General features: G+C 52.9%; 1 protein-coding gene across 1 annotated transcript; it reads left to right on the plus strand.

Moving 5' to 3' along the window:
* The first annotated feature begins 13,616 nt into the window (after positions 1-13,616).
* TUNAR (transmembrane neural differentiation associated intracellular calcium regulator) lies at positions 13,617-52,429 on the plus strand. Its single transcript, XM_081145818.1, has 2 exons — positions 13,617-13,647; positions 49,963-52,429. Exons 1-2 carry the CDS (start codon positions 13,636-13,638, stop codon positions 50,146-50,148), a joined length of 198 nt encoding a protein of 65 aa, XP_081001944.1. The 5' UTR covers positions 13,617-13,635; the 3' UTR covers positions 50,149-52,429.
* Positions 52,430-70,852: the final 18,423 nt, after the last annotated feature.

The following is a 70,852-nucleotide window of genomic DNA, read 5'->3' on the forward strand; positions in this document are numbered from 1 at the left end:
GCATATTTTTAGATTGTCGAACTGCAAGAATGCTGATTTCTTTCTAAAACAAGTTCATTATCAAGAATTACTGAAACTCTTTTAAAAATAGCAACTAATCTAAATTCCTTGTCTGACAAACATTAAGAAAAATTATGTACCCATAGCCGTAAGAGGGATATGCTATATGATTCACACGCACACACAGTAAATCACATTAAAACTAATAACTTCGCCCAGCTAAGTTCTTACTCAGTACACCAAATGTTTTTATGTTGATCCTTAATTCATGGATTCTGTCAAAGCTAAAATGCAGAGAGGGGTCAGCATGGGCGGGCCGCTGTCCGTGGTCCTGAATCAATCATCTCTCACCCGAGGGTCTGGTTGTCCCTCCTCTCCCTGGGAGGGCCAGACTCAGGGAGGGGATTTAGATCCCTGTTCTGGCTCTGTCACTACATGACTAGTTGTGTGACCAGGGGCAGGTTCCTCACCTGTTCTCTCTCAACCTCAGCTTCTTCAGAATGTAAAATGAACACGTTGAACACGCTGGCTCTGAGCTCCAGCATCCTATGATTTGGTGACTTAAAATTGCCAAAATACTTGAGCAAGTCACAGGGTTCTCAGTACGATTCAATAAAATATTATTAATGGTCATGCCTTCTATTTCTTATACTGTGCCAGGCACTAAAAATACAGTGGTATATTAGTTAGAATCTTTTTGGTTGAGACAAACGCAAAACACAGTGGCTTCTGTGAGGAAAGGGTCATAGTGATAGAGAAACTTGTGGAATTCCAGCTGGGACTAAGGCACAATTGGAATGTGGGCCCGTAAAACCCTCAGATATTTTTTCTTTATTCTGTTCGCTTTTTCCAAAAGGAGTTCTCCTCAGAAGGTGTGTGGTAGTCAGAGTCGGAGATGAACCTCAAGTATACCCGGACCTCCTAACACTCATAACCCTGTGTAATCTCCTCCCCTTGACTGTGAGAAGGACCTGTGACTTGCTTCTAGCCAGCAGAATATGACAAAGGTGATGGGGGTCACTTTTGTGGTCACACTATATAATACTGTAACATCTTTCTTGCTAGCATTTTTCCTCTTGTTGGCTTGGATGAAACCAGTGAACATACTGGGGAGGCTCATGTGGCAAGAAATTAAGGACAGCCTCCAGCCAATTACCAGATGGAAACTGAATGTGGCCTCTGGCCAACAACAGCCAATAAACTAAGACACACACCCCGCCCCCGCCCTGTGCCCTACAGGCTATAAGGACCTGAGTTCTGCCAACAACCATACTAACTCCGAAGGGGATCCTTCCCTATCTGAACCTTGAGATGAGATAGGGGCACCAGCCAACACCTTGATTAATGCTTTCAGATGAGATTCAGCAAAGTTATGCCAGACTCCTGACCCACAGGAACTATGAGATAATAAATGTACATTGTTTTAAGCCGCTGGGTTTGCGGCACTTCATTACGCAATAGGTAAATTATACAAGGGGCATGGCTCCTCACATCCTCAGGCCTGCATCTCAAGCTTCAGAACTTGGATGGATCTGAAGGCCACTCTGTCTCATTTCATGTTCAGAATCCTGATAAAGGTCCCTGATTGCCCAGCTTGTGTTAGATTTCCACCCTACTAACCACTGTGGCCAGGGAGGTTGGAGTCAGCAAGGAGACAGCAGCTCCACTCTAGTGAAATGAGTTAGATAGAGTATTTTCCAGAAAGTGTAGTTATGAGCAGGTAGAGCAGTAGCTATCCCCTGCAAAGGGTGAACAACATAAACATATTCTATGCCCATAATCTAGAGGTAAATGTCGATGAGTTAATGGCCTATGAAAATGCAATTGTTTATGAGCTGCCATATGGATGTACAGGCCAAAGAGAGACCTTTAACACAAACTTGAATATCACGTGTCTCTGACATAATGAAGTCTTTGGTGGGCTCCAGATATTTTTAATGCAGTCAGATCGTCGTGTGTGGGGGAAGTCCCAAGAGGGGGACTGAAGACATTTGTCAGGGGTGGGATATAAAAGGCCTTGTATTGGTCAGGATTTTTATTGCACCCATTTATTAGCTTTCGGGGTTGAGAAACCACGCAGTCAGAAACTACATAACCATGACTAATACTGAGCACCCCAGAATGCATGGTTGTCCATACCCATCACGTGGCACCAACCAACCCCAGACTGGCTACCAGAAGCTGCCCCCGAGGGATCAGATTCCTCTGTCGTTGTGCCTGACAGAGACCACCTTCTCAAGGGTTCTGACTGGGCCCACCCACTGCCTCAGTGACACTTCCACATCCACTTCTCACAGTGGGGGATCGAATTGGAAGAACGCAGGTCATATGCCTGCATCCCACCTGCAAGGACCCTGGGAAATGTTGCTGTGGCTGTGGTTTTCCATTCAGCCATGGGAAGGCGGGAGTCATGTGTGGGAACTGTCGAAGTGTAGACAGGTCGTTCAAAAGGCATTAGACATCCATGAATGGCAGCTGTCCATGTCCTGGGGGATGTTGCTGAAGGGGTTAAGTAGGGGAATGACATGGTTCCTTTGACAGTTTAGGGGGACTCACTCAGCCTACAGGGTGGAGGACGGGTTGGAGGCGAGCAGGCCAGGTGGGAGCCTGTTGTAGTCATCCAGGTGAGGAAGTCTGAGTGCCTAAAATAATGGTGGTGCAATGGTGATCGGGGGACATCCCTGGATGGCTCCTAGAAAGCACACAGAACCAGATGGGTGGGTGTGGTGGGCAGACTCAGAGATGTCCCCCATAACCCCACCTCCTGGGGTTTAATATTCCCTCTGAATAGTCCTCTTGCCTTGAGCATGGGCAGGACCTGTAACTTGCTTTTAACCCATAGAATACAGCAAAGGTAATGGGATATCACTTCCATGATTTTCATAAGACTGTGGTTTCCATCTCCCCAGCAGACTTGCCCTATTGCCATCTCCACATGCACACATTGATGAAGCAAGTTGCAGTAGTGGACAGGCCCCTGTGGCCAGGAGCTGAGGGTGGCCTCTGGACAACAGGCAGCTAGGAAGTGAGGCCTTCAGTCCAGTTTCCTTCAAGGACCTCAGTTCTACCAACAATAATGTGAGAAAAAGTCTGGAGCAGATATTTCCCCAGTTGAGCCTTCAAATGAGACCCCAGCCCTGGCTGACACATGGATTGCAGCTTTGCAAGAGACCAGGAAGCGGGGGACCCAGCTAAACCAAGCCCATGTTTCTGACCCACAGTAACTGTTAAATAATACACGTGTGCTGTTGTAAGTTATTGAGTGTTGTGATAATTCATTACGCAGCAATGGACAATGAATGCAGTGACTTTAAGCATGTTCTTAATACCTCTGACCCTTGGCTTTCTTCTCCATAAGGGACGGTAATACATGACCACCTCTCAGGTTTGGTAGGAAGATTAAATAAAACAGGAGGTGGAGAGCCAGCATTTTGCAAGGTTAGTGGTGGGGGTTCAATAAACAGTAAATAGCCACCGGGCTGCACTAACCACCACCACCCACCATGCATAGAGGACAAATAACTCTCGATGCATTTTTGCAAGCTCTTCATGTTTGCCATTTAGTGGAAGAATCAGTATGGCCCCATGAACTGCTCCCAGAAACTTCTCTCCAGAAAAAGAGCAAGCACACACACACACACAATCCCTGGTTGCCTTAAATGCCTCAGTTCCTCGGGTGAGTCCTGACTGCGTGCTTCTCAGTAACACTGCACCAAAGAAATTCCTGGGTTCAGTGCTGTGGTTGGATTCACGACACATATTAATTCATTTATCTTATGTCAGGGGAGAGAAGGGCAAAGTCCTGCCAGCTTTTCCCCAAGTTCCTGTAAAAATATATATAAAAGTTTGCGTTTTCTTTATCGGTCCTCCATCATACTTAACCCCAGTGCAGCTTGTAACTTTCGGCTATTAGTCACTGTCCAGTGGCCACACTTAAAATGAACGGGGTAAACATATATCTGTACCGCTCTGCCGGAAAAGCTTGGCTGATCCAACAGATTTTGACTCTGTGGGGCGGGTTCTGCTGTATTCGTGCTTTCCCTTCTCTGTCCCGTCTTCCTGGAGGAGCCTGAACTCCAAGTCGCCGCCAGAGCCCCTCGCTGCCTGCTGGGCTCTGTGCTATCACTCGCCCCTCGCCCCTTCTGTAATTTCTCAGCTACCTCGCTCAGCTCCACACATCCTCTCACACACGCACGGGTGCCACCCGCTTCTACAAAGGCCACGACTTGGTGGGAAGTGGAGCAGGCACGAGCGCATTTCCGTTTCTCCCGATGACACCCCGGCCCACCCGCCCCCCCGCTCTGCTCCAGCCGGCCGCGGGCTTGCCCCTTTGCCGTGATAACTGCTACGAAGCGCAGTTAGGGGGTGACCTCTGAGAGGGGGTGACCTCGGAGAGGACGTAGGAAGGCCGACGGGGGTTGGAAGCTGACAGGGAGGGACCCTCTGGACTTGCATTTTCGATGATCTCTGGAAGCTTAACCGATTACGACGATGTCTTAACAGGGCTGCTGAGACTTAAGCCCTAATGGTTTAGAGAAAAAAAGGTAAGAGATGGAAGAACATTTTTTCTTTGTTCAGAAGTAGGTGCCGTGACTACGTGTTTTGAGTGGGCAGACTCTGAAAATACCCGCAGTTTAACATGCTGTGGGAGGAAGGCAAAGAGGTCAGTGTCTCAGGCACAGCTTGTTTTGTGGCTCCGGGAAGGAGAGAGTGTTTCTTGAAAGTTCTGCATCTGTGTTCCTTGGTGGGACAGCATGCATGGCATTGTATTAGCCAGAGCCTTGGGCTGGCCAGACGTAAGTATATTTTACTGTTACCATTACATCAATAACTTTTAACAATTTAAAATAGTCATCAAGTAAGTTTGGATTTTTAAAGATTAAAAATAGCCTTGGGCTTTGGGGACGGTTGCTTCTTTATCTGTAAAATGGGGGGTGGTGATATTGGACTCGCAATGTTTCTGTGAATTTTATTTGAAATGTGGCCGTGCCTGGCACAGACTAGAGGCCTGTCAACTGCTGGTGATGGTGAGGATGATGGTGGTGGTGACTGTGATGAAGAAACTACAGCAGTGATTTGTGTATCCTGATCATTCCTATTGGAAGTGTTCTTAACTCAATGAAACAGCATTGCAAATCTCCCCCAATGGGCTCTTAATGTAATCACCCCAGCAATTCAACACCCGCATGTTTTATGAGATCTTACCTTTGCGTGATTCATCCAAAGCCCCTTCCTCTTCATTTATTTCTTCATTTAGAGGAAGAAATTTCCTCTAACGTGAGGAAACCGGCTTCCTCGAACTGAACTTGGCTCTAGACAGAGTCTCAAACAGGCCAGTCTGCCTCTGGCCGATTTGTTGGAACAAAGAAAAGTCTAAGCAAGGACCTTGATGGGAAAGACAAGGTGGGGAGCCCTGTGCCTTCTCTGTAGTGAAGAGGCTCATTCCTTGCTGTGACTGAGGTGACAGCGGGGCGGAGTGTTTGACGCTAGCAGAGGACATGGTTCACTGCGTGTGTATGGGGGGGCAGGTTCGAGAAACGTCTGTGGTCGTAGATCAGCTCTGTGGTGTGTTATCCCTTAATTCCCATGGCTCCCTGTCCTTGGAGAACATTCGTCAGCGTTCAGAGCAATTAATATTATGAATAGTTGAGACTAAGGAAGAATGGGTGACTTCAACCAAACTTCATATTTTTAGTAATTTTATGAAAATATCTACTTTATGGGAAGATGTCCCCAGCAGAGGTAAATTATAACAGTAATATTAATCCTTGGAATTAGGTGATGCGTGCTTGGATGTGTAGGGAGAGAGTAATTTAGCAATACTTTCCAATTTTCTCTTGGAGCTGAAACCAAGCGTGCTGACACCAGGTAATTATCGACAAAATATCTGGGAATCATTTTATTTGTAATGAACCGGGCTATTATTACACCACGCCCACATTATAAGTTGTACACACACACAGCGGTTAGAGCATCGGCCCGTGGACCTAAGGGTCTTGGGTTCAATTCCAGTTAGGGGCACATACCTGGGTTGCAGTTTCGCTGGCAGGCCCCGGGAGGGGCACATGTGGGAGGCAACCAGTCCGCATGCCTGCCTCTCTCACTGAGGTCTCTCTCCCTCTCTCTCTCCTTCCCTCCCTCCCTTACACTCTCTCTAAAAATCAATGGAAAAAATATCCTCAGGTGAAGATTACCACAACAAACCAACAAACAAAGAATACCTCGCTGCCCACAGCGAGGGGAGACGGTGAAAATAAAGCCAGGCTGAGGGTCACGCTCCTGCGGCTGGGAAGGCGGGTGGGCTGGGGGGGGCCGCAGCGCCCCGATAGACGGCCCGGGACTCAGCACGGCGGAGCGCGCCTGGCCAGGGGACCCCGTGGAGCTCGGGGCATTTGGAGCCTCTTAGCTGGGCTCCTTTTGTTCAGGGCCAGGTGGAAATCCCCGGCGTTCACTGTGTCTGTTTAAATTCTCCGTGGCCACAGAGAAGCGCTGAGGTTTCCCCTGGTGGACAGCTGGCAGGACTCTGGTTCAGAGAGGTTTCGAGCATGATTAAGTGTCTGGGAGCGGATCCGACGGGGCCTGGATGATACCTGAACGCTTCTCGGGAGACGAGCCGTCAGGGGTGCCTGTCTCTCAGCTGGGGATCCTGCCCGTGGCAACCTGCCACCAAATACCTTGGTTATCTGTCACCTGAGGACCAACGCAGCAACCAGAAAAATAGGAAACGGGCAACTGTGAAGCGGGTTTGTTGCTGCGGGGTTTTTGCTCTGATGGGGGAAGGAATGAACTCTCAAAGCAGTGGGGGCTTCAGGAGGCTCGGCACCTGGACTTCGCCGGGGTGGGGGCCGGGGAGACAGCCCTCCCCGCAGACCCCGCCTCCGCCGATGCTGTTCATAAGGAAACGTCCTTTTCGGGTGGGAAATCTTTGCCTCTGCGCACGGGCTGTGGATTCCTGCCTGAGAAAATGTTCTTTTGTTCCCATCACAGTGTTTGCAAAAGAGTCTGTGATGGGGACATTGAGCTGCTTGGATGCAATCTAGCTGAGAAAAAGGCAGCGAAATGGCCACGGACTGTTTTTTCTTTAAAGAGACCATTTTGCTTTTCTTTGCAATCCCACTTGGGGAAAAAGGCAAATTTCTGTTAATAGCGCTGTGCAGCAATGCCGTTCTGCCGGGTAAATGCACCTGGCTGAGTGTCTCCGGCCTTTGGGATCTATCACATTCTCATCACATTCTGGCCAGGGTAGCTGGGGCCGAGGTGACCGGCTCTTCAAGGGCAGATGCTCTGTCCAGTTCAAGGTCTAAATGACGTCCCCAGAGACCCCAGCAGAAGCCTAATGAAGCTCAGCAGCTTATACCATAGCAAATCCCTTTTAAGCACACAGTAACTTGTGAGCCTCATGCGCATATTGGTCGCCCAAGAGGGTCCTCATAGTCACTCATCAATGAGTTTACATGTGAGTGCGTCTTTCCCAGTGGGAGAGGCTTGGGTGTAAAAAGATTTCCAGCAGATGCTCACCCTTGAGATTGCCTGAATTTGTAAGTCATCTGTCTCATTAAACACACGGAGAAATCCATTGCTTTCTTTGAAGAATTTTAGGTTTGGTAATGAAAAACTGTAGACCTGAGGTCCTACTGAGGCTACTCTCTAGATGGATTATTTATAGATAGCTGTGATTATAGTGCCTGGCAAGCAGTAAAGAAATTTGAATAATTGTCATTAACAGCTGGACTCTTTTGATCTCAAAAGGACCTTAAAGGTCACTCAGGGACTTAGGGACATCACTGGTTAATGGGACTTAAGCTTTTTCTTGAATACCACAAGTGATAGGGAGCACACTACCTGGCAAGGCAGCCCATTTGGTATTTGAATTGCTCTAATTCAGGGATTGGCCAACAGTTTTGCAAAGGGGTAGATACTAAATACTTTAGGTTTAGTGGGCCGTACAGTCTCTGTAGAAAATACTCAAGTCTGCTGTTGTATCACAAAAGTACCATAGACAACACATAAATGAATGGGTGGGCCCCGTGCCAATAAAACTTTGCTTATGAAAGTAGCCAGTGGGCCGGATTTGGCCAAGGGGGTCTCCAGTCATTGCTGTTACGCTTCCTAGTCCTGAAAAAAGCAATTGTCTCCCTGGCGGCCTAGTTCAACCTTTCGGGGCCACACACAAGAGCTAATCAAACTCTCCCCTGTAACTTCAGAGAGTTATTTGAAGTTGGTGACACCCTCCTTCCAAGTCATCTGTCTTCTTCTCCCCATTTCTCACCTGTCGGCAGGTGTCCTGATTCCAAGTCTCTCACGTGCTCCCCAGTGCAATTGGCTGGACAATTTTATTTTGATAACCACTTTAATATGCACGGTGCAAAGGAAGATCTCAGACCCTAAAGCCTCCTTCCCTGCACCAAAACAGTGTTTGGGTCCTCTTGACTTCACTTTACCTGTCCTCTGTGTCACCCTCCACAGGCCCAGGCTGTCCCGTTAGCACAAATGCAAATGATTCAAACCGTTGCCCTTCCCAGAGACTGAAGCATGTCCAGGTGAGCTGAGTGTCACCCTCCAGGCGCCCTGGTGCCCAGGGGCCTCTGCAGGGCAGATGCTGCTCTTCCCCGGGCTGGCATTTTCTCCCTTTGAAGCTGGAGATGCTAACACAGCCAGGTGAACTGGACTCAGGGAGTGTGGTGCTCGGCGAACCATAAAGAGCCAAGTGAAATTCTTAAGGATTATCAGGGCCGGCCCGCCCTGCCCAGAAGGAAGGCCCAGGTCCAAGTCTGCCCAGGATCAGCTTTGAGGCTGAGGCCTCATCACTCCCACCCCCCACGGATGTGGTGAGGGCCAGTAAAAAGTGAGATGTGAAGGGCTCTGAACACTGCAAAGCACATAAAAAAAACTGGAAGGTCATTGACAAGTAGAGGTACTGATTTTTAAAAAGGAGGTAGGCCTCCAACTTTTCCTAAACCATTTCTGAGGAATCACTTCCTTCCTCCCTCCAGGACCCCAGGGCCCCTACCCCCACATCACTCATAGCTGGCTGAACTACACATTTGCTCTCTAAAAGTTACAAGTAGGTTTTACTTTTCTCAGGGGGCTATATTTTCTAGTATTTGAAGTTCCCCACAATTCACCTCCAGGTCCTGGCAAGGCTATGTCCATGGAACATTCTCCCCTTCCCCCAACCCCTTGTCTTCTGCTTTGGCTGACTCCCACTTATCTTAGAAAGCTTCGCCACCAGGAAGTCTCCCTCAGGCCCCTAAACCCAGGGAGAAGCCCCCCTTTGCACAAGCACACAGCCCGCAGGCACCACGGCGCTGATCCCCGGAGCTGATCCCAGGTCTTTCCACACCGTCCTGCAGACGGGAGTCTCCCTTTGAGACGGAGTAACGTGAGGTCAGCGGCTGAGGCCCGTTCACTGCTCAATGCCTGGAGTCAACAGTGCGGGGCACATAAGAAGTGCGCCCATGAACGAAAGAGCTGTGGGGAAAAATCCCTGAGATGGGCTAACTAGTCGGGGCTTGCGGTGCACCCATTCCAGGTTGCCAAGCCCTCTCTCACACAGTGACCCTGCAAAGTGCTCAGGTTGGCAGGGATCATGACCCCAGTGTCCCTGTGGAGTGATAGGGGGCACCCCAGTCAAGCACAACCAGTAAATCTTTGTCTGGGTGGCTGACTGGAGGCCCGGGTCCTTTCCTCTAGCTGCCTGTCACACCGTGTGCCCCCCCAACTCTCAGCAGATGGCTTTGGCTACACCTGCAGGGAAGGACCAGCACTAACGGAGGCCATGGCATCCCCGGGTACTATCCATCCTCTTGCTTTCCTGTCCTGGGTCTCTCAGCTCCTACCCACATAAGGTGCTTGCTCACAGCTCTATGCATTCCCCTAAATATTTTTCCTGGTCAGCCAGTTCCTTCTCCCACTCCCTCCACCTACCCAACACCTACCCAGGCCTGGAGACCCCAACTCAAATGCCACCTCCTCCGTGTAGCCAGCTGCAGTCCTGCAGACAGATGTAGTCACTTTTATTTATGCCTCCACGAGTAGTACTTGGTAACCCCTATAAATAGGGATTTTCAACTGGTGTGCTACAAGAATTTTTAAAACATGCAGTTCCTGACTACTTGGTCAGGGCCACTGACCTCTTTTCCCCGAGACTGTCAAATTAAAAAATGACAACAGCCAACACCAAAATAGCTGTCCAGCGTGAATGCCCTGTTTTGAACCATAAAAATATAGGTCATATAATAGAGTTGCATCTTACTGGTGATGTCACATGATAAGGTTGCATCTGATTGGTTAATTCTTGGTACCAGAAATCCTTATATACAGTATAGGCGCCTGATTTTTTAAAAATCACATTGGAGCAAAAAGGGTAGGTAATTACTACTATTGTTATTTTTTGTAAATGACTCAAAATTATACATACTTCTTGTAGATCGGCAAAAAATATATTTTTGGTGTGCTGCAGAATTTTAGTAATTAGTTTACGTGTGCCGTGAGATGAAAAAGGTTGAAAGTCGCTGCCCTATATGATGGAGCTTATCAATTCAAAACAAAACTGCGGGCCTAGTAAGGATAACAGTAGCTACCTATATGGAGCACTTACTCTGTCCCAGGAACTAGCCTGGGGACCTTACACATCACTTGTTATCCTAAATGTCAGGCAGGCACTTCTATGTTACTGTCGTCTCCATTTTCCTTTATCAGGCAGACAGATAGCGTCAAGGTTAAGAATGGGGGCTTTGGCATCGGGGAGACCAGTCTGCAACTCCCAAGTCCATCACTTGCCATATGGCCCCACCTTGCAGGCTTTGCAGAGGTTAAGATGAGCTCTTGGATAAAACCCTTAGTACCTGGAGCACCCAGCATGGGCCAAGCCCTCTGTAAAGGCCCCTAGGAGGACCTAGAAGATGGAGAACTTACCTATTCATCTTTGCACCCCCAGAGCCCAGCACTGTGCCTGACTTCAGTGGTTGCTCCTTACGAATTTGGGGAGGTGTTCTAGCAACACCTCCTGGATGGACATCCTGGAAATATGTGGTCCTGGCGATTCATGGGTTTCCTGAATCCCAACGTGCCTGTGCATCCCCACCTCTGCTGAGAAAAGCTTGAGGAATGACAATGCAACGAACCTGCTGCCTTCTTGCCCCCCCCCCCCACACACAGGAGAGGATGACCGTGCTGGCTTTGGACACCGCACAAGCCAACATTTTTCCAAATGTTTGTGAACTGCGAATGAGACATTTATGTTGTCAAGTCACATTTCTCCACAGGCTGCCTTGTTTCCTGGAATAGTGGGGCCCACATATGGGTTGAGCATGGAATACAAGCTCTGAGATTCTGCTCAGTGTAAGCACCGGGCTGAGGGGTTAAATTAGGTGTTCAGTTACACCCGTATATTGGGAAGTCTGGGCTGACGAAAGCTCTCTGCCAATGTGGCGCCAAGAAGCAGTCCTTCTGGAGTTTCTGTGGACCAGCTGCCTGGCTGCCACGGCCCATAAAAATGGGTCGGGAAATTCAGAGGTTTTGCTCCCAAGTTCACTGGGAAATGTTGGCTCTCAGGTCTTGCACTTGGGCTGGGGTGCAAAGTTTTTTGTTTTTTTTTCAAAAAAGTGCTGTCTTTGGGTCTCTGTTTCTTAAGACACGGGTTTGTGTTTGGAGAGGTTTACGGGATTTTTCAGTAGGAGTTACTGGAATCTCAAAAATTTAATAATAATTGGAGGAGAGGGGGCAGTGGTGGGGTGTGGGAGCCTGAGAACCAGAAGTCCTGGTCCTGGTTCTGCTTTGAGGCCCCCAGTGGACCTGGGCGGGTTACCTTGCTCATAAGTAAAAACAGTGCTCACCGCCTGCTATGAGGAAGGTTCGGACCCCTGCCCCACTGTCCTGTTAGGGTGTGTTTTGGTGAGATCCTAGAAGACCAGGAGACAGGCTTCGGGCCTTACAGCAAATACAGACCTGTTCACATTCTTGGAGCGCCTTGTGAGCTGGTACTTAGCTATGGGCTTTGTGGACAAATACTCCATTTTACTGAGAATGTTAAATGACTTAGGGAACAGTCTATACATACTGCGGGCAACTGGAAAGGTGCGGGTGTGAATTCTGGTCTGAGAGGCCTCAAATCCAGAAGCAGGATGGCTGCTGGAAGCAGATTATAGGGGTCCCCCTGGACAGGGAGGTGGGGTGGGTAGGCACCGCCATGGGGAGGGGTTGGGGATGGGGTGGGAGGGGGACTGACCACCACACAGCTGCCCCCAACCGCCCAGGTCTTCCCTCCCTTCTCAGGAAGGTAGGAGGCGCTCAGAGCAGGGGGCCCAGCGACCTGGGCTTCCATGATGAAGACACAGTCAGCACAGGAGTAAAATGTCCAGGGAGGAGGGAGCCCAGAGGAAGGGGAGGCCCCTCCTCCACCCGCGTCCTTGGGTCCCCCTGCACACCACGTGGGTGGGAGCGTGTCACACACACCCACGCGCCCACAGCCACCTTCGCCGCGCTCCTGCCCAGGCCGGGCCCATCTCCGTGCCCGTGGGCGCAGCCCTCGCCGCCACCTGCTGCTGCACCCCCAGCGAGGGAGAGGCGCATCTGCCTACCTCCCCACCCCCGCCCAGCGCGGGGACCCCAACCTCCAGGGCCAGACGGAGGCCGCGCCTTCCCGGGCCCCCTGCCCGGCGCGGGCGGCGCGGGGAGGAGCTCGGCCGCAGCCGCGCCCCCCCCAGCTCCCCCTCCCCTCGCCCGGCTGCCGCAGCCCGCTCGTGGCGCGTCAGCGTGGGCTCCCCGGGCGAGTCGCTAGGTAACGGGGCCGGCTCCGCAGACCCGCGGCCGGGGAAGCCCGCGCGGCGTCAGCAGCTGCGCCTCCGCGGGCGGGCGCGGGGGGCGCGCGGACCCTCTCGCGGGGCTGCAGACCTCGCCGGCGCGCAGCCCCCTCCCACGATGCCTGAACCCTCAGCGATCACTGCCGCCGGGGCGCCCCTCCCTTAGCGGGGACCCCCAGCCCCCGGCTGCTTCCCCACGGTGCGCGCTGCTCCGCGCGCCCCTGGGTGGGCGCCCCAGTGCCCAGGCGGCCTTCGCAGCCGGTAAGCTGCGCTCTGGGGCCGGGGCTGGGGCCGGCGGGTCGGGGGACGCCCGCAGCGAACGGGGAGCTCCCGCCACAGCGGCCACGGGACTGGACATGTGCTAAAGTTTCTGGGGCTCGGCGCCCTCCTGGGCGCGCAGAGCGGGGAGCAGCGGCGCGGCGGGCGGGGCGGGGCGGCGCGGTCCCAGCCCCCGCGGGGCGCAGCTCCGCGCGCTCTCACCGTCTCTCTCTCTCTTTTTGCCTCCGCGCTGCCTCCACGAGGTCCTCGCGCCGAGCCCCGCGCGGGGCATGAGGAGCCCCGGGGCGCCGCCCGGAGACCCCCCGGCTTCGTGCACAGCTCGCCAGCTGCGGACGCGGACATGAGCCGCTGCGCGAACGGGGTCCCGCGCCCGGCGGCCAGCCCCCGCCCGCAGCAGCCAGCGGGCCGGTGCTGCCCGGGAGAATGAGGCGGGAGCCCGCGGCAGCCTCCCCGGTCGCCTGCTCTCCCCCGCCGTCCTCGGGCTCGGGCGCCCCGGCCCCGCGCCGGGCTGTGGCTCTGCTGCGTGCTCCGCGCGCCCCCCGCCCGCCTCCGGATGCGCTGCTCGGTAAGCCAGGCCCTCCGCTGCTTCGGGAGCAGGGCCCCTCCTCCCTGCCCGGAGACACCCCTGAGCCCCCTGCCCGGCTGCCTCCCAGAGCCTGGAACCCTCCGTGTTCCCTGTTCCCCAAACCCTGCTTGGAGGCTGAACTGCCTGGGCGCCTTCTGGATCCAGAGCTTTCCTCCGCCATCCGGGGGCAGACGCTGGCTTGACACGCAGGCAGGAGACCTGTTTGGTCTAGATGGGAATTGTATGTATGCATCGCGGGCTCAGACTCATTTGTGTGTGTGCGTACTGGGTGGGGAGTGTGGGGGACCACACATACGCAGTGACCACGTAATGGGGGTCCAGGCTGTGCTGGGTACTGTGCCTGGAAACCACCCGAGGAAGTAGGCTTCCTTCTTCCATGGCTCAGATTTGGAAACTGAGGCCCAGAGAAACTGGTTGAATGACTTAATCAAGGTCACAAGGCCAGAAAGTGGGAGGCCAGGATTGGAACCCAGGGCACTCTTGCGACTTCCCCTCCCACCTGATCCCTTTGTAACGGACACGCCTGTCCCATGTCTTCTACTGGCTGCTTCCTTTCGGAGTCGTTGCATGTATGTGTGAAAATACTTGTGTGAAGGGTATGTTCCGAGAAGAAACAAATGGCTGGGAGCCTGAATTCTTTGTCCATCCCTTCGTTCGAGGGTCTGCTGACCCCCACCCGATGTGGACGGTAAGCGTGAGGCTACTTCCGTTTCGATGGAAGGAGAGTGTGTTCCCTCGCCTGCTGTCTCCTGGGATCCTGTTTCTTCCAGGCTTCCTACAGGGTGGAAAGGATAGTATGTGGCTCCTCCCGTGTGCCCCTACCATGCTGTGCGTGCCCAGCACATGCTCAGCCTTAGAACCGTGTCCTAAACCTTTCTATGGGCTGAGGGCTCATCGAGGCTACCTGCCCCTGGTTGTGTAAGTCTTGGAGATGGTTACCTAACAGGCCCAGGGGCTGGTCCCAGATGGCCACCAGGCAGGAGTCCACCCTGTCGGGAATTTCTTCTTGGTTCACATTTGACAGCCCCCCTTGTCAGCAGGACCTCACACAACCCAGGAGAAAAAGGGAGGGGGTGTTATTAGAGACGGGAGGCCTTCTGCTTGCCCCCAGTTATCTGGTTTGCAGCTTTTAACCATTTGCTAAGTGCATTTAAGTCGATCCTGACCAGGGAAGCCACACAGAGTCCTTTGGTCCTGGTCTGAGCAGCCTGCCTAATTGGTTGAGTCACCAAGTGTTGGGCTTGGCTGTCTGCACACTTGTACAGTGTTGATGTCGGTGCAGGGAAAGCCCCTCAGCAATAAGGGGCCTCAGTTGTCTTGTTAGTAAAAGGAGCAGACTTGGACTGGATGACCTCTCAGATGCCTCCAGCTAAGCGGTTCTGAAGGTGGGAGAGGCACGGCTTACAGGCCGGAGCTGGGATGTGTGCTCTGATCAGACACATACATCAGACCTGATAGCTCTGCACTGAATAGGTTGTTGATTTCCAAGGAGAGGATGTGGTGGGGAGGGAGCTGCGAGATTCAGGTTCCACCCAGAGGAGCTGCAGCCTGAGCAGAGCTCCGGTGGTTATTTATTGGGCTAAAGCATGGTGGCTATAAAATGTCCCAAGGTGCCAGCCTGGGGTTATGAGATAGGTTAGGCATTTCATTCGGAGAGATGACATTGGTCCCTAAGAACTGATGAAATACAATGCATCGGCTAGATGTCCAGCCACCCAGCTGGTGAGCTTGCCGGTCCCTCCCAGAAAGAACCCAGCGCAGTTGAACAGGTAAAGCTGCAAGCTGGTGAGGCTGCCAGTCCCTCTCAGAAAGAACCCAGCACAGTTGAACAGGTAAAACCTTCTAGGCTTAAACAATTAGGGGAGGTAAATAAAGTGAGTTTTAGTCTCTCCCCACTTTATTGTTTGCTGGTTATGTTAACGATAGGCGAAGCCTGCCTCAGCAGGGACAGAGGGCCTGTGGCAAGAAAGGTGGACCACATGGTGTTTAGATCCTGACTTAGTCTTTGCCTGTTGATAACAGTTACATTCATCAACTTGACCTATGGGCCCTGAATGGGGTTGTCGCAGGTCTTTTAAAAATCTGGATTAATGAACCTTGAAAGTGTTACTAAATCCCAAATGAAATGAACTCATCTCACCTTTGTCCAAGAAACTGAGCTGTCGGTAGGGTTTGTGGCAGAAATTCACAAAACCTGAGCAAAGCTTTCATTTTTGACAGGTTGGCAGGGTCTGCGAATGGCAAGTAATGCATCTCATATAGACATAGTAATGTCTCGGCGTTGTGTGTATTTCAGCTCGTGGTGAGGAACTGGTTAGGTTTGGAATACACACAAATACAGAGAAACAGTCTTCATCAAGTTACTTTTGGAAAGGGTAATGCGATTTTGAAAGGATGGTTTTTATGGCGTGTATCCTACTACCGATACCCCAAACCGGGTTGCTCAGTAAAACATCACTCCTGTTCCTGACACATAGTTCATAACCCATCAGTTCTCTCCTTTTATTCTCTGCCCTGCCCGGGCGTACAAATGTGCAGTCAGGAATCAGCCCTCCTTTTCAATACTGCGTTGTCGGGAACCCACTTCTCTCCCGGATGATCCCAAAAGCTGAGCTCTTCCACACCGTACACAGAATGGCCTCGTGTTAAAGTACGTTTTAGGTGCCTTCGGTTTCTTTGGGGAGAACAGGCGGGACATGTGTCACAAATGAATGACAACAACGAGACGCTGCCCTTGGTGGCATCCCTGTTCTAACTCAGGAGTCCAAATTGCAAACTCTTTGGAAGGGACCTGGCGTGCCCAGCACTGTGAGAATCCAGTTCGAGCACTGCGACATTTGTGCATTGTTAAGGTGTAGGCAGGTACCTGTGTGTGTGTGTGTGGGGGGGGGCGTAAAGGAAAATAGCATCCTGCAGAGGCCGGAGAACCTGGCATTTGTCCCTGACTCTGTTGCTAATTGGCTTTGGGAACTAGGACAAGTTATTCCCATTCTGTAGGTCTGGAGCTACATACATGGAATGTGTGTGCAGGCATGTGCATGTCTCCGTGTCTACGTGCATGTGCAGATTAGTACCAGGCGATCCCCTCCAACTGGGAGCTCGAAGAGGCCTCAGAATTTGGATGCAGCTGGTTATTAATAGCTCCAGAATGCTCCATACTTTCAGGTTATGTAACATTTCCAATTAGACACCCATATAAACAGTAGGGAACAGGTCACTATAAAAGATGCTACTTATTACCCTACATGGGGACTCTGGGTGTGCAACAGTAGAACTTGCACCTTAAAGGCAGTTGTGCCACCTTCCCCACCAGGGGCCATTCCTTGCACTGTGGAGCCTCAGGCACACGCCTGGGAGGACTCAGATGAGCTGGGACCCTCTGGGGTCCGTGTGGCAGGAGCTGCAGGAGCCATTATATAATGTGGGTCAATGGGGTAGGAGAATTATGATATTCCCGCTATGAGCTCGAGGTCCAGGGCACTGGGAGTTTTTGCCTCTGTCTCAGGCTGTTCCTGGAAGGTAAGGAGGGGAAGTATGTAATTACCGTTTGCAGTTGTTTTGAAAATGGAAAGCGCTTTAATTAGAGCCCGAACGAAGCCGAAGCTGAGGAGCGGTGAGAAGTTTGTGCATTTGGCACCGGTGCTTTTGCTGGGTCCTCTGTGCGGGCTGCTTGCAACATTAAGTAGTCTGTTGTCTGGGGCGAGGTTTCCCTGCGAAGCTGCAGCCACTGTCCGACAAGGAGGGCAGAGAGGAAACAGTGGGGGAAAGGACCCTCCATCCTTAAACATTTTGTTCTCACGGCTCTGCCAAGCGGAGATCATTAACCCCCTGCTCTAGATGAGGAACCCGGGCTCAGAGAGCACAAGTGTGCTGCTCCGACGCCTACAGTCATTGAATGGCAGAAGCAAGCACGATTTGCAGTGCGCTCTGCTAGGGTTTTGCTCACCCCACGGCACCCTGTTTCACTGCTGCTGCAGTGTGTCTGCCAACCAGCGTGTGTCCTTCCTCCCGAATTTCTAGGTAGTACTGTGGCACCCCAAGAAAACACGCAGATTTTGAGTGATGTATGGGGGTGATTTGGTTATTGAGAGACTTCTGAATTCACCGGGATTTATCTTAGGTTGTTGGATTTCTTTTAACTCTGTGTCAAAGGTATTAGATTCCTAAGTACTTAGAAATAAGCCAACTGTTACCCCAAAAGGGCCAGTGTTGGTGGTGCTGCGGGTGGGGCGGGGGGAGCGGAACTAACTCCTTCAGGTCCCATGTCCCTGCTGTGGGAAGTGATGACAAGCTGGCCGTGGGATGTTAGGAAGGCGTTGCTAGCCTACACAGCCCCAAGAGGGCCACAGAATCAGAGTTATATAACGGAAGCTTTTGAAAAGAGCATGACTTCTCCTCCAGGATGCCACATGGGTTGATTGTCCCCAAAACAACAAAGTAGAGAAGAGATTAGGAAGGGCATATTAGAGAACTTGAAGGTTCACCTACAGCTCTTAAGAATTTCCAGGACATAGGAGGAACGTTTCGAGCCACCGGATAGAGACGCTGTCCCCTCAGACATGTCGTGTGGCCCGAGGCGGCCCACCCACGCTAGTACTAGTACAATGCCTGCTGACCTCCGCCGACAGGCCTGCACGCCTGGATGGGTGTCGGCGGCACCCAGGGCAGGAGACTCCGACACTCCATCTGCAACACAGTTCACAGAGTGAAAGGAAGTCTCGGGAACCTCTCGCCTGGATGTTCTCATGATGATTCTCAGGCTGGTTCTCCTCGCTGCTGGTTTAAAATCCTCCCAGCCCGGAGGCCGGCCTTGCCCATGACATGCAAGTGATGTCTTAACAACCACGACCCTCCCTCCACCTGCCTCGGATTTCTAGCTCGCTTACATGCCAAGAGCTTCACATTTTATGATAGGTGGTTAACGAGAAAAAGCAGACGAAATGAGTTGGAGAACTCAATTGTGATTCAGCTGTCATCTCTAAAAACACCCCAACACCCTCGCAGCCAGCTCAGTTTTCTGATTTGGTGAATGAGAAATAACTTTGCACGTGCCCAGTGAGACCCCAAGAGAAAGGATGCCCAGTGGCTTCAGCGCCGGGCCTGATTTCTAGCACATACGGCTGCTGAATGGCAGAGAAGGCGCAGGCAGCCACGCAGGGGCACGGGGGTGCGGGCAAGGGCAGGAGGCGGTGAGGGCATGGCCTCTGACTTGCGATTGCGATGGACAGCTGTTTAGACACAGGAAGGAGAAAGGACCGAACATCCACTTCCAGCGTTGAGAGTCACAGGATTTTCGATGCGTCCGTGCCGCCTTCCCATGTGTCTCCGGCGCGTGTAAATGACAGCTGACACGGGGTTAAGCGCCGACACCTCCGCAAGCCCTCCGGGTGGACTAAGAGCGGCAGGTCTCGCACTCTACAAAGCTGAATGCTTTCGCAGGGGAACAGTACTGAAGCCGGAATCACAAGGTCAGGTGGCCGTGTGAGGGTCAGATGGCAGTGTTTGGGGGGTTGGTGTGGTCCCAGGCCCATCAGTTCCTTAATAATCTATGGCGAGCTGTTACATGTACCTCACTGAACACCCCCAAGCAGAAGGCAAGCAGGGAGCACCCGGTGCCTCTCATTTCTCCGTCACCCCAGGTTTTCCGCCTGTGTGTGGTGACCTAGTCCGGGATCCTGACCAGCGCACCGCTTCATTCTGCCGCAGATAAGCTGTGCAGTCCATGTTGGCTGGAACGCGACTCCCCCTAAAGATGTTGATGCCTTTTAATACAGAAAATGGGTAATAATCACCTTTTAATGAACACTATCAACAAGTCTTATGTTTTTAAATGAAGTGAAAGTGCCCTAAGAGCGCAGTGCACAAATGCTGTGTGAATGCACCCGGTGCCCACTGGCCTGCTGGGAGGGATGTACTGGATACGTCTCAGAAAGGGGGCCCAGCTGTGCAGGGCTGACCCAGAGGTGGACACGGAAGCCTGCTCCCCGTGCTCTCCAGGTGGAACGCAGCAGTGGAGAATACGCTTGGTTTCTAAAGGGGAATGTTGAGACTTTCCTCAGTCAGCTTTACAAGGGGAATGTTGAGACTTTCCTCAGTCAGCTTTACTGACAAGATCAACATTGTCTCGGTGGGAAAATTCCCGGTAGATGCTGCTGCAGACATCCACGCGGAGTCTGGGAGCTGCTCTGTCATGGAGATGCCCTGTCTCTGCGTGGGTGGAGATGCCCTGTCCCTGTGCGGGTATAGATGCCCTGTCCCTGTGCGGGTGGAGATGCCCTGTCTCTGTGCGGGTGGAGATGCCCTGTCTCTGTGCAGGTGTAGATGCCCTGTCTCTGTGCGGGTGGAGATGCCCTGTCTCTGCGCAGGTGTAGATGCCCTGTCTCTCTGTGCAGGTGGAGATGCCCTGTCTCTCTGTGCGGGTGGAGATGCCCTGTCTCTGTGCGGGTGTAGATGCCCTGTCTCTGCGCGGGTGTAGATGCCCTGTCTCTGTGCAGGTGGAGATGCCCTGTCTCTGTGCAGGTGGAGATGCCCTGTCTCTCTGTGCGGGTGGAGATGCCCTGTCTCTGTGCGGGTGTAGATGCCCTGTCTCTGCGCAGGTGTAGATGCCCTGTCTCTGTGCAGGTGGAGATGCCCTGTCTCTGTGCAGGTGGAGATGCCCTGTCTCTGTGCGGGTGTAGTGCTCTGTGTCTCTGTGCAGGTGTAGATGCCCTGTCTCTTTGTGGGTGTAATGCTCTGTGTCTCTGTGCAGGTGTGGAGCCATCTCCTCCATCAGCGCTGTGCCTCCTCTGGTCCTGCCTGATCACTGGGATCCACTCCTATCACCCTTCCATCAACAGGTCCTGGTTGTCAACAAAAATGTACAGGCCACCAGCTCTGTTCTAGGCACTGCTGGGCATTGGGGCTACAGTGGTGGACAAAAGATGTCTGCAGTGTGTCCACACACGGCTCCCATTCCCGCAGACCTGGGATGTCACTCCTGCCCTTTAAGGGTCTGTTAAAAATATGGAGGACTTGGCTGTTGCAACAGAACAAGGAGCCTGGTTGGGGACCGGGAACCAGGTGCCCTGCTTGTCACTGTGCCTTCTCTCATCTCATCTGAGGGCCTGGGGACAAGCGGCTGCCCCACCCTGGCCCTCACTGGTTCCCCTGGTTGTCAGGTGCAAGGATTGGGCCACTGCAGTGTTTTTACAAGGCTGATCTGAGGACTCTGACCGTGAAAGTGCCCGGGGAGCTCACTAAGATACACATTCCTGGGCCTTGCTGCAGACCTGTTGAATCAGAACCTCTGGGGCTGGGGGCCTAGAATCTGTGTTTCTAACACCCTCCCAGGCCATTTTCATCTCTGAAGCTTGAGAATTACTGATTCTCACAGGTAGCTGAGAATGCCCCTTTGTGCTCCCAAATACTCAGAAGGTACCCCCCTTCCATGCTGGCCTCTCTGCACCTCCCCACTCTGCACAACCAGGCCACCCTTATCTCTGCCAGCCACTCTCTGCTTCCCCTCTGCCCTCTACAGTTTGCTTTCCGGCGGGCACCCAGAGGGAGCCTTCCAAAGGGTCACCGCCCACCTCTGCTCAGAGCCCTCCAGTGCTCCCGAACTCCTGAGAGCAACGCCAGGGACTTTCAGAAGGCCCCAGGGCCCTGCACGATCTGACCTGGCCCTGGCCGCCTTTACCACCTGCCCCTTGCTGCTCCCCTTCTGGCCACACTGGCCTCCGTGCCATTCCTAAGACCCACACCACTGCCAGGCCTTCCCTCCGTGAGAGCTCACGGGGCCCGGGGACTGACAAGGCAGGGTGCTCAGAGGTGGGGGACAGCTCCAGGAGCCGCCGTTCCTGCCCCACCTCTGCTTTGACCACCCAGACAGACAGATGCAGACAATGCTACCGAGCTCACTGGACAGTCGCAGCTTCCAGGGCCTCCACCGTGGTACGAGTCCTTTCAGGAGCAGCCCCTTAACTCTGGACCAGCTGTCAACATGGGTCTAGACATATCTTTCAAAGGAAGTTTCTAGAAGTAAACTAACCCCCCCCCACACACACACACTGTTCACCCTGACAGCCCTGCCATCCCTCCTCTTTCTTCCTCCACAAGTGTTCAAAGATCATCAGCCACGTCCAGGCTCTGTTCCAGGCCCTCCGAGGCATGGGAGACACACAGCTCTGGAGAGTCTGCTCGGTTTCATCTCCGACTCCAGCTCTTGCTCCCACACAGATGGGACAGTGGGGCCTGGACAGTGGTTCTCTGGCCTTTACGCTCTCCCGCCGAGGAAGGGGAGCTCTGGCCTGTTTATCAAGAGTGGCCCTCCTGCCACCGAGGTTAAGCAAAGTGCACTTAGAACTATGGATCTGGTGGTGAGCGGGAGGGAGAGTGGGCCCATCTCATAGGATCCACCCAAGCCCGCCGAGTGCGTGACTGGGTGTAGGTACAGAAGGTCGAAGAGTTTGGTCAGCGGGGCACAAGGTCAGTGTAAGGCACTCATTTGAAGCAGTGCATGGGCGCGAGAAGGGCCCTGCAGACGTCACCCCCTGCTGGGTCCTGCCTGTTCTTGAATCTCATGGAAGGAACATTTTCCCTCTGAGCATCAGTCTTCCTGCAGATTCCCGCAGTGGATATGACCGAGCCTTTGCTGAGAGGCCGTCGGGTGGGGTGGGGTAGGGTGGATGACCACGGCAAGCAGGATGTTCCCTGTCTTCAGGGGACTCAGATGGCTGGGGAAGCATGTTATGTAACTACCTGTGGCTAATGAGAGTGGTTGATGTGCCCGGAGAAGTCAGAGGAGGGAAAGGTGGGTTTGGATGAGGGAGGTTGAAGGCATCTGACGTGAGCCGTGAGGGATGAGTAAGGAATTTGTCAAGCAAGGGAAAGTGTGAGCAAAGGTGCGGAGTCCGGGCCACTGGGGACAGGGGGGCAGGTGGTGGTGTAGCTGTGGCATCCAGTTGTGGAAACAGGTGCCCCCGTCCTGCCCAGCAGGAGCGGGTCTTGGATGCCAGGTTAAGGAGTATTCTGTGTCTTACAGGTGATGGGGAGCCATGGGAGGTGTTAGAGTGAAGGTGTGGGTTTTAAAAAGACGGTCCTGTTTCATGGTCCCCTGTAACTTCTGTGTTATAGGAAGATGGGTAAAATATTCAAGAAGATGAACCGTGCGGGGGGAGCTTGACTGTCTGGGTGCGGCCTCCCGGCCCTGTTTCTCTGGTCACGCTGTCTCCACTTGTCTGTATCTACTGAGTGACCCCCCGGGGCTGCTGCCCGGACCCCAGCTGCCCTGACCCCGCCAGGGCTGGGAGGGGAAGGGAGGGCGCCGCTGGCTCTGGCACTTGTTGCCCGGCCACCGTGGACTCCAGCCAATAGGAAATGGAGCGGGCAGTGTCCCAGCTTGATTCACCGAGCCGTGGGTCTCCTGCGCCTCTGCAAATGCATTTAGGCTGCTCCTGGCCTAAAAACAATGCTCCCAGACCTACATCCACAGCTGAGAAAATCCAGGGCAGGCGTTCGCCGGCCGGCTTCCCTGAGCTGCCCCCAGCGGCCAGCTTAATGGGCGGGAAAGGGGGTCAGCGTCGGGAACCAACGCGGGTGCCTCGCTGTGACCATTACTTTGAAATCAGCAGGGTGGGTGACTTCTGCAGAGCTGGCGGGGCATGTGAGACACGGGCAAGAATGTCCCGGGGGTTACTGGTGGTCATGCCTCCTCCATCTTCGACCTCCACCTTCTCATTGCTAAGGGGAGGCGGAGAGAGAGAGGTAACAGCATGTTCCACAGGCCAGTGGGCAAATTCTGAGTTTCTGGGGAGTTTGTCCTGGCGGCGAGCCTTCTTCGGGCCAGGCTGACTGCCAAATCGTGCCAAGGGCAAGCAGCCTGGGCGGTTGGGAGAGCTGCCGCCTGCTGGAGAGTTCCCCGCACCAGAATGTGAGCCAGGGAGAGGAATGCAGCTCCACTCTCCCCCGGCCCCTTTTATAGGTCAACAGACAGAGACCCAGAGAGGTGGAGTGACTGGCCCAAGGTCACACCGTGAGCTCGTAGCTGAGCGAGGCATCACGTCATTCTGGAGTCGGTCATGATCTCTGAGCCTGGCCAATGCCATGTTGGCAGAAGCCCACGTGGAAGTGGACAGTTTGTGCTCACACCGCCTTGCCGTCAACCAGGCACAGAGGATGTGGGCTTCTCCTTGCCCTGTTGCCTCTCCTCTTGGAAACCAGCCCCAGAAACCAGGGTCCTGGGATGCCAGAGCTGGAGAGGGCTGGGCCTGACTCCCTTGGCATGAACTCTCCGGCCCTTTTGTCACTTCTTTGATTGCTGAAGCTTGTGTGGCTGTTTAAATGCAAGGAGAGAGCAGTGTCAGAGCAAATTAGGATAGTTCTCAGGGCCTAGACATGGACAGAAATGAGGCTGAGGTCTCTGTTTGGAGGTCTGGGTTTCGTGAAAGGCCCCATAAGTTGTCCCAGGAAAGCCTGTCGCCCTGGCTCTCAAAGCTCTTTGTGGTACCCAGAGCTTAGCCCAGACTGCCCGTGTGTCTTCGGTCAATAGCCTGGTCCCTGGATCTCAGCACCAGGGACAGAGCTCGCTCAGCCCTGGCGCCCCAGGCCTCTCAGCCACTGAGCGAGGGGTGCAGCGTGGAAGGTAACCCAGCCCAGCTTCTAGGGAGACCAGGCTCTCTTGGCTCTATTTTTGCCTCCTTAAGTGTATTCTCCCAAATGCATGAGAAGCTGCTGGCAGTCCTACTGGCTGCCTTCAGACAGTAAAACCTTCAAGGCTTTATCAGGCAGATACATAAGTACGGTTCCCATTCATAAAATTTGCCGTCACAGCTTGCACAGCGTGTGAGAATTGTTTGCAAACTTGCCCAGGTTATTACTCCCCAACTTGGTAAACATATGTATTTTATAAGTAATCTTGAGAGGCTCATATGCTATTGCAGTTTGGAACAGAAGTAATCTGCCTGCTGGCAAATTTCACAGGTCCCCACACCGTGTTTACCCCTATTTTAATGAAAGAGGAGAGCGGACTATGAAAACGACCTCACGGGGTGGGATGCTAACCGTTCGGAAAATGCGTGGGTGCCATGCGGGGATTATTGGGAAGACATGTTGAGCATCTGACCTCAGTCTCTCTTGTTTCTCTGGTAGGGAGCCAGCACCTCCCACATTGGAGAGGCAGTTATTCCGTGGGATTTTGGCTTTGATGCAGAGCCCAGTGTAGCCACCCTTCCTCACTTCCCTGGCCTCCCTGGCCTCCCTTCCCTTCCCTTCACTGAGGCCATGTTCCCACTTTCTGGAGCCCTAGGCCCCTTCCCTCTATGGACCACTTCCTCCATAAAAAAGCACCAGAAAGTCTCTTCTAAGTAAAAGTTCATTTTTCCCATTTAAAAGAAATGGAAACATGTTTGTGGGCCCCGGGCACTGTGGCTGCTGCCCCGTTGGGCCTGCCTCAGCCTCCCCTCCCTGCCTCCACCCCTTCCCCCCCCCACTCTCCCACATTGCTTCATTCTTTATTCTGGCCCCCACTTTGCAGGCCACCCTCCTCTCCTGGGCTGAACCCCCAGGTTCTTGTCTCCACCCCCTGGGCCAGCACAGAAATTGGAACAGAATGTTCCCAGTGTCTCTGGGCCCCCCCTCTCCCCTGGGCCTGCACGGTGAAGGGCCTAGCTTGGCTAAGGGACCTGAGCAGAGACTTCCTCCAGGAGCAGTCACTCCGCCTGCTTTCTGGCTTGTCTCTGAAAACAGAGCCCTGGAAGGTCCTTACTTGTCATTTCCCTGGATGCTTCAGAGAGGCAGCAGCTCAGAGAGACAGCTTCTCGAGATTGCTGCCTGAGGTCATGCTCCTTGATTGGCACATAGGGTGGCAAGAATCAGACCCGCCCCCTCCAGCCAGCTTATAATCATCCTCTCATCCATCTAGAAATTTTATTGAGCGATTGCTCTCCGCCAACAAGACGTACCCAGTTTCTGTCCTCATGGAACTCAGGGGCGGAAAGACAGAAAAACAGACACATGAATACACAGTGGGAGATGTTTGATCCAGAACCAGAGTCTCATGGAAACCAAAGCGAAGTCAGCCTGGCTTCAGGAAGGAGAAGTGGTCACTGAAAAACCATCGGCAACCAAAACGTGTTCCTTCCTCTCTGGCTGGAGCCCCAGGTCTCACCATGTGGTACCCCACCCACCCACTCAGTCTCTCAACCTTGGTTTTCTCTTCCCGCTGCTCTGAACACACAGCCAAGTAATGAGCACCCCAGAATGGCAGCCTCAGCGCCACGTCTGCATGACCTCGCAACTCACTCCATCTCCTCGGGGCCTAGATTCCCGGGAGACAAGCTCATGGCCTGGCTTGGGAGGGGGTCCTCTGGCCTGTGGCTGGGTGGGCAGGGTCCCGTGGAAGGGAGAGCTGCCTCTCCTAGGCTGTAATTGGGGCGGGGTCTCCCCGGGAAGGGCCTGCAGGGCTGGGAGAAAGAAATGGCCCCTTCACCACACCTTGCCTGCCCACCGGTCCACGGTTCAGGGTTGCAGCTGCCAGGCTTTGGATGTACACAGGTGAGGAAGCTTCTCGATCGGAGAATTGGTGTGACCGTGTCAAATTTTAGTCCGCCCTCTGTTAACCACCATCATAGGATAAAAAATAAGAGAAATAGGAAACCCTAACATCAGAATTTTCAAAAGTAAATTATTTTTAAGTTGTTCATTTAATTAAGTTTAATGAGTGAACCGATGAACGTGTATTGTTCTTGGATTTTTCATTTTGCCAAAGACAACTAGGGCTTTGGTCAGTGCCCTGACCTGGTCTGTGGGCCCACGTTGGGGACCCAGGGGCATGAAGGAGCCGGCAGGAGGAAGAGCCGACCTGCCCCTCCACCAGCACCAGCACCAGCACCAGCACCAGCACCAGCACCAGCACCAGCACCAGCACCAGCACCAGCTCAGAGCCTGTCCTGCGCTGTTTAATCCCCAGACCCCTAGAGGCCGCCTTACAGCCCCACCTTATGGCGAGACAGGAGGCTCAGGGAGGTGCTGTGCCCTGTCCAAGGTGGCACAGAGAACAAGGGGAGGAGTGGGATCCACTCCAGGTTGTTGAGTCCTCAAACAGGGTCCTTTCTGGTGAGGGCCATGGGTGGGGTCCCATCTCTGGCAGCGGCAGGCCCGTGATACCGGTGTGCTAACAGCGAAAGGAACAAGTGTCCCCTCTGTACTTGCAGGGGGTGGGGGGTGGAGGGGGAAGAAGGGGAAGTTTCCAGAAGAGGTGTTGACCTAGGCCTGGCAGCACAGGAAGGCGGGCATTGCCAGAGGGAGGAAGGAGGCGCTCCAGGGGGGACAGGCTCCAGGAGGCCTGCGAGTGTGTGGGGAGCCAGGCGCAGCTGGGGTGCAGGGAGGCAGTGTGGCCCAGGCTGTGAGTTAGAGAGGCCGCCATACTGACAACGTGAAGGTTGGGCCAACATTTGCAAATTAGAAGGCTGTGCTGGCAGACGCTTTTAAACAGAGCAGACGCTGGGCGTGAGCAGATGCCCGCAAGCCGCTGGGTTCTGAAAGCGCATTGGGGTCGGGAAGCTCGCTGCATCGCAGTCCCACCCCCGCTGGGGCGGCCCTGAAAGCGTCCTCGACTTTGAATGCTGATTCCAGTCTTGGAGAAAACCTCTGGCTTTTATTTTATTTATTTTTACTTTTTATATGTTTTTATTGATTTTAGAGAAAGAGGAAGGGAGAGAGAGAGGGGAAAAAACCCCCAATGTGAGAGGAACATCCGTCGGTTGCCTCCCCTACGCACCCTGACTGGGGATTGAACCTGAAACCTGGGTATGTGCCCTGACAGGGAATCGAACCCGCAGCCCTTCGGTGTTTGGGACAACACTCCAACCAACCGAGCCACACCAGCCAGGGCGATAAAACCACTGGCTTTTAGAGTAGCTTTTACCCTCTGCCACAGATGAATTCATACATGGAGTTCTGTTTATAAAGCCCTTTCACGGTCAGTCAGTGGCAGTTCTGTGGAGAGATGAGCAGGGCTTAACGGCCCGAAATGACGGGTGAGGCAAAGGCTCAGGCTGCCTGGGGAGCACAGCCAGGGTCACAGAGGCAGAACAGGAATGTGGACCAGGGTCTCTCCACTGCTGATTCTAACCCCAGTGATGATTTCATACCAAGTTCACAGCCCTGTTAGGCACAACCCTTGCAGGTGAGGGGGGATTCTGGTCTTGGCTCTGTTGTCACGGGTCCTTCCTTGCTTAGTTCCGTGAGGCCACGGTAATAGTCACAAGCTGGGTAACTTAAAACAACAGGGATGTATCCTGGAGGCCAGAAGTCTAAAATTAAGGTCAGTGCCCTTGCTCCCTCTGATGGTTCTAGGGCAGGATCTTTCCTTGCCTCCTCCTAGTTTCTGAAGGTGGTGGCCGACACTCCTTGGTGTTCCTTGGCTCGTGGTTTCTGTCTCTGTCATCACATGGGCTTCTCCCTGTGGGCCTCCTCTGTGTCTCTGTCTCCAAATCTCTTTCCTTTCTCTCATAAGGACACCAGTTACTGGGTTTAGGGCCCGCCACAACCCAGTATAACCTCATCTTAACTTTATTACATCTATAAAGAACCAAAGAAAGTCACAGGTACCACTGGTTAGGGTTGGAACATATTTTTGGGGGAATGCAGTTGAACCCATGACACAGAGACAGCCAGGGGGGTGGGTGGCTCCCTCGTGGGCCGTGCCCTCAGTCGAAAGGCTCTGTGAGTCCTCAGTGCTGTCTGGCCCATGGGAGTCTCACCTGTCCCTTGCACGTGCCCTCAGTGGACCGCTGGTTGGGTGTGGAGTCAGCTGCTGCAGCGTGGAGCTGGTGGGGACGGGACAGGCTGTGCCACTCTGGCATCTGTTTGGGATGCTGCCAAGGCCTGGATGCAGCGAGTGGGTGGCGGCTTGGGCACTGTGAGTTCTAGGGAACAGGCTGCCCCTGGCTGGTGGTGACATCCTTTCTCGGGACTCCAGGCAGCACCTGGTGCATTGCTCAGGCAGGGTATCGTTCTGACTTCAGGGCTCTCAGGGGGCAGCTGTGTTCAGGGAGATGGCACAGAGCTCAGACATTTGAGCTGGTCTGGTTCTTGTCCCGACCAGGGCTGGGATATCGAGCCACCTCTCTCTTGCCTTTAGCAGTCTTTCAGATGCATGGGAGATGCAGCCACCACGTGGCTGGTGCTGGGTGACTCTGAGATTCCCCTGGGCGAGTCTCTTCACTTTCTAAGCATCCCGCAGGGCTGCTGGTGGGGCCGATGAGGTCATGTATGCTAATTAAAATAGAGCAAGGCCAGCTCCAGTGACGATCTGGGAGGTGGTTCGGGAGGAGGTGGCTGGACTTGATTACAGAACGGAGCATGTGAAAGATGGTGCCCTGCTCTCAGGCGGAGGGGCTGGGTGGTAATGCAGCCCCAGGGGAACAGCTCATCGGAAAGGGCAGTGGGTTTGGACCAGGAAGGCGCCTCTGTAAAAACTTGTTTGACTAAAGTGAAAACAGAAAGATGAGTCCTGTTCTAGCTCTGTCACATCTATGGACTGTGGCCCGTGGGGTGGGGCCAGAGAGGGGAACAGGGACCCTCTAGAGAGTTCTGTTATGGGGTCTTCTGCCAAAGGCTAAAGGACACCCAAGAGGAAAGGGGCGACAGTGGAAGGAGCAGGAGGCAGCAGGGAGCTTGGCAGGGTCAGTCTGTCCCATTGTTGCCCAGACAGCAAGCTGGGTGGGATAGGAATTCAGGGTCTTAGGAGATGGGAGCCTGGGGAAAACTGGGTGGCCCCGGGGGGCTGGCACATATGAAAATATTAGCTGTCCGGCCCTTTAAGGAAAGTTTCCTGCGCAGCTGGCGTGGCTCAGCGGTTGAGCATCGATCTAGGATTCAGGAGATCGGGGTTCGATTCCCGGTCAGGGCACATGCCTGGGTTGCAGGCTCAACCCCCAGTCAGGGGCATGCAGGAGGCAGCTGATCAATGACTCTCATCATTTATCTCTCTCTCTCTCTCCCTCTCCCTTCCTCTCTCTGAAATTAATAAAGATATATTTCTTTTAAAAAAAGTTTCCTGCAGAGAAGAATTCAGAGGGCCAGCAGGGTAGGGGCCATCCTCAGCTAACTCCTTACGGTTCTCACCCCCTGTGTGTGGCCCTGATTCCTGGAACTGCCTGGATGCTTCCCGAGGAGGGGGGCTGCTTCTGAAAGACCACAGGCTTCCTCCTGCGACCAGCGGAGTATCAGGTGCACAGTAGGTGCACAGTTAAGAAGGCAGGACAAGACCTGCTGTCCCAGACTTGCTGCGTGCTGGAGTCCTCAACAGCGGCTGCATGCGAGAATATTCTCCTCGGGAGCGTTTAGAAAATGCCGATGTCTGGGCCCCCTCGCTTTGCCCCTCGCTTGGCATTCTGATGCATCTGGCCTGAGGTAGGCCCGGGCACCTGTACCTAGGAAAGCTCCCCGCGGGCACGGCTTTCAGGGCAAAGGAGCACCTCCAGGGCCGGACTATGGCCCCACTCCTGGGCCCAGGTCATGCCTTGCTGGGCGTGGGTCATCACTGGTAAGAGGCCTGAGGTGCAGCCTTGTAGACGTGATGTATGTGGCGAGTCTAGCACAGTGCTTGGCACACAGCTCCCCTCCTGACTCTCGATTCAAATTAGAGAGCCGATTTTGCCACTCTTGGGTGGACAGGCTGCTTAGCTCCGGGAAAGGGCAGATTTTAGTGAAAGGGAAGAGCGGCAGCAGGTGCCCCAAGGTCCCGAGCTGGGTTAGTGGCTGTGGTTGCTGGTTTAAGGGCCGGTGGGATGTTGAGGGTATTTGAGGAGAAAAGCTCACCTCTTTGCACTAAGTCTCCTTTTGGTGAAACAAATGCCATTTTGTCACAAGTCCTGTCCTTGGGGACAAGGCAGTGCAGTTCCCGTTAAGGAGCTACGTGCGGTGTCTGTGCAAGGGGTTGGGACCTGTAAATGATCGGACACATGAGACAAAGTCATGCGCTGTTGGAGCCCAGTGTGCGTGGGCCCAGGGTAGCGGGGGAGGGAGAGCCTCAAGCTCCTGAGGATCTGGGACGCGGGACATGCACAGGGACAGGGTTTGCGGGGCCACTGGCCACAGTCATGCTCATTGAAACGTTTCTTTTCTTGGTGTAAACCAGCGATTTTTAACATTTTTCATCTCATGCGCACATCAGCTAATTACCAAAATTCTGCAGCACAGCAAAAAAGATAGTTTTTGCCATTCTTACCAAAAAAAAGGTGTAATTTTGATTCAGTCACACTGGATGGCTATCGTGGTGCTGGCGGTTGTCATTTTCTTTTATTTGACAGTCTAAGGGAAAGGAGGTCAGTGCCCCTGACTACACAGGCAGGTGCTGCAGGTTTTAGAAATTCTCGCGGCGCACCATCGAAAGCCGCTGGTGTAAACCGTTCCCAGCCGACCGAGGAAGCCGAGCTGGAACCAAGCCCGTGACCTCCTGCAGGTGCTGAGCTGTGGGTCTGGAGATTGCCAGGTTTCTGCTTTTTTAACAAATCCCTAGAGCCCACCTGAAGGAAAAGTGCCCTCCGCAAGTTGAGCTGCCCGTCTGCGCGCCACGGCCCAGCTTCGGGTGGCCTTTCAGGAGGAGCCCGCCGGCCCCTCGACAACCCCAGATGGGGCTGAAGGCAGGTGCAGCGAAGGCCTAGCTGTAGTCACGGCGCTGGTGGCGGGAGGCCCGGACCCAAAGCATCCTCCTTTAGAGGGTTCTCGTGGGGTGGGGTGGGGTCCCCATTCGGTGGGCTGTTCATCCACCCGGCACCTCCGCCGAGCGCCTCCCCTCTGCTGGCCGTGGGCTGGGCTGGGGCAGAGACCACGGGGCCAGCTCTGCCTCCCGGCAGGGAGGTGTTGCTCACTTTGCACACCCGCTAACGCCTCTGCAGTGACCTCTGAGCGCCCGGAGGGCAGACCTGCGTCTGTCACGGCTGAATGTCCTTCCTCTGGCGTCCACACATCCTGGCGGTTCTGGGATTCTCGGGTATCAGTTATTCTGTACAGTTATTCTTAACTGTACTTGTATTTCTCAGACCGGGACTTCAGGTTTGTACAGATGGGCAGCATTTACGGCAACCATTCCAACGCTTTGCACACAGTAGGCCCTCGCTACCTGTTCCCCAAAAGACTCAGTTAATTTTAGGCCTAAGTATCGCTTTGCCGACTGTGTTGGGGCTGAAGTTCTCGTAGCAGGCTGTGGAGAACTGTGTCGATAAGAGGACACATTTTGGATCCTCAAAGCCCCGGGAGCACCCGTTCCAAAGGAAAAATTACAGGCACACTCTGCTTTTGCCACCTCCCCTCACAATTGAACAGATTTCTTTTTAATTTTTTGAAGGGCCAAGATCACATGTCAGTTAAGGCAAAGCAAAACGTCTGTAACAAATGACCCCAAAATGAACTGGCTCAGACACAGTAGATTATTTCTCACTTATAGAGAGTCCTGGTGGGCGTCCCTGGTTGGTGGACAGCTCTCCTCCACGCAGTGATTCTGGAACCCAGGCTCCCCATCTCGTGGCCCCACCATCGTCTAGGACCTCATTGTCACCTGCCCCAGGCTGGAGGAAAAGCACAGAGTGCAGCTTTGGCCGCTCGCCCTCCCTAAGCCACGGCACACACCGCTCTGCTCACATCCTTCGGCGAGGCCTCGGTCACATGGCCACACCTAACGGGGAAGCAGATGGGACATGCAGCCGGGCTGGGTGCCAGGGAAAAGTGGAGCACGGATTCGGTGGGACAGTTAGCAGCCTGCGCCCGCGAGAGTGCTGGGAGCCATCCTGGAGACATCTGCCAGGGTCCGCCCATCCATCCGGCAGGCATGTATCATGGTGTTCCCACCGTGTGCCAAGCCCCGTGCCAGGTGCTGAGGACACAGAAAGGAGTAAGACACATTTCTCCTCCGAAGTGTCGCAGGAGGGGCCGGTGGTGGGCAGCGAGCATCACAGAGGCGCCGAGGGCTCTGTGCAGCACCAGGGGAAGGCTGTTGGCCCAACGTCCCTGCAAAGTAGGAAGTTACTTCTGCAGGCGGATCCTGGTGGCTCCCATGGACGCCTGGCTTTCTGATCCCATTCCACACACATATGTATTTCTCAACCAAGGCTACTGATTAATGGGATGTAGGAGCTAGAAGCAGCCCCCGAGACGGTGTGGTATCTTGTCCATCCCAACCCAATTTAAAGGTGGGGACAGTGAGATCCACAGAGGGGGAGTGGTCTCCCTGAAGTCACACAGCTGGCCAGTGACCAGACCCAGGTGTATGGACAGCAAGTACTCTTTCCACAGCCCGGGCAGGTGCAGCCCCTTGTTTTCTCTCCACTTCTCCGATTTTCCTTCTGACTGGTGTGACATTTCCTATCCCCTGGTCATTGCCGCCGCAGTAGGAGGCATGCTGGAGCTCCTCCCGGGCTCTGCAGCTGTCAGGGGGAGCAGCCCTGTCCTGGCCCAGTGGCCTTTGCCAGGGTGAGGCCTGCGGACTCCACTCCCAGGCTCCTCCCAGCCCCCAGTGAAGACAGGGCTCCTCCCTTCCACTGGGGATGTCACCCGGTGGGGGCGGGGCAGCTGTCATGTGCCCACTTGGTGCCTGTGGAGCAATACCCCCTAGAGGGACTCCAGGGCCCTGGGACTTCCACCTGCGCAGGGAAGAATTCCAAGGGCTTTGTGACTCCAGATAGCGTGGGAAATTAGTAAAATGTGGAATAAACCTGACCACAGGTATACTTGCGCTCACTTCGGCCTCAACTTCTGCCACTGAGAACTTTCCCCTCCGAGCACCCTGACTTGCAGAGAGGAAACTAATTTTGCTGAAAGGGAGTTCGTGACATTCCTCCGGCTTGGGGAGCGCCTCGAACCGCGCCGATGGAGACGGAGCCATTTACAGGGAGCTTTTTTTGTTCATTCCCGTCCTTTCTGTCGATTCAGCAAATGTATACGGAATCCTCCTGTAAGCATAAAATCGCTACATACGGAGGATGTGGAGGCAGCGGGCTTAGCCTCTGCCCTCAGCTGCGTCTCGGTCTCTGCACTCAGCGCGACCTGAATGTTACCGGGAGCCCGGGAGCCCGGCGGGCAGCGCTGGAGACAGTGCCAAGGGCCAGAGGCACAGAGGTTCCAGAGCTTTGGGGCCCTAGCCGCAGGAATCCGGGGCAGCAGGGGACTTGGCCCCTCAGAGGTTTGGTTTTTGTCCGATGAAGGCACCACTGTACCCACACCGTGCACAGAGGCACGCTGGGGAGTGACTGGGGCAGCCTGGATGGACAGTGGCCCGGTGCCTGGTACACAGGGAGCACTTCATCCACGTACGACCAGGCAGCTGAGGGTCCCAGGCAGCGAGCAGCTGGGCGGGTGAGTGGGCCTGATTCCCGAGTACTGTCAGCGTTCACAAAGAGTAAGTAGCAGAAGGAGGAGCTATATGCCCTCGAAAGGGGCGACCCCACCTGGCCGAGTCCCCATTGTATGGACAGGCAAACAGAGGCTCATGGAGGGAACACATGGCCCATTATGGCTCATTATGTGTGGTGAGACAAGACTGAGGACATTTGTTTTTAAAGTGCTTTTTGATTCCCTTTTTGGTGCCTTTACCAATCTTTTAAGATCGTGGAGTTTTTTTGCTTTTTATTTTTATTTTTTTTATTTACTTTTTAAAAATATATCTTTATTGATTTCAGAGAGAGGAAAGGAGAAGGAGAGAGAGAGAGAGAGATAGAAACATCCATGATGAGAGAGTCATTGATCGAGCCCGCAACCCGGGCCTGTGCCCTGACCGGGAATCAAACCCCAATCGCCTGGATCCCAGGTCAAAGCTCAACCGCTGAGCCACGCCCGGCTGGGCTGCTTTTTATTTTTAGAGATCATTGATTGACCCTGTCTTTACTTTTTAATTTTTATTTATTTATCTTTATTGTTGAAAGTATTACAGATGTCTCCCTTTCCCCCCCTTGACCCCTCCACCCTGCTCCTGCCCCCTCCCCAGGTCTTCATCGCACTATCGTCTGTGTCCGTGGGTTATGCATAGATGCATATAAGTTCTTTGGTTGATCTCTTCCTGCCCACCTCTTCCCTCCGAGGATGGGTAGGAGATGATCCAAGAAATAGCTCCAGGAGGCATGTGCTTAGCAGCGAAGTGAGCCAGTCTGCTGTCTGGCTCGGTGTAAAAACTTTCCAACTGTCGGTGCTGACAAGAGCGATTGCTTATGGGAGGCGGTAATTCCTGCAGCCCTGGGATGCGCCAACAGAAGTCTGGGCAACCATGTGGTGAAATAAATCATTAGAGAAGGGATTGTGTTCCCTGAGTGAGAGGTCAGATGGGAAGAGCCTTACCATTCCTGTCCCCCGCTGAGGACTGACAACAAAAAAAGATGGTCATCATGTGGTTTATCTTCAAGATGGGGAGGAAGAATGAATAAATAATATACATTCAAGCAATGATCAGTACTTTGAGGAAAATAAAGTAGGGCATGTGGACAAGAGTGGGGACCCAGATAGATGGGGTGGCCTGGAAAACTTCTCTGATGATATGGCGTCTGAGCAAAGCCTGAATGCTATGTGAGAGCAAATCAGCACAAAAGTTTGGGCAAAGTGTCGTCTGATAGAGGAAGCAGGAAGTGCAAAGGCCCTGAGGTGGTATTTTCAAAAGAGGCGTTAGTATAGTTGGCACAGGAATGACTGACTGAGAGGGAGAGGAGGAGGAATTGGGGCAGGTGTCAGCAGGAGCTGCATCGTGTCTGTTTCTTCAGTGGTGATACCTTCTAGCAAAATCCATTAAAAATTTTTCCCATTAGTTTTGGATAAGTATTGGATCAAGATTGTAACCCTGACTTTTCTCTGCATTGTCAGTAGCAGTTTCTTCAAAAAAGCCATCATTCCGACAGATGCTGCTTCCAGCCTGGCCACAAACACACTTGGAGAGATCCACTCACGGAGATGAGATTTCTGCGTCTCTGTAGATGGTCAAACCCACCCAGCTGCCTGGTCAGGGTGAGAAAAATCACGTTAAAATGCAAATGCTCCTGAGTAAGTGAAATATGGATGGGTACAACCCTCCAAAGAAAAATATCCATGAGATATAGGCTGTTGATCCACAGCTAGCAGGCCAGCTGTTTGCTCTGCAAGACCCGAGAGCTAAGAAATCTCATTACAGGCGCCGCTCTATGCTATGTCCTTTGGGAACCCGGGTCTCCCCAGGGCGGTTAGAAATGGGGGCACCCAGGTGCTGGGGAATCATGACATGGGGTGGGAGAGCTGCTTCCTAAAAGGACTTTCTGGCCACCCAGAAAGTCCTATTTATTTGGACCTCTCACCATGGGCCGTGGGGGCAGAGAATGGAGACCGATGCCTCCGAGTTGCCAACAGGGACGGGTCCACGCTCCTCTGCAGTCGCTTCAGCTGCTTCTGTTTCTGATCTGACCGAGGTCTTCAAGGTGGATTTCCTTAAAAAGATGATCCTTTTTCCTTGTGGGTCTGGGGCGCGGGTGGGGGAGTTAAAGAAACACACATCTCTCAGGAAATGTTTTTTATTTGCAACTTTCAGCCATAAAGAGTGGCAGTGGAGAGAGGGGAGAGGTGTGTGGGCCCCGGGGGTGTGAGCTCATTTCATCCTATGGCAGCTCTCCGGTGGGGTTATCACTCCACTTTGTAGCCGAGGAAACTGAGGCTCAGAGATGAGGGAAGGGAGGGAGGTTGGCGGCTGCTTCCCAGGAGGCACTGGGGGCGTGGGCTCGGGGCCCGACGTGTGGGTCCGCGCCCTGGCTCTCCTACCCCTTCCAGCTGTGGGACCTGCCATGGACGTCCCTTCTCTCTTGGCTCACTTTGCTCATTAACAAAATTCGCAAATCCCCCTGTTCGGTGGTTGTGAGAAAATTAAGATTGTCCATGGACATAAAGTGCTCAGGACACTGCCTGGTCCCGGGAAAGTGCTCAGCAACCCGGGGGCTCCACTGATTGCTCTCGACGTGTCCGAGGTCACCGGGCTGCCAGGTGGTGAGGCGATGGCAGAGCCAGGTGGGATTGTCCCTGAGAGGGACAACCAGACTCGTCCTCAGAGGAGCTGCTGGGCTCTCTGGATCTGTGAGAACTCGGACTGAGCCTCAAGGATCCTAGAATGAGCCCTCCCCCCATGCACTGAACACAACTCACAGATGAAAGGACCACCGGCCACAGGTGCTTTCGCTCATTTTACCCTGTGACAGACACGTGTACTGAGTCGACGACATTGTTTCTGTACGGTCTCTTGTCTTCAGCCTCACGCTCTCCAGTCAAAGTCCATTTTCCAAGTCCCCTGGGTCAGTTCTTTTCTTTCCCACCCCTTCAGTGCGCTTAGGTTACGTATGTATAATAGTTTGGTCCATTCGTTAATGTTTATATTCCATTCAGTGTTCCCTTCACACCTTGGTTGGTTTTAGTCATTTTTGTGGGTATTTGAAGGTCACGTGAAATATTGCAATACTTCTAACTCAGCTTTGGGCCAAGGGAGGTCCTCAGAGCAGGGTCATTCCCTTCTCGCCCCTGCCCCCATCCTCTCTCTACTCACCTCCTCCCGGTAGCCAGTCTCTTTCATTTCTCATTCACTCTTCCTCTGTTTCTTTGGCACAGGTGAGTGGGTTGTGTATTGTATAGCCCCTTTCTTACGTGAACTGTAGCATGCTTTAAGTGCTCTTCACTCTTTTCTAATTTATCAGTATGTCCTGGAATTCTCTCCAGATCAGTCCCTGTCGCTCTCCCCCTTCCTTCTTTACGGCTGCATAGACTCCGCCGTGTGTCTGCACTGGCGCTTGTGCAGCCCCTCTCCGATGTCTGGGCACTCAGGTTGCTTCCCGTATTTTTGCGTTTACAAATGATGCTTCAGCGAACACACGTGCATGTGTGTTTGTGTGGAGCTGGAGGTTACCTTCTCAGTATAGTCTGAGGAGGGGGCTGCCAGGTTGGTGGGTAAGTGCACATATAGTTTTGTTGGGTGTTGTCCACTCTCCCTCCAGTAAGCTCTACCCTCAGCTACTGGAAAATGTTTGTTTCTTGTTGAGAGTCAGCAGTTTGTGTCCATCCTGAGTCAATTACAGGTGCCGACTGGAGAGGAAATATGAGGTGTTTAAGGTGACATGACTCATTGGGGGCCAAGCCCGAACCCAAACAGCTCGTAAGAGTCCCAGGCTCCTTTCCTATTTCCGGCTGGCCTTGGGATTTGAGGGCACATCTATGACAACTGAGTGCACAGCCCAGCAGGAGTAGCAGGCAGACGGGTGTGACGTTGCTGGTGGGGATGGAGGACCATGCCACAGACCTGTGTCTCATTTCCACTGCTTGGTTTAAGCAGCCTTACCACAGAGCCACCTGATGACCTGTGTTCCTCGGGGAAGATGAGACTCATCTAATTTCCCCACAACTCAAAATTGGGCTCTCGTCTGAGCAAAGGAAATGCTGATTAACTTGCCCTGAAGTGTTAGTACAAGGAACTTGTTTTTCTCTTTATATCAGGGTTTAACCTCTTCTTACTCCACACACAGTAAAACAGGCCTCCTGTTCATCAGATTTCAAGGTGGGAAAGAAGACCAGCAAGTCTCCCCAGGGCCCCTGTGCCTTCGCATCTGGGTCCCACTCCCTGATCACCAGCTGAGCTCAGGGAGGTCTGCCCAGGCTCTTCCCCAGGTAGGAGCGGTGCACAGGGCGGGTCCCAGTCTTTCCAGTGCTCTGTGTGTGACACTTGCAAGTGTCACCATTTATAGATGGCGGACAAGAGAGGGAAGATTCTAGGAGCTGCTGGATCGGGAGGAGTTATCTTTTTGACCTGGCCTCAGGGCTGATGACCCCCGTCTGTCCCCACCATGCATCTCCCTCCCCCATCACACACACTGACTGGCCCAACCTGCCTGCTCTGGCTGATGCCATTGGACAGGTTCTCCTCAGTGCCTGTCTCTTTATACTGAGGTCCAGCTGGATAGGCTGTGCTGAACCATCCCTGTCACCCAGTCAGCTGCTGGCCACGACTTTCCCTCCCCTGACCTGGAGGCTGGGCCTCCCCTAGCTCGCTTGAGTTTCATCTTTTCATTCATTCATTCATTCATTCACTCACTCAATGCCCTGAGCACCGCTGGTACTGCAGGCCAGGCACAAGGTCTGGGGACAGGGAGATGAATCACATCAGGCCCGTGCCTCCTAAGGAGCTCACAGCTGAGTGGGGAGGGACGCAGATAAAGGGATGGTTACAGAATAGGGCAGAAGATGCTGAGATGGGGTCCACAGCAGGCCTCTAACATCCAGGAGGGGTCCCTGGAAATGCTGCCAACCAAGCTGAGCCTGGAAGGATGAGCAGCAGGAGTCCGAGCCAAGAGGAGAGAGTGAGCAAAAGCACTGTGGTGAGAGAGCGCTGCGGGGGGAGGGTGGGTAGGACTGGAGTGGGGGTGGCGTGCATGGGCAGGCAGGACAGGGGCAACGTCAGGGAGTAGAATCAGCTACTGGGTTCAATCCTGACCCAGATTTTTTTTTTTTTTTGCCTTTTTAAAAATTTATCTTTATTGTTGAGAGTATTTTAGGTGTCCCATTTTCCCCCCCAGTTGACCCCCTCCACCTCGCTCCCACCCCTCCCCAGGCCTTCACCCCATTATTGACTGCCTCCATGGGTTATGCATATATGTATATAACTTCTTTGGTTAATCTCTTTCCACCCTCCACCCCCCTTCCCTCTTTCCTCTGAAATATGATCGTCTGTTGCATGCGTCAATGTCTCTGGATCTATTTAGTTCGTCGGATTCTTTTGTTCATTAGCTTCTTAAAGAAGACCCATCAACATTTCCTGTAGTGCTGGTCTGGTGGTGATGAACTCCTTTGGCTTTTTCTTATCTGTAAAGCTCTTTATCTGACCTTCAATTCTAAATGATAGCTTTGCTGGGTAGAGCAATCTTGGTTGTAGTTCCATGTTTTTCATCACTTTGAATATTTCTTGCCACTCCCTTCTGGCCTGCAAAGTTTCTGTTGAGAAATCAGCTGACAGCCGTATGGGTGCTCCCTTGTAGGTAACTAATCGCTTTTCTCTTGCTGCTTTTAAGATTCTCTCCTTGTCTTTAACCTTTGACATTTTAATTATGATGTGTCTTGGTGTGGGCCTCTTTGGGTTCCTCTTGGTTGGGACCCTGTGTGCTTCCTGGACTTGTAAGTCTATTTCTTTCCCCAGGTAGGGGAAGTTTTCTGTCATTATTTTTTCAAATAGGTTTTCAATTTCTTGCTCTCTTTCTTCCCCTCTGACACCCCAATAGTACGAATGTTGGGCCTCTTGAAGTTGTCCCAGAGGCTCCTCATACTATTTTCATATTTCTGGATTCTTTTTTCATTTTGCTCTTCTGGTTGGGTGTTTTTGTTTCCTCATGTTCCAAATTGCTGATTTGATTCTCAGTGTCTTCTACTGTTGATTCCCTGTGAATTATTCTTCATTTCAGTTCCTGTAGCTTTCATTTCAAATTGGCACTTTATTATGTTATCGATTTTCTCAGTTATTTCCCTAATAGTCTGCTTAAACATCCTTATAAACAAAATTCTGAACTCTCTGTCTGTTAGCTTGCTTGGATCTATTTCATTTAGTTCCTCTTCTAGAGATTTCTTCTGTTCTTTCCTTTGTGACATCTTTCTTTGCCTCCACATTTAGTCTGCTGCCAGGTGTTTGTTTCTGTGTATGAGGTAGAGCTGCTATGTCTCCTGGAATTGGTAGAGTGGCTTTGTGTGTAGGGTCCGGTGGCTCAGCCTCCCCAGTCACCTGAGCTGGGCCTTCTAGGTGCTCCCCTGTGTGGGCTGTGTGCACTGTCCTGTTGTAGTTGAGCCTTGGTTGCTGTTGGCTTCCCTGGGAGGAACTGACCCCCAGGCCAATCAGCTGTGAGGACCAGCTGCAACTACAGCCAAAGAGCTGCTGTTTCGGAGACACCCCTATGGAGCAGGATTTACTTCAGTGGAGCTTTGATGTTCACCAAGTGCGCCCCTTGATTGTGTCACTCGTGGATGTGGTGGGGTTGTAATCCAGCGTGGTGGAGTCTGACCACCAGGCACACTGTCTCTGGGGCCTCCCGGGAGGTGCAAAGTCAGCCTGTGCCAGTGCCTTGCCCAGGGCCACCCAGCATGAGCTACACAGTAAACCATAGTTGGCTGCTCCTTGTGCTGGGCTTGGAGGTGTCCAGGAGAGGCCGAGCTATGAGCCAGTGCAGCTGCCGCTAGTGCCAGGCCTGGGGCCGCTTATCAAGCCGTATGGGGCAGCTGCTGCTTGTTTGAGAGATTTTAGGAAAGTCCTAAGCCTGAGGCTCGAGAGCCCACTTGCACAGAAAAGCCCCTGGAAATGGCCCGGATGAGCTGCAGGTGGGGAGGGGCGGGGCCTCCGGGAATCACGGGGCGGGGCCAAAGGTGAGTCAGGTGCTGGCGATTCAAACATGGCGCCTGCCTGCCGGCTGTGCGGGGAGGACTCGCCACAGGAGCCATGGCCTCCGCCAGCCCTTCTCCTGGGAGGAAGCCGCCCCCCACCTCTCACCCGGATCTCAGGCAGGTCAGTTCCCCCCCGAGTGTCCCGGGTCCCTTCAGGCTGCTGCCCGGCGCTGGGCTCAGAGGGAGCGTCCGAGTGAGTCCGTGCCGGGCCCTTTAGAGGAGCTGCCGGGGCTCCCGCAGCCTCCGCGACCCTCGGGGACAGTCCCCGCTGGTTTCACAGCCCGGAGTTGTGGGGGCGTCTCTTCCCGGCCCTGGAGCCCTGGGCTGGGGGCCTGTGTGGGGCTGGGACCCCTCCCTCCTCCGGGAAACTTCCGCCTCTGAGATTCCCTCCTGGGTTTAACCTGCGACACCGGGGGTAGGCCCGTGGTGGTGTCTCAGATCCAGCCCCGATCCGCCCGCGTCCCCGCCCCTCCTACCAGTCTCGGTGCTTCAGGTCCCTGGTTGTGGGGCTTCTGTTCAGCCAGATCTCAGGAGGCTCTGAGCGATGGTGGTTCTCATTTTAGTTGTGATTTTGATGTGGTTGCGGGAGGCGGCGGGGGCAGCTGTTACCTGCCCCACTATCTTGTTTCTCCCTGACCTAGATTTTGATGCGTTTATGGTTCTATCCACCGCCATATTCCTAGTACCTACATCAGTGCCTGGTACGTTGTAGATGTTCAGTAATTATTTTAAGTCTCAATTCTTTATCTCTAAAATGAGAACGACATTTAACTTTTGCGGGTGCTGCTGCTGTGCTATCCCAGTGTTCTAGAACAGGGCCTGTCATACAGTAGGTGCTCAATTAACATTGCTTGAGTGGCTGGCTGGCTGACGATACAGTGCTTGGCCACATCCTGTACTTGCTAATTAGCTGCTGTGACTGCCACCAGCATGTGTAGCTGGAGCAGTATCTACTGGCCACATCGAGACAGGCCTTGTGTGCAGAGCCACATCCAGCACATGCTGACAATTAATGAGAGACAGCACTGTACTTGTTATTAATAATAATAACTGTGAGGCTCTGTAAAGACTAAAGGCTTTACTGATGTTCTCTCTCTTCAGAGGCTCCTCAGAACTCCTGGGAGTAAATTCCAGTCCCCAGTGATATCCTGGCTGCCATCTCCCTTGAGTAGTCATCTAATGACAGCCAGGCCATTCTGTGGCCACCTGGGCGGGGCATGGGCACATGTGGAGGAGTTTGGCCCTTGAAGAACTCCTGCCCAGCCCCTGCTGAGGATCTCCCCTGGGTACAGGGTGCCTGTCACTTGGAGAGAGGCCCCAGCTGGTTTCCAGAGGCCCTCTGTGGGATGCTGGCAGGGCTGAAAGCCACCCGGTCCAAACACTCATCTTGGAGAGAAAGTTACCAATTTTTACTTACTGTGGTCTGATTTTAGGAGTAAAATTGGTTTTTAAAATTTATGATGAAGTATCTCATGCATATAAAAGAGTATAAATAGTATGCATGTACCGTTGGGGAAATAAATATGAAATGAACATCTGCGTACCCGTTGCATCTACTGAATAAATATGAATAAATCTCACAATTCTTTTGCATGCTTTCCGTGAGCCCCTGCTTTTGTCCCTTCATCCCCCTGCAGCCTCAGCTCTTACCACACCCAGTGTGCTTGCTGCTCCATGGCCCAGACCTGCTGCAGCCTTCTGCACAGTCACTTTCTCTGCACCTGTCACCCAATTGGGGTGCCCTTTCTCTGTCACCATCAGCCGCACTAGTCCTCTAGCCTCAAAGGTGTCAGCTTAGATCCTTCCTTCCCCCATCCTCCAAGGACAGGCCCCTGCGTGGCTTCCCAGGCCGGCCAGGACCCCCACAATGCCCTGGCTCATGTCACCAGAGTGATCTGTGTGCATTTGCCCCTTTCTGGGATGAGGTCCTGGAACACTGAAGGCTTTGTGCCCTCAGGGCTCAGCTCGGGGCTCAGCCCAGCAGGTGCTCAGGGGTGTTCACTGGAAGCCTGGGCCTCACTCAGGTTCTCCAGGGAAGGCTGTGTTTCAGGTGGCCACTGGGGTCTCTTCTCCGGCGAGAAGGCGACTCTTCCTTAATGCTTTGGCATCATCCACTCAGTGTGTCACCTGGTGTTTCTGAATTTCCGGGTAGGAGCTCCTCCTTGTAAATAAAATCGGAATGAATCTTCCTCACCGAAACCCTTGGAATTACGCTTGAGCCTGAGCCACTCCAGAGGAGGCAGTCAGCAAGTCATGGGGAGAATTGGGGGGAAGTCATCCCTCCCCCTTGTCTTGAATGCGTGGAACCTTCAGCACATGGGGGAGCCCAGGTTTAATTCCAAGACGGGCATTATTTTGAAAAAACAAGTTTCTACTAGAATTAAATGACACCGAAGCCTTCGTCCCTCAGCCTGGACATCCCTGCTGTGTCAGAGAGGCTGTGGGGCCTTCCTCACTGTCATTCACACACAGCAGCGACCCCTGCCCGCCTCCAACCCCAGCCCCTCCATCAGGGAGATGCCTTGCACACCTGGCTTCCTTCTCAGCGCTCGGGTGGTGAGCTTGCCCCAGGATTTTAGGAAGACAGAAGCACTTGGAATCTTCGTAGTTTCATTTCCGTCTGTGTGTGCTTTGAATGTGATAAAAGTGAAATAACCAACTACATTACAGGAAATCTCTGCATATTCTCCCCCAGGCATTTCTTTTTCCTGAACAAGTGAGGCTTTTACAATATTATTTGCAGTCCTAAGTGGACCTGAATTTTAATATCCTGTGCTTTTTCCTCTTATCATAGCAGGGGCATCACTCTTTATGTCACTTTGTCACTGTCATCCTGAACTGCTTTGCAGTGTTCTGGTGGGTCATAGTCCTGTGATTTTGTACACTCCCTGTTCGTTGCGGATCACCAGGTGGCGTGTTGAAGGAAGATCTCTGACCCTGAGAAACTGGGACGGGGGAGTAATAAAGAGGGCACTCGGTGAGCGAGTAGGGGGCAGAGGGCAGCAGGACCCAGCGTGGGTCCCTAAGACTGGGCGTCTCTTCGCCACGACCTCCTCTGGCAGGGCCCCTGGTCTAGCAGCACGGGAAGTCCTCGCTGGACCCCAGGGCACATTGTAGGAAAGACAGAGAAGTGTGGGCAGGAGGAGCCGAGAACAGAAGGGTGGCGTCGGCAGGGTGCTGATTAATGAGCTGGTGCTAACCTGGGGGGCTGGTCAGAAACCGGGGAGTGGCCCTGGACGGCAGCATGGAGGGTGCGCACACTCAGGTTGTGGATTATCTGAAGCTGGGAGTGAGCAGAGTCAACCAGCTGATTCGATCCGGATACACAGTCCTGTCCTTAGGCTCAAAACACGCCCAGCCCCTAACGGGAAGGAAGCGAGGTGGCTTTGCAGCTCGTGAGGCCACACCACGGGTGCCGGCCCCAGCGCCGGGGTGGTCCTTGGCAACGTTAGTGGGTGTATCAGAATGAGGGGGGCACAGCCCGCCCCGTGTGGGCTGGGGAATACTTTTTTGGAGCAGTGTTTTCCTTAGGTACACTGTGACTTTAGGGGGGCCTTTCCAGGAGTGGGGTCATGATTAGGAGGGGCCGTGTGGACAAGTAAGGAAGAGGGAATGCTTAGCTGGGCGAAGTGGCCTCACGGGGCCTTGAGAATGAGCCTCAGTCACCATCATCATCATCATTTAATCACAGTAGCTGCCAGTCACTGAGGAAGACAGTTCACAACCATTACTTTAATCCTACAAGGTACGTGTTACTCCCACTTTGCAGGTGAGGACACTGAGTCTCGGGGAGACGAAGCTGCTTGCCCGAGTCACGCAGCCGGCAAACCGCAGAGCCGGGTCGGATCGCAGATGTGTCGGAGGCCGGCGTTGCCACTGCTTCCCACCGAAGGCGCACGTTGCCGGCGCTGCGTTGCCCTCCAGGAGGCGGGGGCACTCGCTCAGCTCCTCGCTGCAGACGTGCTTGCAGTGGGTGCGAGCTACGCGAGGCTGGTTTGTTTTAAAGCGAAGCAGAACTTTCCTGGCTCCGCCGCCCACAGGTAGATAAGCTGTCCTGACAGCTGGAAGGTTTCAGAGTGACAGCAGGGGTTCAAGAGGCTCGATGTGCACGTAGTGGAGCCCTTCTGGGGGGGTTCAAAAGTCAAATGAGGAAACAAAATAATGTTGAGTGCACCTCTGTTCCAGCAAAGGAACAGATATTGATAAGAAATAGGTTCTCACTGCCCTAAGCAAAATGCACTATTTTTGCCAGGATATGAGGTAGTTCATGGGGTAGAAGAAAAAAAAATAAAAGACCTGAACTGTAGTACTTTCAATAATAAAAATAAATTTTAAATAAATAGATGAAAAGGGCAGAAGTCAGGCTGGCTCTGGGCATCCAGGTGGCGGCAGCCGATCTCTCTTCAGCTCCATGGCCGGGGTTTTCAACCCATCTCCCTACCGGAGACTGAGCTCCAGAGGAGGCGTCTGATGGGCTTGGCCAGGGTTCCAGGCCCATCCCCTTAGCGCCTTGATTGACAGTGCCCATTGGGCAGGGCAATGTTTTGAGGAAATCAAGACACTGATACGGAAAGAAGGGCATGGGCACGAGACACCAAAAGCTCGTGCCCGGCAAAGGAAACCACCAGTTGTAATAAGATTCATTCACTCATTGATTGATTATCGGATAGATAACAGAAGTCCATTTAGAAAATATAACCTATAAAGAACAAGAACCCACATACCCACCATCCAGCCTAAGAAATACTATCAGTACTTAAGGGGTTCTCTGAGCTCCCCTCCCTGATGTCACCGACGTCCCCTCTCCACTCAGTAGTAATCGCTCCCCTGGCCCTTTGGGTTTATTATTCTCTTTTCTTTGTCATTTTGTCACATTTATATCTCTAAACAACATGGGTTTTTCTTGTTTCTGAACGTCACGTAAATGGCAGCACCCTCGACGCAGTCTTCTGCCGATGCTTGTTCGCTCGACGTTGTTTAACGATGCAGTCATGCTGTTGTAGATTTCAGTCTTTCCGCCCCGTCTGCAGTCCCAGGGTCTGAATACATGACAGTAGATCCAGGCGATTGTGGGTGGACGTCTGTGTTGTTTCCAGCCTGCTGCTCAGACTGATGCTGCGGCCTGTGAGCGTTCCTGGCTGTGCGCCTCGGTCCGCAGGGGCGGGCGAGCTTAGCGCTCGTAGCCAGAAGTGGGGGGCGGGTCACCAGGCTCTGATCCACCTTGACAAGGTGATGTCATCCTGTTTTCCAGAGTGGCAGGGACCGAGTTGGAGTCTTTCATCCGGTATCTGGGTCCCTGTTGCTTCACCTGCTTTGTCAGTGTTTGGTGGTTTTATAGGATTTTTAGCTCTTGCTGATCTGACAGACATTGTGTTTTTCTCAGGTTACTAAGGTTTCCCTTCTTCGTGGTTATTTACTCTTTTGAGAAGTTCATGGGTATAGTTTTTGCCCAGTTTTCTACTGGAAGTTTATTTTCTTATTGACTTGATACAAACGTGATTGTGTGATACAGTGTGAGTGTGTGTGTGAGTGTGTGTGTCCCAGTTTCTGGCCTAACTCTTCACTTTTTAAATATTTTTTTGATAAAAAAAAAGTACAAATTTAATGTTTTTGACATTATTAATATGTCCCTTATAGCTGGAGCTTTTCTGTCTTATTAAGATACCCTCTACCCCAGCGTTATATATTTACCGATATTGTCTTCTAAAAGTTCTTAAGTTCTCCCTTTCACTGTAGTTTTCTACAGTCCATCTGGAGTTCATGAAACACTGGTTGGATTTCATTTACTTTTCCATATGGACCCAGTTATTCCAGCGCGGTTTGTCTGAAGGCTCATTTCCCCTCGTGGGTCATCAGTGCCTGTGCACATGTAGCTCCTTTTCTGTTCCCTTGGCCTAGTGGCGTAAGGTTTTATTACTAAAGCTGCACAGTGATTCTTGATGTCTTACAAGGCAAGCCCCCTCCCTTGTTCTTTTTTAGTAAATATCTTGGCTATTATTATTCCTTGGTACTTGGATATACATTTTATTTTTATTAAGTTTAATGGGGTAACATTGGTTATTAATAACATTACATAAGTTTCAGGTGTATGGTTTTATAACACATCATCTGTGTATTGCATTGTGTGCTCACCACCCAGCCTGGTCCCCTCCGTCACCATATATTTGGTGCCCTGATACACATTTTAGAATCGGCCTGTAGAAATTGTGGCTGGAACTGCAGTGAATTGATGGGTCACTTTAGGAAGAACTGATGTTTTTAGGCCATGGATCTTGCACTCCATGATGATGGTATTTCTCCCTTTTTACATAGGTCTACTTTTATGTCTCTTGGTAAAGTTTTCCAATATTCTTTATAAAGATGCTACATACTTTTTTTAGATTTATTTCACTTTACATTTCAGGAACTATTGCAAAGGCTATCATTTTAAAGTAAATATCTTTATTGAGATACAATTTACCAACCACACAATTCACTTATTTAAAGTGTACAATTTAGCAGTTTCAGTATATTTACAGAGTTGCACAACCTTCACGAAATCTAAGTTTAGACCATTTTTATCACCCCCCCCAAAGGAACCCCTTTGCTATTAGGTCCCCTCCCCAGCCCCTGGCAGAAAGGAATGAGTGTGTGGGCAAGTGAGTGAATGAATGTCCTTTACCTGTGCAACAGGTGCTATGCCTGGCATTGCCTGCCAGCCTCTGCTTTTCTGATTTATTTTGGTTCTGTTTTCCCTCCTATTTTTATTACTGCTCTGGTTTCCATGCTAATCTCCCAGCCTCTTTCCCTCCCGACTCTTCACCCTCCACACCCTGACCAGACCACTTTATCCACAGACAACAATGTTCCAACGACGCCTCTCCCAGGAAGCCCTCGGTAGCCCCCCTGCAGTTCAGCTGCCAACATGGTTTCTATGGGGAAACCCAGGTTGACTCAAGCACCTTAGAAACAAGCTTTGGGGATGCAGCTCGTTGGTGAGTCGGCTAAGTCCTCTCCTGGGCCCTCGGTTTGCCGCAGTGTCCCCAGAAAGTAAACGGGCTCTACCTGCTCATGGCCCTCCACTTCCTCCCGAGTCAGAGCTGTCTCGGGGTTAACTCAGGGAAGCGGCTAATTAAGCCTGGAAACCAAGCAGCCTCTGTGACTGGCGCTTTGTTTTGCTTGAGTGACAGCGATGATGGTCTTTGGTTTATTTTAAGGGCAGCGCTGATTGTGTCCCTTTAGACCACCCCCGATGGTCTGTTCCCGGCCCTGCGGACCGGGGAGAGGCCAGGTCGCTCTGCAGGCCGGACCCTGCGTTCAGCACGCCTCCCCCAGGCGCGGGGTCCGTGCCAGACGAGGGGCTTGGAAGCGGAGATCCAAAAGCTTGCCCTCGCAGGGCTCGAAGTCTCGCCAAGCAAAGAAGAGAAACGAGAGACCTGTTAAAAAGATAACTGGTGCCAGGAGAGGCACATCTGTCCAGAGCAGAGAAGGGAGTGCATTTCTAAAGTGTTTTCTCTTCTTTGTGACTTCGTGCAAACCCTGGGCCATGGAGTCACCAAAATAAAAGAGGGAGCCGGTCTAGCTGTCACAAATAAGGGAGCAGATACAACCACTTGGAAAAACCACTTAGCGGTACCTACTAAAGCCCGAAGCATGAACACGTGCATACCCGACACCTGGCTGTTTCTCTCCAGGGCCGTGTCACAGATAAGAATTGCAGCACCCGTATAAATTTTATTTCAAAAGAAGAACATTGTAGACACGCAGAACCCTAGTTCATAGGTTCATGCTGCCGTATTTGAGGGGAAGTAACACTGTACTTTGAAATGCACCCAAAACAGAGCATGGATGGGTAGATGCCTGGACCGAGACCCGATAAAGCCAGTATAGGTCACGTGTTAATTGTGGAATTTAGATGGTGAGTGTATGGTGCTCACTATAAAATTTTCTCAACTTCGCAGTATGTTAATAAATGTCCTATAAAACTTGGGGGGGAAATGCATATGTATGTTTGCCGGCAGATGTGGACAAGAATGGTCATAGCAGGCTAACGGCCTCACACTGGAAGCAAAGCAAGCAAATGCCCCTCAGCTGTTTTACTAATAGTCCAGTCACTTCACTGCTGTATAATATTCCATCCCATGGACATGTCCATTGTCCGGACCACTGCATGTCCATCTGTCCCGCTCTTGGTGTGCATTTGGGTAGCGTCCAGTCCTCGGCTGTCTCAGAGCTCGTCGGAGCATACCTGTCCGCGTCTCCAGGTGCACGGGTGCAGGACCTCTCTAGGGCCTACACCTAGGAGGACAGGTTCCCAACCCAGTTGTAGAGAATGGTCTTCACTTTTCTAGGTAATGCCAAGGAACTTTCCAGAACGGTTGTACCAATTTATACTCCTGCTGCAGGTTATGGTGTTCTCCTCTACCCTGACTGTCCTGTCTGGTCTCAGTAAATTGCCTTCCGTAGGTCCCATCCGCCCCTGCCCAAGTCACAGCCAGCGCTCGGAGCAGGTGCGGCTGTGATGCCCCGTTACACCCTCCGTGCACATGCAGGAGAGAGTTGCTTGGGTGTGATCGGTACTTGATGTGTGTAAAACTCCCACGGCCATGGAGAGCACACACGTTTCGGTGTGACCGCCATGCAGCTGTCTCCATTTCTGCTTCAAGGAAAAGGGAAAAGCAAGCTCCACAGGGTGGGCGGCACCCAGGCTAGACTCCCGGGCTAATCTCTTCATGCCAGTGTCGGGACATTCATCCTGGAACTGGGTAAGCCGTGCTCTCCTCTTTCTCCACGGCCAAGAGCGGACCCCTAGGTGATTTTTCGCTGCCACCTGTGATCTAGCCCCTGGGCATGAGGTCGCCACCCCACCGGACCTGCCTGGCCGTGGGGAGGGTGCTTATAAACCATGGTCCTAATGCTGCCTCTTTCCAACTGCAGGTTAGCCTGGGGAGGAAGATAAAGACACTTGCGACCAAGATGGTAATCACGAGTGGAAATGACGATGACAGGGGAGGCCAAGAGAAGGAGAGTAAAGAGGAGAGTGTCCTGGCGATGCTGGGGATCATCGGGACCATCCTGAACCTGGTGGTGATCATTTTCGTGTACATATACACCACCCTGTGACTGGAACGCTCGGAGCGTCCCGCGACACCTTGGGACGGCCAGGAGACCGGGGTCCTGCGTGTCGACCCATCAGCGAGCGCACGTTGCGCAAGTAAGCGGTTTGGCCTACCCATGCCACTCGGTCCAGTGCGCCTTCGGACTTTGTAAAAGGTCACCCAAACAAACCGACCCTGCTTCAGGGAGCAGCCACTAAAGCACAATGAATCCAACAGAACTCATCCACACCATAAGGAACTCAGCGCCTTGGGCGGGGGGCCCCGAGACGCGCCTGGAAGACCAGCCTTTGACGCCGATGGTGAGCGGGCGGGTGCGGAAATCCACTGCCCCTGGCCGCTGAGAGTCCCCGTGCCCGGAGAGAGGAACAGGCCGCGGGGCGCAGCCCGTCGGTGTCTCCCAGGACATGCGTTTCATCGTCGATCGAGGAGCCGTTGAGGGCGCACACCCACGGGCAGGTGGCAGGCACGCCGTTCGTCGAGAGTGTCTATTGATACAGGGGAGATGACTTGTTTCCCTTTTTCTCATTGGCCCAACGTGTGACTCTGTTCATATCAAGGTTTATAAATCTATATTTTTAATAAATGTGCTCTATTTTTTAGCATGAACCAAATATTTGGAGAGGCGCTCCCGATTCATCGAGCTTTCCTTGGTTTTGTCCGCTTTGCCCCACCGAGGGCAGATGTTCTGTTGCAAAGTCGTTTCTAGTTTGAGTCCTCTTATCCTGAATCTTTTCCCTTCTCTCTCTCCCTCTTTTTGGTCTAGAGAACATTTTTCTGTAATTCCAGCCCCGGTCTCGGTTGGTGCATGTTGTAAGATTGTCCGCGGAGCAGCTTTCTTTCTGTTGTTCCTTCGAAGACATAAGACGATCGTGGGCATGAAGACCTTAGAGGCACCGTATCCTTCCTGAGATTTCTGCATGAACAAAGGCTGAGTGATAGATCAGCTTAAAAAATTGCGAAGGACTCCGCTGAGGACGAGGGCAGCTGTGCCCCCAGGCTGGCTGGCTGACAGTGTTACTTCCTTCTCGTGGCCGTTCGTTGATGAGACGTTGTTTTTCACGGCCGTGTGCCGCGGGAGATGGACAGAATGAGGGGGAGACTCAGCGTCAGGTGCACAGCCCCTTCCTTAGCGCGTCTCCCGGGATCGTTTTCAAAGTAGGTGGGGTGTGAAGGACACATGGACTCCCTGCTGCGAGAGCTCACCTCAGGCTGTGAGGACACCCCTGGGACAGGTGACTTTTCAAGGGCACTAGAAGGGACATAATGATCACTGCTGCGCTTCTTTTAAGCTCCTGGTTTACACCCACATGAAGCTACTTTCTCCTTAGCAGGGATGGTTGAGTAAATGTGAATTTTCCCTGTCCTCCTGGTTCCCTGAGATGAGCGTGGCCTTAAAAAGAGGATCAGAATTCCTTCCGCCAGCGCTGGCCTTGCCCGTGGGCGAAAGCAGCAGCAACCTGCCTCGTTGGATTCGAGTGATGCCCAGAGGTTTCTGCCGCCAGATCTGTCCCTACCCATGTGCGGTGTCTGAAATTCCACTATTAGAGAGTCATTTCTTGGGCTGCTCTTCTTAGGGATCAGACTTTTTTATAAGGCAAATGTCCTAGAGCACCTGGCTCTGACAGTGATCCATCAGGTGTCCCCCCCCCCAAGGAAGGAATTAAGGTGCATTTAGGGCACGCTGTGTGCCAGGCACTGTGCCAGGCACTTTATATTCTTTTAGTCACTGAATTCTCACAGTAACCCTGAGAGAGGGAGTCTTTCCCCCCCTTTGTATAAGAAGAAAGGAGGCTCAGAGACGTCGGGAAACTTCCCTGAGATCACGTGGCTCCGAGTAGTGAGTCAGGACTCAGACCTCAGTGGGCCTGATTCCTCAGCCCAGTGAGGGCCTGGAGGCGCTGGGGGGAGAGGAAGTGGAGGCATGTGGCTGTCACAGGACAGGGCCTCGGGGGCCAGGACACAGACCCAGTGGCCTCGCTGAAGGCTGGCCCTGCACACCTCTCTCCCCTTCCCCGTCCCCTTCCCCCTCCCCTCCCCCTCCCCTCCCCCTCCCCCTCCCCCTCCCCCTTCCCCTTCCCCGTTCCCCTTCCCCTTCCCCTTCCATGAAAACAGCCCCTGGGAACTCCGTAGGCACCATATCACACATATAAGGACAAGGGACGAGAGGTGGCTGGTGAGCAATAAAACGGAATGCGGGGGGGGGGTCCAACAGGCTCTGTGTGATTCTAGACTGACTGTGTGACAGTTCTGAACAGTGAGCGGAGTAAACAATAAAGGTGCAGTGGAAAAAAAGTATACAGATGTTCTTTTTTTTCCAACCTTGTTGTATTTTAAAACTTCAGTCTCATTCCTTGGCCTGCCCATATTTTTTTATTTTATTAAAGAAAAACCTGAATGCGACTCTGTTCAACAGAGACTGTTTTATTTAGACGGTAGGAGGTCCACTGATTTTCCAGGTACACTAATTTGAAATTTATTGACGGAAAAACTGCTTCTGCACTCGTCTGAAGGGCTCCCCAATGGTCCTCCCGGATTGTCCGTATCCACGGGCTGGAAATAAAGCCACCCATTCGGGCTGCCAACCAGAGCGGCAGCCCCTCATTTCCGTTCTCACTCAGCAGAGCCCAGGAGCACGTCCTGGGGGCCCCGGAGGCACAGCGAGGGGGTGGGGAGAGGCCCTGGGTCTTCGGAGCCCAAGTGCACTGAGCCCCTGTGGCAACAGCAGCCGTAACCACAGCGACCCTGGGCCTATATATTTACCAGCATCTCCCACCCAGCCCGTGGGACCCTCACGACAATGCCATGAGACCTGCAGCCTGGTCCCCATTTTACGAGATAAGGGAAAAGACTCACAAAGACTAATTGACGTTTTCAAGTTCACAGAGCTAACCACCAGCCAAATCGGACCTGGCCTCAGGGCCACCTGTCCCCAGCACCCTGCGTCCCCGGGCCCTGGGTTTGAGCTGGAGCCACGTGACTGGTTCCGTCCCTCGCACACAGCTCCCCACCGTCCCTGTAGCTCCTTGACCACAGTGCAGCTGCCCTGAGCACGGCTGAGTCAACGCATTTCACTCGAGCCTGGAAATTGGCTCAGAAAGCTGGGTCCCGGCAGCGGAGGGCCAGGCACGCCAGGGCAGCGTGGTCCGGTGGTTTGGAACTGCAAGGTGCTTGTCGATGGCCAAAAAAATACCTGGGCCCAAATCCAGTTTCTGTCTCTTAACGATCTGGGTGACCCCGGGCAGGCCACGCCAACCCTGTGAACCCGGGCTTCCTTCGCCTGTAATGACGGGCCCCCTATAAGTGGCCCTAAATCCCACCAGGTAGGTATTTTTACCTCTTTAACTGATGCAGAAAGTGCAACCTGGAAAGGCGAGCGGACTCAGCAAAGACCTTGGAGTCATGGGGCAGGGAGTCGGGCCCAGGGCCCAGGGGCTACTGCTCACCCTGCAGCCCAAGAATGACATTTAAGCCCCCAATAAGGAGCCCCAGGGAGCCTGAGCCCCCCCAAGGTGCCTCAAAGACTTGCAAGTGCAACGTGAAGGATGAAGACCCTGCAAAGGCGGTGAGGCTTGGATTCTCACTGATCCCACAGGGTGGGGCAGGGACAGGGCAGAGAGACTCTTTCCCTAAAACTTTTTCCATTTTTTAACCAGTAAGCCTACTGAGAGGCCCAGATCCGGCCCCGACGTCTCACAGGGAGTGCAGAGGTCTCAAGGGGAGTCTTGGAAAGAGGCCGATAGAGATTTTTTGAAGGGCCTGTGGTTATTGGGGGCTGGACCTCCAGCCCCTCCCATCGGGTGTTCCTGTGCTTTCTATGCAAAGCATGTGGCTTCTCAGAGCACGCGGAGCTCAGTCCAGCCTTTCCTCGGGCATGCGGGACCCTCACCCCAAAGAGCACAGCTTTGGGGTGCCCTCTGCCACAAGGAAGGCCAGAAAGGCCCCCCTTTTTTTTACCAACACCGAAAGGGACCCCATTGACCCAGCAACTGGGTCCTACTCTTTCCTTCTGTCTTTTCATAAACCACCCACACATGGTCACGGTGGAAAAAGAACTACAATTGCTAAAATTTCCTATACAAATTTTTAAATTAAAAAACAATCCCCAAATACTACCACCCAGAAGCAACCCCTGTTCCTATTTAGTGTATAAATTGTAGACCAGGTGGCCTGCATATCTGTTTGGTGGTACCATTTTCCATGAAATTTTAAAATTCTGTCACCTACATGCAGGGCACACTTTTCCTGTCGCTGTCCCCACCTTGCATGTTACAGGGGACGGCTTCCCTCATTTCTGTTACTTGCCGTATCCAAAGACATTCTAGATGGCCATCCTCAATGGGACGTTCAGTCATTTCCCTATAAACGGCAGGTTGAATATTATAATTTACACATTATGATATTCATCGCAATGCCCGTGCTGTGAATGGATATTTTTTTCATCAACAATCATGAATTCGCTTCTGCATCGATGATCTGTCTTGGCGAGGCGCCCTAAGGCTGCTTGGTGTGCTGGGCTTGGTGTGATGTGTTAGCACGGATTTCCCTGTTCTCTTGCTCTTGGACCTTTAGGTTATTGTCAATATTTGCTGTGAGCCCCCGGGCCCTGCTCCTTAATGCATCGCAAGCATTGCCTTTCCCTTCCCCATGACCCCTGAGAGCGGTCTCAGGTGTGTCCTCTGCAATAAGCTTCGAAGACAGAAACCAGATTAGTCAGTTTCCCAAACCATACCGATGGTGGGAACCCCAGATGCTTATTAAAAATACACAACCCCAGGCCTCTCCCGGATCTCTGGCTAATAGCTCTGGAGTAGATGGTCAGGCAGGTTGGAAAGGTTGACCCAGATGGAGCCCGGTTCCGAGGCCCCAGGGCTCTAGTGAGTGCCACGGTCTGACAGATCACTCCTCTCCTTCATCTGGGTCTCCTCGCCCATAAAAAGCCGAGAGTAGCATCTGGATCCGGGTCATTATGAAAGTCAAATTCGACAATACAGACACAGCTCCCAGCAGAATGCCTGGGGGCAGGTGGGCCCTGTCTGGGTGGCAGAACCAGAGGAAGCCCTGCAGTCTGTCTGCATTTTCTCCCCCACTTTCCCTCCCTCTCTCTCTCCTTCCTCCCTCCCTCCTTCCCTTCCTCCCCCTTTATTCCCTCTCTCCCTCCTCTAAGCACCAGGGCCTCAGCTCATTCTCCTTGGAATGTTTCCGTCGCCCACGCTTAGCTGTAGGTCCCTTTTCCCATCAACTGCCCGCAGATCAGAAAACAGACCCGTCCCCGGTCCATATCCTTACACAGAAGCGATTCCATGGCCGTTTAGGCGCTTTCCTAACAGCTACACCTGGAGCCCAGACCCGCTATGAAAATGCCACACGTTGGGAAGAGAAGTCCCAGAGGCCAGATTCCTGATTCTATTCTGAGGCGGCTGTCCTAGGAGACCCTGCAGCCTCCGCCTTCCGAAAGGCAGGACTTCTATACAGGACACCCCCAGGAAGGTCCCCGTGTGGGCTGGAAGACCCTCTGACATCACTATATAGTGATTCCTCCCTCCCATGGGGAGCAGATGGGATGAACAGACTGTGAATATTTTCTGTTGTTTGCAAGCAACTTACACAAAACTGTGCATACTTTATGCAAGAGAAGGGCTCTTACTGTGACAAGTAAGGTCACATAATAGGCGTCATTTTCTCCGACAAGTCTCCGTGAGAGGCACGTGTGTTTGCTCTATAAGAGGACCGTGGGGAAACTTCTTAGAATGAGATCAGAGTCATGATTCGGTGTCTCTGTGGCGAGGTAATAAGGGGCCAGCACACCTCGCCTCCCTGCTGGTCAGCAGCCTGCCTGCTACATGGAGACTTGTCCTCAAAGCCTGGGACGGCACAACTCAACGTCCTGTGCGGACAGTCGAAGCGTCCCACCTCCCAGCTTGGGGTTGGAGGTCGGGGGGTTACAGCTGAGTAGTCCTGAGCATTGTAGTCACTAAAACATGAAAGGCCAGTGTCATTAACTAGCATCCGTCTCACCTGGGCTAAAGGAGTCAAAGTGAGAACAAGCAGCGAGGGGAGTCGGCCTTCATTCCGGCAAGACCCCAGGCTGCTCCTCAAATCTCCCTTACCCGTAAGCCGCCATCCTTCTCTTAGTGACACAGGGGCCACCTCCATCACGGAAGGCAGGCCGCAGACTGCCGACCCATCGGCATGGGCCAGCCACACTCCAGGCTGCTGGGACGCCTGTGGGTGGCTCCACCTCTGGGGCCTCCCGCCCAGGAAAGGTGGGCGTTGGACACTCCCTCCCAAACCCGCCTGTTCCAGAATGAACAGGTTCCCCTGGGTCGGCACATGGTTGGCTCACCCGGCCTCTTGCTCGGTTCCCAAAGAGACTCGTATCTGTAATTCTTACAACAGAAATCAGGCCGCGCACTGCAACTGTCCTTCCTGTGGTTGTCACCACCAACCCCTCCTGCCCCCGCCTCGAGGAGGTAGGTCGTTATCTGACCAAGGTTGGCCACATTCTTTCTTGGGAACTCTGTTTTCAGTTTTAAAGAGTCCACTTTAGTGTTTTGTTTTTTTGTTTGTTTTAAATATGCTTTATTGATTTTAGAGAGGAAGGGAGAGGGAGAGAGAATAGAAACATCGATTGGCTGCCCCCTGCACGCTCCCGACTGGGGATCCAGCCTGCAACCCGGGCATGTGCCCTGACCGGGAATTGTGGAGCCTCGGCTGTCGAACTTTGGGTTTTGATGTCCTGAGACTCCTCCTCATTATCAAAGGGACGTGAGAGCCCGGCTGCAACGGGGCTCTCCGGCTTGATGGCTTTGCCCCCCGAGCTGGGCGACAGTTCTTTCCTATCACATTTTCCTCCAGGGAAGTCCAGTGACCACACAGAATCTCTTCTGACGCTGTCAGGGTCCGAGGGCTGGCAGAGAAGGAAGGGAAGATAGGAACCTGTTCCGAGAACTCGAACTCGAACATCACCTTCCCTCCGTAACCAACCTTTACTGACACATCTGATCACAAGATGCTGCTTCCAGTTCGCGGCAGCCTGTGGGCCTGCTTCAGCCTTCGGCCCCCTCCCTGCCTGGTTTGCATGGACTGGGGATTAACTGTCCCACGTGGCCAAGGGGCCTTCAGCACCCTCTAGTCCAACCTTTACATTTTACAGCTGGGAGACAGACTAGGCCAGGGGAAGTGACCGGCCCAAAGTCACACTCTGGTTAGGAGGCATGAGCAGAGGAGGCCTCCCTGCCCCCCTGACGACACCCGGCGGAGGCGCCGGGCCTGCCCCAGCTCCTGACTGACGGGCTGCTCTGGGCTACAAGCAGGTGACCTCTTTAGAGGACGTGGGCGCCGGCTGGTGGAAGAAGACAACCCATTTTCCCAATGTCACTTGGAAGTGTGGCACTTTTTCTGCCAAGTAACGTGATATATCTGTTTTCTTTCACAGCTGCCACTAGGGTTTGTGCCCCAAGGAGCCTTGTCCACGTGAAGAATATATTTGGGCTTCCTAAGTCTGGCACACAGACGGTCAGGTAGATAAAGAACCAGGTCTGCTCCAAAACCCAGATTTGTGCCAACTCCTGCAAATGTCCATCCACGGACCATAACTCTCAATTTCTTGGCACGATCAACCCCACAGGGTTGTAGAACTTGTCAATGCGATGAAGATGGGACTGGGTGTGGGGACATGGCGGGGAGGCCTCGGGCAATGCCAGCTGAATTCTGTTCAAGGGACCGGAGGAAGGAGCTGTAACTCATCGGGAGGTTGTAGGGCGCAGTGATCAAGACCGAAGTCCTGGAGTTCAACTCTCTAGGTTCAAATCCTGTCCTTACTACTTACTTCCCCGAGGACCTTGGCAAGTGACTCAGTCCCTTTGTGTCTGAAGGAAACGGGAGAGTTAAGACGGGAGCTGCTACCCAGGCTCGTTGTGAGAACGAAGTGAGTTCTCGTGTGTGTGAGTAACAAGAACAGCTCGCTCCTGTGATCCAGGACCTGCGGAGCCTCAGTGCGATTCTCAGCCTCATACCGATGAGAAAATAGGGACTCGGGGGTGAGGCACCCTGGCCCTCGATCCCCTGGGCAGACCTTTCAAATCTCCATCACTCTCTAATCCTTTCTAAGCGAAAGGCTACCGTCTCCAGCCTCCCCTGCAGCTACAAAGAAATTCCATAATGGGCGTCTAACGCCCCGACCGAGGCACCGAGACGCAGCAGGCAGAGATGTCAAAGGGGGCGCTGAGACAGGCCCTGCTCGCACTGAAGGTGTGCAAGGGTCCGGCGTGGAGCTTGGGGAGGGTTCACATGGTGTGTTTCTTTGGAAAGGACTTGGCCTTCTTTGGAAAGGGGGCGGCTGAGTCCCAGTCTCCTGGAGGGCAGCGATGCCTCCCTCTCCACTTCCAAAGAGGGAATTCAGGGAGATGGCTCAGAGAGAAACATGGGTCTCCTGCCCGATGGAAGTGGGTAACACAGAGGACTGGGGTCTCAAGGGCACCAGCTGAGGTAGCTGACAGTTGGCACAAGCAGAGGAGCCTGGCTATGTTGGCGCCGGATGCACTCGGAGCTTGTGGGGACTGGGAAGCGTGTTTCCCGTGGAGCGCGTGAGTGGCCCTGGACGAGAGAGCCAAGGTGCGCCCATTTCCAACACGGCCGAAGAGACCGCCTGGAGTGGCCGTGGACCCAGCCGAGGGGAGCCTTGTGGGGCCGCCTGACAAAAATAGAGGCCGGGAACAGCCTGAGCAAGATGCACAAGCTCTGTCTCAGGAATTGGAGTCAAGAGTCCCCCAGATGGGGCAGATGGTCTCTGAAGAATCCATCAAACATGCCCCCCGGGAGGCAGAATTGACTGTAGACATCTTCCAGGCTGATAAACTAGCCTTTCATGGAAGGAGAGTTCTTTCTGGAAGGGAGGAGCAGAGACACCCAGCTACACATGTCGAAAGCCGTCTGAGATCCTCTGCCAAGGGTTCGTGCAAAGATGCAACATTAGGATTGCATTAAGTAATTCCCTTCCCTGTTGAATTTTATTTAATTTAAGGAGCATGGGCTCTTGTTCAAAGCACCGAAGAGATAGTAATCAGGTTTGCAGCAGTTAAATCTTGGTGCTGGCAAAGCTTTAATAGGAAATAACTTGGGGAACCTTCCTTCCTCTGCAGGGACCTTAGTTCTGTCTTCTGCACTGTTAGCTGTTACGATGTTTTACTGTCTCAGTCATTAAAAATGACAGGTCGGAGGCTTTTAGAAGATATCACAACCAGAGGTGCCAGGGAATCCTCAGAATCTGCCCCCAACTGCAGCCTCCCCGGGACCCCACGAGGTTCCTAAAGGAGTTTTGACACGAGGAGCAATGTGCGATGGGAGGCGAAGTAGCAACTTTAAGGCTCAGGCCTCAGGCGGAGGTTAATGTTTATAATCACCGACGCTGACGTGCACTTAGCTCTGCGCAAGGCGCCATGCTACGTGCTTTGTGCTCATGATCTCATTCAAAATACACCCTGTGAGGAGGGTGCTTTCGTTACCCCGTTTCCCCCATTTCACAGAGGGAGAAAGGAGAGGTTGTGCACCCTGACCAAGGTCATGCCACTCAGAAGTGGCAGAGCCACAACTCAAACTCTGCTCTCTTCGCAAACTCTGGCAGACTAGTTAGGGTGAGTCACGCTGTCTGCAGTAACAATAAAACCCACATTCTTGTCTGAACGCCGGTATCACACAGAGTTCTGCCTTTGATGCTCCTGATTTTAGGTGAAACAGTCTAAAGAGGGAGAGAGGAAACATCATTCATCGTTGAACATGTGCCCAGAAATTTGCATATATTATCTCCCTTAAAGCTTCCAGTTGCTCAGAGGTCCAGGTATGATTCTCTTTATGCTACAGACAAGGAAGCTGAGGCCCATCAAGGGTAAGTCATTTGCCAAGTGAGTGACAAAGCTGGGACTTGAACCAGTGTCACCTGACACCAAAGGCTTTGGTCGTGGGCTTCGTGTTGCCGAGGAGTTCCACTGGCGGTTCCCTGGGATGCAAAGGAGGGATAGACGGGCCTCGTGGGACTGGACTCACACACGCCTTCCAGGAAAGAACCTGGGTCCCAGAGCACGTGTCTCTCCCATCACTTCTTGCCATTGCAGGGCCCTCAGAATTCCAGCTGGGGCTCCCCACTGCACCCCAGAACGGACCCAGCACTTTTCCGTGGAATTCCTTACAGACCCCCGTGAGCCCTGCCTCCAACACCAAGATCGCTTCCTCGGGAGCCGTAGGATCTATAGACTTGTTTGGTTGCTCATTCAACACGTGTGGCACACCTACTGTGTTCCGGGCGCATGCTAGGGTAAGGGCTCCAGGGATGATTGTGACATGGGCTCTGGACAGGAGGATAGGCAGTTAGGGGACACACGCCATTACACTCTGCTCTCTTTCTGCCGCTGTCTCATAACACTGGGTTGACCCAGAAATCTGATGTTTTTAATCTCAAAATGTCCTCAAGATGTGGGCTTTAAAATTCCTGGCTCCATGAGTCTTTCCAGGGTCAATACTTTGTGGTCTGAGTGAACTGCCTTCGATTGGTTGGACCCACCGATGTTCATCAATGTACCATCACCTTGACAGCCAGCCTCAACTTCTAAAATGTTTATAGACCACGGCGTGTGGCCTTGTATGCCCTCTAAAATATTTAACATCCGAAGGTGAGCCCGACCTGCAGAGAGTCGGCACGCACTGGCTCCGTCCTGCACCAAGGCACTCTTAAAACCAGCTCTTTTGTTACAAATCAAATATTAACAGGAAAGGTGAATAATTCATTGATGAGGCTGAGTGCCTGAGAAGCTCCGTGGACATCCCAGAGAGGAGCTTTTGGGGTACCAGTGACTCCACAGACCCTGCTCTTCCCACCAAGTTCAAAGTGAGAGGTGCTGGTTCCAAGCCTGGACCCTGGAGTCAGGCTCTCTGGGGCTGCCCACCAGCTCCTTCACTTACTAGCTGTGCTGAATGTCTGTCTGTCTCTCCAGATCACTCTCTACCCTTCCCCACTCTGATCTGTGTTCCAAGAGGCTGAATACTATAGACCACAGCACAGGCACTCTGGACCTCTGACTTCCAGTTGGACTCAGCCAATGGGGAGCCCCAGGAGAAACGGAAGGAATTGAGAAGAAGCAGGTGGAGGAGTTTGCCTGGGCCCCAGATCCCTCCTTGATGGACCACTATGGGCTCATCCCAAGGCCACATCTCTCAGGTGTCCTTTCCATACAGCCCCCCCCCCCAGGGCTCTGATAACTACTCCCTCCTCTCACTCCTTCAGACCTAGTGGTGGTCACAACTCCCTCAGTTACTAGCCCTGGGGCACTTCATGCATCATCACTAATTGCTTTCCCTGAACTCTGCCCTTACATCTGTATTAGGTTGAATCTTATGAAATTGCCATTTTGAAGGTTATATCAAAGATTGGCAATCTCGTATGTTTCAACCTAACAAGCTATTATTTTATTACCAGTTTGTGGGTGCTATCTCCTACCATAACCTGGACCGATACAGAAGATATATGACCTTGCACTAGTTCCTTGGCCTTTCTGTGCCTCTGCTTCCTCGCTTATAGCATTAGGATGCTGCTAACGATAGTGCCTACTTCAGAGAATTGTTCTAAGGATGTCATGGGCTAATGTGCTCAAGGGGGTAAATCAGCCCCTGGCAAGTACTATGTGCCCAGTAGGCATGGGGGAAAGGGATATCCATTCACCTGGCACAGATAAGTCAGGATGGACTCATGGCTTGAGGGTCAGCTCCCTGAAGGAAGGAGGCGAGACCCTCCACAGTCCTCAAAGACGGACTGTGTGCATGTGGTTCTCTGTTGCCCGAAGGCCCACTCATATGTTCCACTTTAGCTACTCAATTAAACATCTATTGAATGCCTACCGGACGGCTGCCAGGCACCGCGGAAATACAACCCTCGTCCCCCGCAGCCCCATTTCCTGGGGAGAAAGTGACAAAGATGCTGAAAACCACATTGTGGGATACTAAGAAATGCAAAGGGGAAAGCCAAGGGCAGCATGGGGCCCCGGGAGCACGGAGCCCACATTCAGAGGCCAAGGCTGGCTTCAGCCAGAGGGAACTGCCTGGCTTCTGACCCGAAGGAAGAGTAGGACGGTCCAGGCACAGGGCCTCGGTGATTGAGGGAAAAGCACCCCCGTTAAGGAAACAGGATGTTGGAAAGCTCAGAAATGAGACCTACAACTGGCTTCCCAGGGACATTTGAAGCGTCATGATCTAGGGTGAGAAGCAGGGGATCTGAAGCTAAAAGACCCAATTTAACCCTGGCTTCCTTCCTCACTAGGTGTGTGGCCAAGAGCAGGTTGCTTCACCTCTGAAATTCAGTCTCGCGTGCAAAATGGAAATAACACCACCTTGCCAAGCAGCTGAAAGAATTAAATAAAATCAGGTTTGCAAAACGTGTGGCACATGGAAGTCACTCTATAAATCGAAGTTTTTACCATGATAGAACCGGAATTTTAATTTTTTAATCTTTATTGTTGAGACTATTACAGATGTGTCCCCCCCCCCCCTTGCCCCCCTCCACCTGGTTCTTTCATTTCCATTACCCACAAGCCCCTTTTCCATAGTGATGAGGGGCTCTCCATGGTGCTGATCTGTTTTTGACAGCTTGGGGCCTCTGTTCACTGTCAAGAAGATATGTCTTAAATATCACATGATCTCACTTATACGTGGAATCTAATGAACAAAACAAACTGACAAAAAAATAGGTGCAGAGGCGTAGACCCATGAAACAGAATGACAGATCTCAGAGGGGGTGGAAGGGACAGAAAGAGCTTAACCAAAAACGTATATGCACATACGCGTAGCCCATGGACACAACAGAGTGGCGAAGGCCTGGGGCGCGGCGGGGCTGGGTGGAGGGCTCAAGGGGGGGAGGGAGCATATCTGTAACACTGTCTACAATAAATAAGATAAAAAAAGGAGATACGTCTTTGCAGGAAGCATCTACAGTCGGTGGCAACACACGTGTCCCCAGCAAGATAACCACCCAGGACCTTCCCCATCACTCACTGCTTACCTGGCGGCAGTGCACCCAAACTGCAAGAAGAAAGCTGCGGGGAAGCACCAGTCACAAGAAGACTATTCTTGAAAACCCATCACTGTTGGTTTGATGCTCACTGATGGGAAACATCACAGTAAGAATAATAGAAAAAATAATAACAACAATGTCACAACAGCAGGGCTGATATTAAACAGCAAGACGCAGGAGCACATGGGGGTTAAGGATGCCGTCTCCAGAGGAGGGACAGCGGCTTCAAACCCCAGCTGTGTGGGCCCCGGGTGAGTTACCCCGATTCTCTGGGCATCCCGATCCACGAAATAGGGTCAACAAAGTACCTACTTCATGGTGTTGTTCTGATGAATCAATCGATTAATATATGAAAGGTCTTTAGAGTGGTGTCTGACTGGCACAGAGTAACGGCTCAATAAAATTAGCTCTTAGCAAGTACAATTTTTTTTAAATCATCACCCAAGGATATTTTTTCCTTTGCTTTTTAGAGACAGTGGAAAGGGGAGAGAGGGAGAGAGAGAGAGAGAGAGAGAGAGAGAGAGAGAGAGACATCGACTGGCTGCCTCCCGCACGTGCCCCAACCACGGCCAGAGATCCAGCCTGCAACCGAGGTACGTGCCCTTGGCCGGAATCGAACCCAGGACCCTTCAGTCCAAGGGCCGGCGCTCTAACCACTGAGCCAAAGCAGCCAGGGCAGTAAGCACCCTTTAGCATGATTGCTAAGCAGCCCAAGTAGGATATTTTACATACATTATTGCAAGCACCCCGACAACATGTAGTGACCAGTTACGAACGTAAGTTTAACTTACCGTGTATCAGGCAAGGTCACAATCTCCTTATGTACCATCGCAATTGCCATTATAAAATAGGTTCTCTTTATCCTCAGATGAGGACCGAGAGAATAGAGACCTGGTTTGGAACAAAACCCACCTTACTCCTAAGTCTCCCCTTGAATGTCTTGGGTGAAGCTGTCACCATCCGAGAAAGGGCAGGTCCCCCTATGCCGGGCTCTGTTTGCTGCAGGTTCAGGGGCCCCGGGCTTCTGGAGCCAGCTGCCTGGGTTCTGATCTCACCTCTGCCACATACTGAGTTTGCCTCAGTTGTTTAATCTCTCTAGGCGTGTTTGTTCATTGGCCAAATGGCAATAGCAAGTGCCTGCCACACAGGGTTGCTATAAGAAATAAGTTTATAAATGTAAAACACTTAGGATGGAGTTTGAAACATAGTAAGTGATGTGTTTGTTCTTTGTACCACTGTATAGTGTGTGCATGAGGCGGGAGGGGTGGCACTAGCCTAGGCTTTTCTGATTTTGCCCATCCTGAAATACCCTTCCCTACACTTCCTTTGATGCTAGGCACCACTTCTTCCAGGAAGGCCTCCTTTCATGCCCCTAGACCTCTGGAGGTAGGAGTAGTGACCTCTGAGGACACCCAGAGCCCCACATGCGTACTGTTCTGAGACCCTCTGTGTCTGGGTTACTAGCAGCCTCCCCTAGCTAACGGTGGAGCCCTTGGGACAGACAGGGCCTTCCAGAGAGTGCCTGGCCCAGGATACTCTCAGTACGTGGGAGCTAAAATAAACTGAATTTATCTGCATTAGAAACAAAACTGCCTTTAAATCCATAGCAATTTACCAGCACAGCCCATGGCCTAGGGGGGAAACCTTTGCCAGCTACACAGAAATAAAATTAACAAGATCTACCCCCTATTCCCTCCAGAATGGGCGGCTGAGATTCTCTCCTCTAAACAGAAATTAATTCTGCCTAGAAATAAGTCACCAATGAGCACCCCAAGGAGCCCATTAGCAAACCGCAGTTACCCACTGACAGGAGCTCCTTCCTGGGAAAGTCCCATTGAGTCGCTGCTCCATCCCTGCCTCCTGCACAGCAGGGCCCGAGCCTGAGGGATGGCCAGCAATTACGGAGAGTAAATATTTCAGCAGCAGAGCTGGGCTTCTCCGCAGCCAGCAGGACGCTGCCTCCCTTCCCTTAAACTGTTTATTATAATCCAAGGTTGACTCCAGCGAGGGGAGCATTTCTCTGCCTCCTCCTGCAATTAGCTATGTCCATGCTGAGGTTTTTCTTGCTTTAGCGAAACCTCTGAGCAAATTGGAGGTAGAGAGCTTTCCCCGCGGGGGGCCTTGGAGGCCCCAAACTTGGGATCAACATCAAATCCCAGCTCTCCCAGCAACCAGCTGTGTGACCTCAGGCACATCACTTTCCAACTCTGGGCCTCATGGTCAAGAAGATGGGAGGGGCTTAGCCACAGAAAGGACCTGGAGGCAGCCAGCTCAAGGCTGCCTCGCTGAGGGCCATCAGCAAACCTGTGGCTGCCCAGAGTCATCCCCTGCCTCTCCTCTGTCGCTGAGCTCCCATTTTATTCAGGATCTGGGTGGCCATAGATTAAAGAAGCTACGGCCTTCCCAGCCAAGACATGACTTCTGAGTGATGCACACCATCCTGGTAATCCCATTCCCCTTTCATGACTGGTTGGAGAAAGAATATAGCCCAGCCCGTGTGGCTCAGTGGGATGAGCAGCATCCCAGGCACCAGGAGGCCGCCAGTTCAATTCCCGGTCAGGGCACATGCCCGAGATGCGGGCTCGATCCCCAGCGGGGGGCGTGCAGGAGGCAGCCGACCCATGTTTCTTATTGATGTTTCTCTCTATATATCCCTCTCCCCTCTTCTTTCTGAAATCAATAAAAACATATTTTACAAAGAAAGAATATAGAACTCGATGCTTTGGCCAATGAGACATGAGGGGAAGCAGGCTGGAGTGGGGAGGGCTTCTGAGGAAGATAGCCTCACCCCCAAAAGGGATACCTCCAGGAATGACATCAGCAAGATGGTGTAAGGGGAGCTCCCCACCCATATGCCTCCAAAATGCCTCTGCAGGAGCTTTGGGATCCATGCAGGAGGCTGCAACCTTGGTGGAGCCCAGGACCAAGGAGAATCGTGTTGCAAAGGGCCAGTCTTGCCAGGGTGGCGGAGGTGCTGGCTGTGGTCCTCACTACAGACCCAGACACAGCCTCATGCCCTTGAGGGCTCAGCTACAGCCCCAGTGGGCCCTGGTTCTGCCATTAACATCATCCGATAAAGACTCCTAAGGGAGGGATATGGACAATTAGATACCTTAAGCTCAAAGGACCCCAAGCAGGAACAACCCAGAGAAGGTTTCCCTAAACACTCTATCATCAGATTGTCAAAAAGCAAAATGAACACCTCAAAGGCAGTAAGTAAATGAAGCGGGTGTTTTATATTACTGGATATTGGTGTCTTATCTTTGATGGCTGGGGGTCTGCATCCATGTTATGACCACGAGGAGATAAGCTTGAGGACAAAACTACCACACACAGAGGATGGAGTAGAAAGAGGGAAAGGACCTGGGGCCCTGACGATGCCATTGAGCCTCTGACCCAAGCAATGCTGACTCCACCTATTTCTGGTTCCACTCCACCTTCTGGTTACGTGAAATGATTCGTGTCCTTTGTTGTTTAAGCCACTTTTAATGGAGTCGTCTATTACATGCAGCTGAAATTATCTTAATAAGAACACCCACCACGAATGAAGAATCTGACTTGTGGCATATTTCATCATGGGAATTTCAACCATCTCTCTACCCACTAGCCAGCAGCCAGCAAAGCATTCATGAACACCTCCTACGTCTGCATAGCTTGCTGCCTCGGGGTCTACAATGTCATATACATATTTTAAAAATAGATATCAGGACATTTTTCTTCTCAAGTCATTTTAAATCCAAGACACAAATCACAACCATCATGATGATGATATTTGAGCTGGTTAGGATTCTTAGTTGCAGTCCATAGGGCCCATTCTATCTAGTTTAAATGGGAGTGGAGTTTATAAAGACTGTTTGGAGCTCATAGAATCTCCCAAGGGAGCCAGAGACTGGGGTGTGGAGGCCACTTGTCCAGGAACAGAGTCCAAACCACCCCCATGCACTCAGATCGCATGGCCTCAGGGGACAGGACGCAGCTGCTGTGCCCTTGGGCTCTGCTGGCTCTGAGATCTGGATGCTCCCTCTTCCCCTGCCCTTTGCCATCCTCACTAGGAAAGGATTCCATGTGGGACCAGCTTCTTACGCTTTTTTCTTCCAGATCAAAGCCTTGCATGGGTGCCTCTGATGGTCCCAGTCTAAGTGACACTCAGCTTCAGGAAAAGCTGGGAAATTGACTTCTGGCTTCTACTTGGGGAGCAGAGACTCAAAATGGATCAATTACATCAATACCGGAAAAGTGTTCTAACATGTTGACTTATAGGACAATGGTCCATTAACATCTACTCAGAACTTTGATTTAGCTGGAAAACTCCCTCTGGCTGAGCTGACAGTTTGGGGGACTTATATGCCAACTTTGGGGTTAGTAAGTCGTTGATTCTCCTGACTAGAAATCTGAAGACTCAGGTCCATGTCTTGGCTCCATCACTAACCAGCTGGGACCAGGTAACTTCTGCACCATTGATGGTAACCTTGTGAGCTCCCCTGAGACACAGAGGAGTCAGCCTTCCACATCTGGACCCCAGACCCTCATGTTTCTTGTTCCGGGCTGAGCCAGGGGAGCTGGGTTTCAGTCTTGGCTTGGCCACTAATTATCTGGGTGACCTTGAGAATGTCACAGAACCTTCTTGGGTCTCAGTGTCCACACCCTTTAAATGGTGGGTTAGACCAATTCCTGCTCCATTCCTCACCCCTAAAAAACTGTTGGCACATCCAACAGCTCTCCAGGGCAACTCAGGTTTCTGTCACTTTTGCAAAAATCACCGAAAAGCAGCTTCCCGAAGGACGTTTCACACTCAGGCACTAGCAAATGTGCACTAAATACATCCCAAATTAAAGATGACTGATGCCCTAGCCAGTTTTGCTCAGTGGTTAGAGCACCGGCCCGCAGACTGAAGGGTCCTGGGCTCGATTCCAGCCGAGGGCATTTACCTCTATTGCAGGCTCGATCCCTGGCTCTGGTCAGGACGAGGGCAGGAGGCAACTGGTCAGTCAATCCATGTGTCTCACATCAATGTTTCTCTCTCTCTCTCTCTCCCACTCTGTCTGAAAGCAATGAAAAAATACCCTGGGGTGAAGATTAAAAAAAACAACACCTTCTAATACAGCAATCTCTCCCCAGAGATGTGCCACCGACCTGTCGTAGGCAACTGCCCAGCTGACTCCCCTCCTGTCCTGTCGGGGTGCCTGGGCTGCCAGCCTCCGTCAGTGCCCTGCCAGCCCGTGTGCATCACACTCTGCTCCCCTCCAACTTGGCTGGGGAACGCCGTCCACACTGGCTCCCAGTGACCCGGGTGACTGTTTTATCTCTCGCCCTGGAAAGGCCACGAGCAAACATAGCAGACTGCGATGGGGAGCCCGACCCCGGCCTTCTCGGTGAATATCACAAAGACTCACTCCTCCCCCCTTGCAGGACGAGAGCACAGTCTTCCCAGGCCCCGCCAGGCCCAGCCTGCGGGGGAGCGAGGAGTTAGCACTGACACGCGTGTTTGATGGCGGACAAGCTTCCAGGGCTCTTTCTGAGCCTCAGTTTCCCTACCCTGCAAAATGGCTATAAAAAAAAAAAGTAGCCACAAAGAATTAGCGAGTGAATATGTGCAGAAGCTCCTGCCAGTGCCGGGCACTTGGTAAGGTGCCCAGGGAGTGGAGCTTCCCTTTGTTTCAATGCTCTCATTACTTCTCTTTGCAGGGGCTCCCAGGCACCCCACCCTCGTCTGTAGCCCCCCCTTCTGACCTGTCCCCTGGAGCCTCTGAGGTTCCTTCTAGCACCCACATTCCGGGGATCCTGCCACACGGACTCTGCTGGGTAGTTACTGCCATTGTTGAAATTTACTGCTGCCCTCGAGTCATAAAACAGGCGCAGCTGGTTTGCTTTAAAAGGGATCATTTTTTTTACAGTTTTAAAGGTGAGTTTTGCCCTCTTGGCCCCTCTTCCCCACTACCGCCTCCCCCTCTCGGTTGCAGAAAGAAAGCTGGTCATTCAAGACAGGAAAGAAAAAAGCGGCTGGGCCTCCTCGGGTGCCTTTCCCCGCCAGCTGCTGTTGCCATGGGAACCCAGGGGCCTCTGCCTGCGTCGTTCACTCCCCCCTCGCCCCCCCCTCCGCCCCGGCCCCACCCCCGGGTGCCGTGTGTGTGTGTGTGTGTGTGTGTGTGTGTGTGTGTGTGTGTGTGTGTGTGTGTGTGTGGCTGGTCTTTCCCCTGCCCTAGGAGGCCCCACAAAGACACATTTAGGGTCTCCCTCTTTGCCCTTAAGTTTCCCAGCCAGCCCTCCAGCCCCCCTGCTTTCTCTCTTTACACTCAAGAGGTAGAACGGACCGTCCCAAACAGCTGACCCCAAAGCAGGGGACAGCTTTGACTCATTCATTCCACAGATGTCTGTGGCCGGCCTGCTGTGTGTGGGCACTGTGCCAAGGCCCTCATTTTACAGATGGGGAAACTGAGGCCCAGAAAGGGGAGGGGGTTGCTCAGGTCCTACCGAGGCACAGAGCCTGTTTCGGAACCTGGTGTCCAGGTGCCCAGCCACAGGCAAGCCCAAGCTTTCCATCCGCAAATGCAATGGGACCTTGGGGCCATAAGGAATGGGCGGAGCTGGCCCAGGTGCCCCCTTGCTCAGGCTGGTGAGGTTGGGGCCGAGACCTCCTTAGGTGCGTCCTCTGGGCATGGCTAAGACAGGCCTTCCCTTCTGAGGTCCCGTCCAGGGCAGCAGACGTCCAGGTGCGCTTGCACCCTCTCCCCCGCCCAGGCTGGCTCCTCCGCGTGGGCATGACTTGTGCAGTTGCTGCTGCAGCCGGGTCTGCTCCACTTACCTGCCAGCCCATCTGCAGGCTGGGCTGACGTCCCCTGAGCTGGCTGCTGCCCCCCCCCCCCCCCGGCGGTTTCTGCTTATTAAAACACACACTCGGTCCTACTCTCCTGCACCATGAGGAGGTTTGCTCTGCGGTACAGGCTCAGCCTGCTCAGGAAGGGAGGGCAGGAGGGCGTCACTGGGTGAACCTAGTGTGGAACGGGGCGTCAGCTCCGCTCCCTCGGGGCGGCTGGTCCGAGAGGCAGATGGACACTGAAAGCTCGGGTCGCTTCATGGAGAATCCTTAGAAATGAACACCCTTTGCTATTTTCCCCCCTTCAAGGAGGGAGTGAGACAGGCCCCAGGTGAAGGCCTACTGTGGGCCGGGTGCATTGAGCCCGTCGTCATCGCCATCAACATGACACCGCTTACGGAGCAGTCGCCGTGCGCCCGGTGCTTGGCCAAGCGTCCTGACTCTGGGTTTACTTATGCCCGCTGCCGCCACCTCCGCCTCCCCCTCCCTCCTGGCCTCGCTCCTCAGGGACAGCCACTCTCAATTCTTTCTGCTGGTAATAGATCTGTCCCACTTGAGCTGGGGACATCACCTATTCACTTTCTGCTACGGAGTTTAAGCATCTTTTACCACCTCCCACACCCAGCACATGCACACGTCCTGCCTCCATCTTCCCAACATGGTTATCTTGTCATTTTCTTTAGATCAGCAGCCAGGCAAGGTGGGTGCGTTTTGTTTTCCTTGGTGCGGCGGCCGCAAAAACACACCACTCGCACCTCATGCTGCAGAAACGGACCTGACAGCCCCGGCGGCTGCCCCTCTGGACCCGGCCTCGCGTTTGCTCCAAGATCTCATTTCCCC

Source organism: Miniopterus schreibersii (genome assembly GCF_964146895.1).
Source record: "Miniopterus schreibersii genome assembly, chromosome: 1".
Taxonomy (NCBI): domain Eukaryota; kingdom Metazoa; phylum Chordata; class Mammalia; order Chiroptera; family Miniopteridae; genus Miniopterus; species Miniopterus schreibersii.